Genomic DNA, 72089 nt, shown 5'->3' on the forward strand with positions numbered 1-72089 from the left:
CATATGTTAATGCACGTCACACTTTATCAACAAGCATTGATGAGATCGGTATATGTAAAAGATACTTAAATTACGATTTTCATAATTTTACGTGATTAACTATGTCATGTCTAAAACGCCCCGGTTGAATGATATTGTTAACTAGCTGGAAATAAACAACCGGTCACGTGTCAATCTGTTTGGCACTTACCGCCTTGCCAATCTACTTATTCAAAAGAAGTGTACGATACAAATTGTGCAATATTACGTAATTTTGGGGAAATAAGATTTTATCTTTAATAATTTGCTGTTTCATTTTAAATTACTGATGAAAACATCGTTTAATGATACCTTAAACAGAATCATTGAATATTACCGTATATCTGTTATAGATATCAATTCATATTTTCAGAACTTACTACTTTAAGTCATCCCAAAATTACTGTTTCTTGTGTGGCATAACTTGAAATCACGTCTATTACAGCCTTTGAGTATGATAAATTGTAGTCATATAGTATATCGATATCGGTATATCGTTTTTGCCCTACTCAGAATGCCCATGTGTGAAATGCAACACCCGTTACTATTGAAAAAAACTTACTTAAAAAGGTCTATAAATAAATATAAATATATTCACATCAGTTTATACCGGGAAGAATTCTGCGAAAATGTACTAAATAAGGTAATTCCCACATCAAATTTCACAAGACATGTAGTTCAGAATCAAGAATTGATATATTAACGCTTTTCTGTGTCAACTTAAAACTGTTATCATTTTTTTTAAAAACCATTATGACTTTATGCATCTATTTATGATGAACAAAAGTTGTTTTTGTTTGCATTACAGTTAATTGAAGCCAAAAAGACTGGTCAGGTAAATATAGTTGATGTACTGGATGAGCTTTCAAATGAGACATCAGACACGGACGAGAATAGTACACTTTTGATTGGAGATATAAACGTCGCTGTTAATACACTTGAGCAAATAGCTGATGTGGTAACAGTCAACACAACAAACATTGAAAATGTTACAGATGTAAGTACATTTTATCACGCAAAGACATTATTAATGACTGAAAATTTCATCACCATGGTTGTTTTTAATTTTCTGCCATATCATTCCGTGCTTTTTCATTGAGCAGTGCAACTGCACCTAACATGTCAGAGAATTGTAACGGGGTGCTTATGGTAAACTCTGTTTAGAAACTGTACAAAGTGTTGTTATAATTAAACATTCCAATACTGATGATACCGTAAATCAACTTTTTAGCTTTTTTGGTGAAATAAGACCTACATATGCCTCAATACGGTTAGTTTGATTCGTGTGAGAGCATCTCGATGCAGATACGGACCTTTTGCATATGTATTTAATCAAGTCTCAGATTGGATAACAATCCAAATGAGAGTCCGGGATAACAATCCGAAAGGAACAAGTAATTAAAATAAGAAGTCAAGGACCAATTGTTCACGGCATACAAATATACATGTATTGTGTTTCTCCCAGCTTAATTTAACATCTACTAAACAAATGACTTTGACTTAGAAAATATATAAATGTTTTACACTCCACTTTAATGGAATTAGTTCTCTGACGCAATGCTCCAAACTGAGCTTTATTCATTGCGCGTTAACCGAAATAACTCTAAGAACTGTATTTGTTCCTTTTCTTTTTCTTATATATCTGTCACCAGCGTGTATAGACCCGCTTGCCAGCCGGAAATTCTGAAATTCCGGTCCTGTATAGTTAGGAATATTATACATGTAATATTTGACATGAATATAAATCTAGATAGTACTAGTGGAAATCTGATAGTTTTGTATAGATTTGCAGATGAAATGTCATAATTTATTTCAGTCATATATACAAACAATCAACAATATTCTGGATGAAAGTACAGCACAGACATGGAAGGTGAACATAAATCAGGTAATTAATATACGACTTCTCATTTCATGGCAATAAATTTGTATAATAGATTATACGAATCTTACACTGGCTGCCGGTACAGACCGGAATATCTAGCTCGAGGGTAACTGTTTACGGCGGTAACGAGGCTGTGTCGAGTTTCCGCTTAAACTGTTACCCGAGAGCTAGATATTCCCGTCTGTACCGACAGCCGGTGTTTGATTCTTTTTCTTGCATATTACATACCAATTATTCTCAGAACAGAAATTACGCACTTTTTCTTTCAGTAGTGTATGAACTTACCACATCATTCATAACGGTTAAGTGACACCCTAAGAACGAAATTCATTCATAAAAGGCGCGCAGCAATGACGGTATTTAAAGCACGCGTCTTGTCTTACATGGGGGTGTAAGACAGGGTTTCCTAGCACCGGTGTAAACGGTAGATAATCCTGTCTGACATGCAAGAATTATCGTGTTTTAAATGTAGATATCAACATAAACTCGACAAATATGGGGTTTTGTGTATGCAGTTTTAGCTTCACGGTAATTTACAGTGATGAATGTATTGCTGTACCCGACTTAACTGAGTTTTCGTAAATAACTCTGCTCAAAGCAAGTAACATTTTGCTAATATGTTGTTTATCGAAGGTTCAAGTTTTTTTTTCCGGTGTCACGACCATTTTTCGTCATTCGACACCAGTACTGATTAGTTTCAGGCAGCGATTTAAATCAGCTTTCAACTTTCACCATTCAAGCTTAGATAAATAACTTTAATTAGGCATCATGGTATACATTATTTTTTCCAAGTTGCGGATAGTCTTCTTATCTTGTAATATCTTACACAAAAAGGATACGGGACAGACATTGTTCTGACCATGGTATGATTTATTTATATAGCTCCAGTCGCTATGTCATGTTTTATATAAACAGGTTCCTGGGCAGGCATTGTTCTCATCATGGTATGTTTTATTTAAACATCATCCAGGGCAGACATTATTACAAAACATGTATCGTGATAGACATTGTTCTGAACACGTTATGTTTTATTTAAACATTTCCTGGACAGATTTAAACATTTCCTGAACTGATAGCGTTTCCATCATGATATGTTTATCATAAACAAGTACTTGGTAAGACATTGATCTAATTATAGTATGTTTTATTTAGACAGGTTCCGTGGCAGACATTGTTTTGATTATGTTAATTTTTATTTGGAAGGTTCCAGGGCAGATATTAATATGTAGTTGGTTATGTTATTTTTTATTCAGTTTTATTCAGACAAATTATCGGCAGATATTCTTCTTATCATGTTATGTTTTATTTTATTTAGACAGGTTCCGGGGCAGACGTTGTTTTGAAGACAACAGATCGTTTTGTGGAGAAGATCTTGACAACATCCAAAAATTTCACTGCTGAGATATCAAAGTCAAATTTGTGTACGCTTCTGTTTTTAAAATTAAAAATAACTCATTTTCAAAGTAACTTCACTAGAATTATTGTGTAGAAATGATTTCCTGGTAACACTTACTTTTTTAATCGCTAGAATTAATGTTGCCGAGATATTCAACTTCCTCTGTTATAACTACTTATGTTATACCAAATGATAATACGTTTCATATTGATTAGTAAATCAATCGGATAATGATACAATTTATCATTTTATATCATGTTGCAGATTTAAAGATGGCGTCTGTACAATCATGTAACGAAGCTTTGAATTTCCCTGAACATGGAAACGAAGGTGTCTCAGAGTGGGCTAGATCAAGGAAGGACGGGCTCGTAATTGACTGTGACAGTATGTTACGCTTGATTACATGTATAAAAAATATGATTGTAAAATATCTATTGCAAACAGTAAATGTTTCGGCTGTTAAACATAATGATATTTAAGGTGTAGATTGTTTACAAGCAAAAGCGTTTATAAAGGTTGTAGGAGTAGAATAGATTCGCCAATTTTTACAACTTTTATGGAGCACCTTGATATCTTGAAACATTTGACATTTTTCAAGGTAATATGTGAATATAAAGATCATTTAAATAACGCCCATTTCCGCTATTTTCCTTCGATTTGACTATTTGCAACAAGACGCCTTGACAGGAAATATATCACACAGTCATATGTACTGTACATCCACATGACTTGACGTCGTATAAAGTTCGCTCTCAACACATGGAAGAAACTTCCAGATATAAAACAACTCTTTTTCAGCCGCCTTTCTTTTAATCATAATAACAATTATTTTTCTTATAACTTTATTTTTTTTCACTGACTCTACTATTTTTATTTGGTAAATATCAATACACTATATGATTCTTATATTTAATGATAAGTGCATTTAATGTTGCAATTCTGCAGGTACCGTTGAATCCTTTAGTGGAATTATGTACAGAAATTTATCACTGATAATATCATCATCAACTAACAACACTAAGTAAGTAAAAGGTTTTCTTTAAATGTCTCATCCTAGTATATTGATCAAACATTTACGTCATAATGCTTTTTTTGTCTATGTGATAAAACCGTACTGCTTTTTATCATTGTACTGAATTTGTTTTGTAAATATCTGTTTGAAATATGCATGTATTAAGTCATATTTTAAAATGCATATGCTTGATATCTTTAAGAAGTTCAATGGTTTTTTATTTTCACATCAGATCCGAAGATCTTCAGCTGAATGCTCCAGTAATATCATTTACATTCTATCCTAATAACATTACACGACAACTTGTCAGCCCAGTGGAAATTCAATTTCAGTTGTATAATGTAAGTCATTTTTATTCAAAATTGTTCAACACCATGCAATTTTATATAAATGGAAGGGCTTTGCAATACATGCATTCATTGAATACATGTAACATGTAACTAATATTTCTGAAACATAATTTACTTTGGCTCATTCTTCATAAAACTACCGGTATACCGCTATCATTAAGGGATCCAGATTTGTTTTTATCAAATATTTTAATATGATTGTAAGTTTGTCGTTGTGGTACCGATATGGTTCATTAACAACTTTAACATGCAATAGCTTAGAATAAATCACCAAAACGTTATATTTTTGTAATATTTTTCATAATATATGTATTTAAAAAAGTTTTTTCATAGGGTTTTGATGTAGATAAAAAAACTAGATAAATTTTCCTGAAACAAAATTGTTTCTTATATTCAGAATACATTGGATAATGCGAGATGTTCGTTTTGGAAGGAGTCAAAAAGGTAAAATATCATATTAATGCAAAGGAGCTAAAACTTCCGCCGATCAACATTTATCTTTTGGACTGTATTTCGTATGGTTGCGCGTCTTTCGATCAGCAGTTGAACATTTATTTCATAATTAATAATGTACAACAGATATTTATCTGATTAACAAGTGATATTTTTCCTTAAAATTAGAATGACGAATAATTACTTTACTTTTAAAAACATTGAGATAAGTACCTGCTATTAATTTATCTTATAAACAGTTACATGTAGTATTATATAATGTATAGTGTCCGGCCCATAACATGGTTATTTGAAGTCGGATTTTATAACTATTTCACAGAAATGATCACCATATTGAGACAATGTGTCGTGCGCAAATTTGGGTTGCTACCTTTAAGGTCAAGGTCACAGCATGACCTTGCAGCAAAATCGTGTCCGACCCATAACTTGGTTATAAGAGGTCGGAATTTAGAACTATTTCACAAAAATGATCACCATATTGAGACGACATGTCGCGTGCAACATTTGGGTCGCTGCATTGAAGGTCAAGGTAACAGCATGACCTTTCAGTAAAATTGTGTCTGGCCTATAACTTTGTTATGTGAAGTCGGATTTTACAACTTTTTCACAGAAATGATCACCATATTAAGACGCCAGGTCGTGCGCAGCATTTGGGTCGCTACCTTGTTTATACACTTTAAACTTTGTCTGTGGCATAACTCTGACACTACAAGAGGTATACCTTCCTGTGTCCAAAACCTATTCGGGGAGCATCGCCGGGTTCAACTGGCTCTTGTTTTACACGGTCAGATAGTCTGCCCAAATTCTTCATGTAAATGGAATCTTTTATTTGCGACGTGCACATGAGATACTAGTAGCTATAGCGTGGCCACACGGTGGCTGTTACGTACGCAGGCAAAAAAAAAAAAAAACTTGGCCACGCGATATGCTTTACGTGCACACTTATAAGTTATACCTGTCGCGTGGCTACTTAACAGTAACAGTTCAACTGCTGATTTTTTGTAATCCATTAATTGGCAAGTAAAATAATATTTCGACGAAATTCGACGTAACAAATGATATGCAATAATTGTTTCTTGTTTGTGAAGCGAAACGTCACAAGGTTACTGGTCTGATGAGGGATGTCGACTGAAAAAATATGACAAAGACGAAGAAGTTGTTGTGTGTGTTTGCGACCATCTTACTAATTTTGCTGTGCTTATGAGTCCATCCAAACACCAGGTATGTAGGTGTTATTATACTATACATTTTAGCATATATCATCGCTTGCATGAGTGCGAATTTATCATTTGTACTTACAAGTTTTTATATATGATTAAGTGACTTAGCTTGAAATAAGACGAAGAATCTGATAGTATATAATAATTGGGTTAAGTTCCACTTGTAACATCTTGTTTAAAGTGTATTCTGCACTTAAAGTATTATAAGTACAAAAAGAAGATATAAATTTCCAAAATAAAAAATATATATATTATTTGAAACATCTGTGAAAGACAAATAAAAAATTCAGTAATGATTTAGTCAATACTTGCATTTATTTAACAGTCGCCAAAGAAAGTAAATTAATTTTCAAGCCAAATGTCTTTTCAAATAAGCAACTGTTATATAGCGAGTTTGTAACTATTTAGGAACCCGATTTTGGCCACTAATGCGCAAAAACGACTTGTCTAGCTCTTCCGGTTTATCAAAAATGTTGTCAAATGACAACAGTAGTGTTGCTGTGCCTAAAAGTTCCACATAAAGATACAATGTACTTGTCAAGCATTTATACTTGATCAAGATGTGAATTCTTGAATTCTTATGAGGGAAATTTAGTACTTGACAATTACATGTATATCAAAGCTCTGATGAAACTTGTTTACACGTGTTTATGCAAATATGGTCTCTAGTAAAATAGTTATAACAACAATAAGTATTTCTTACACATATCATATCAACTACAAAAAATCTGACCTTTTGATTTCACATCCATAGTATAGATTGGCACACTCCAAACAATTCTAAAACAATTTTACAAAACACTTAACATAAGTGTTCTATACTTTCAGATTGAGGAAGGACATAAGGAGGCACTGTCAATCATTTCCATGATAGGATGTATAGTTTCCATGATATGTCTTGTACTGAATGTAGCTATACATGCATTCTTCTGGAGGTAAGAAATGATATATTATTAGAGAAAAAAGAATAATAAAAACAACGACTAAAACAAAAAAAAGAAGCAAGACGAATAAAACACAAATTAAACAATTACAAAAGTAAGGAGTAATAAGCCTTAGAAACAAAATATATTGCAATGAAAAACAACTAACTTAAATAAAACACCACGCACAAAGCAACAACACCAACACAGTATTAACAGCCGCAGGAGCAATAGCAGCTACAATAACAAAAACAACAAACATAAATCTAAACAAACATAAGCAAAAATGAAAAAAGAAACTTCTAAAAACCAGGAAAACAACAACACCAACACCAATAAAAACAACAAAGAAACACAAAAATATTTTCAGTCTTAATAATAAATTAAATAATAATAAAATAAAGCAACGGAACACACCTTTCCAACTACATTCTTGTATTGTACTTGTCCGGTTTAAATTTAGAACTATTTGTATACAGAGAGTTTCCATTATCTGGAACTTTGCATTTTCATATTTATATTAGTATTATGATATTTGAAGACAGTGATTCAAACAGAATAGAGCCTGTGAAGACTGCACGTATCTGCATACTAACGTGTGCAAATGCTAATTAATTTCGGTTCTTACAGTTTTAAAAAAGTGATCTTATATGTGTCCCTTTGTTAAAAAGGTGTTAAAAAAATTAAACAAACGTACTTAAAGATCTTTGTATTTGATTACCCTCTTAAAAGGTGCTTATACCATCGACAATAATTATTATTATACTAGCAGATTTGGAAACATATATAATTATTATAATACTAATAACAAATAATGATAATAATATTAATTAATAATATAGTAATTTCTTAGAAAAACTTCTGGCAAATAGGTGATCAATAAAACAATAACCCTCTGGCAGCGAAAGGGTTAATGCTTAAAAAGAAACAAGTTATCATGATGAACCATTTCGTAACTGTTATATTCATACACCTAGACCAGAATTGATGTTAAATAAATATTTGAACATATGTTTTCAGGTTTATTAAATCGGTGCGGTACATCATTCATATGAACTTATCCTGTTGGTTAATTGTTGCTTATATCCTGTTTCTTGCTGGGATAAACAGAACAGAAAACAAGGTAATGTCATACACTGGGTAGATTTAGTGCTTTCCGGTAGATTTATCCTCATACGTTGATTTCAATCAAATGCTAATTTTAAAGTAGCATGCCTCCAGATTCATTCTAATGTTCATGAAAATGTGGAATATATGTTATATAAGAGTAAACTATTGTGAAGCGAGCAAAGGAAGTCATTTACACATTCACATAAGCAAAAATAGCCACTACTGAGTAAGTCACGCAGTTGAAATATCATGGTGAAATACTGAAAAATTAGTCATTAATTGCACATAATATGTAAATTAACACTTGAATTTGGAATCTTTTTCTTTTTCTTAAAATCTTATATTCAAATTTGATCTCTTGAAATGTTTTTCTTTCACTTTATTCTTAAATATTTAAAGCAATAATTTAATAAAACTTTTTAGGACGTTTGTACAGCAATGGCAGTACTTCTCCACCTGGTGTTTTTGATAGTTTTCTTCGGAATGCTGACGGAGGGATGTAACCTTTCATATACGGTTCTCAAGCCACTAAGTACTATAAAACCTGGGATGCCACTAATGATATCGTCTTATGGTACATATGTATATGTTAATCAGTTGAATTTTAAATCATATCAGTTAAACACTAGTTAAACATTATATATAAATATTAATAGAATGTAAATATTAATGAATATAATAGTTAATAGTATCGGTACTATATTTTTGTTATAATTGTTTAATTTTGCATTGACATGACCGGGCGGTGGGCAGCTGAGGTAGGGCTTAGGCCCACGCCGGCAATCTGTGTGTGTGTGTGTGGGGGGGGGGGTTATGTAATAAACATGTTTATGCTTGTTGTAATGACATACTATTTCAATATCATTTATTTCCAGTCCTCGCAGTTATTATTGTGGTGATATCAATGGGTGCATCACAGCTACAGGGATATGGAACAGAACAGGCGTAAGTTTCCATCATTTTATGTGACACTTTTTAAACGGTAAGCGTTTTTGCATTTCCATTTCTGATGGATTTGCGATTACTTAAATCATAAATGTGCTTAACATACTTTCACATATTTGTATTGGTCGCTTTATACAAACTTAATGTCATAACATCTTATTTTTGGAATTATATAATTGTTCGCATATTGAATTAGAAGTATTATTGTCCTCAACTAATAAAATAGCCATGCGAAAATGGACTTTTAGGACGGTTCCACAACAGTGCAGAAGAGCTAACCTAAAAGGGTGCATCATTCACAAGATTATGGTCCAAAAGAACATAATCGTGTAAACATGAGTAACAAAATAGATAAAAAGGCTAATTTATGTTGATTACAACCAGCACCATTTCCAACAATAGTAATTAATTATTGTATGATGCATTTTTTTTAGTTTCTGTACTGTATGTTTAATGTTACGTACTTATGTATCTGATTGACCTTAATAAATGTACCAATATATGGTCTATGTATCACCCGAGTATAAATCAGATTGCCGTGTGTTTTGATGTTCTTTCTCTTTTCTATTATAGACAAAAATAAAAACATGGTCCATGTCTTCGCAATATGAAACCCCAGAAAAAATTAACAAGCATCTGAATATGACTTTTCTATTGTTATCTCTTTCATTGTGGTCCCAATTAGTAAAACCCAGAAAAAAATGAGCCAAGTGCGGGTAACTGATACTTGAACCTCAGTTAACGCACTTTCAAAAGTAAAGTCTCCAAACTATGATTAAAACTTATTTCATAATTTTAACGTTTCCATGTAAATGATTTTCATATTTCTAGATATATTCCAGATGCTGGTTATCGACTGAAACTGGATTGATATGGGCATTTATTGCTCCGGTTCTTGTTGTTATAGTGGTATGTACATTGTGTGACTGTATTATTGTATGGCTGTATAGTATTGTATTTTCGAAATTTGTTAACTTTATTTAAAGTCGGTTTACATATTACAAGAAACATTATCTAATAAGCTATTTACCGACAATAACAAAGACATAAAACATATTGACTAAAATAGAACAGATCTGAAAGTAAAAATATTTAAAACTAGTAGCAGCTTTAAACATGAAATACATGTAGTAAGATTGAGAACTATACAATAAAATGACGAATTAAAGCAAAGTATAATGACATGCACAGTACATAAATGGTAGAAAACTGTTAATCTATTGTCTATTATTCCATTATTATATGGTTGATTCTCGAAAAAGTAGTAACATGGAATGTCTCATTTATTTAAAACACGCGAAAAATGGACGTAAACAGAATAAAATGTTCCAGGACAAAAAATTATTTGCTATTTTAAGTGGGGTTTAACCGATTATCAACTACTTTGTGCATGCACCACTCGCCGCTTTAAGGCAATTTATTGCCATTTTTATTCATACAATCATTTTTGGAAGTATTCCTTTTCAAATCCAAACAATGATTTTTGCATCAGATATGTAGCTTTATATACTTTAAACTTCACAATAGTTTTTTAACTGGTGTCGATTTTTATTGGACAATCATAACATTTTGTTATTTTTATAATGCTACGTTTTACAGGATGGGTGACCACGTGACATTTATTTACGGTAAGATTGGGTCACCGCAAATGGTATTTGCTAATATTTCGTTTTTAATATTGTCTTTTAATATTTGACTTATAAACAAATACCATGTTCCAGGTAAATATTGGCAGATTCCAATGGTATTTAATTTTCCATTATAATAGCTTTTCTTTTACTTTACTCATTACGCTTGCAAGGATTTTTTGATTAACAATATGTGTCAAAAATTCTGCAAGAACGTCGGGAAAAGTACCAGAGCTACATCTTAAAAAAATGTACCATTTGAATTGGAGAACAATTGCCTGGAACATGATGCATTTTTATAGTTTAAATATTGAAAAATAAATGGGAAAATAGAAAATACGTTTTGTCGTGACCCAATGTTACCTTAAGCAAATGTCACGTGATGACCAATCATGATTTTAATGATTGCGAGTTTCAAGAGGTAGTCTATATACACGGCTGCTGTAAATTACAATTAGGAAATCTCAATCAATCAATCAATCAATCAATCAATCAATCAATTTAGAATTTATCTATTTATTTGTTTATAAAATTGATTAATAAATTAGTTTATTGAAATTAATTCATAACTTAATTGACTGATTGATTGATTAATAAAGCTAAGCTTAAATTCGAAATTAATTTATTAATTAATCAATCAATTTATAACTAATAAATCTATTATTTTATGAACATGTTTTTGTTTTAAACAATTCGTTTCAGGTTAATTTTATAATTGTTATCTTCGTGATTCGGACAATGTGTGGCACTACAGCAATGTCGAAGAAATCAAACAAAGGACGGGCAAAGTATGACAGTTGCTTATTTATGTGTTTTTGTCAGACGTGTTTACAATTGTACTACAATAAATAAATAAATAAAAACGAAGCCTGTCCAGTAAGTTATGGACAACAGCGTTTAAATGCAAATACTCAAAGGACTTTTGTAACAAAATTTACAAATATTGAATACGCAATTGTGTAAGCAAACATGCGAACAAACCAGCATGATATCATTTCATTTAAATACACAGAACAAATAATAACTCTACCTGGTAAAGCAATGTGACATCATCGAGACATACCGATAATATTTTTTAAAATTTCCTAGATACTGAGAGCTTTTTGGTATCTATTTTCATTATAATGTTTTCAATTCACTCCACTGTTAACGATTGCTTGACTACGGGCATCCCACATTTTGTCATCTGCTACATATTTATTATGACACTTGTATAACAACGATCGTAATAAATAAATATTTATATTGACGAACACTCACTTATACACATACTGTTGACTAAATTAAGCAACATATTCTGATGATAAATGAGATCAATTTGGAAACATTCCATGTAAGCTAAATCTGTGTAATGTTTTGGGAGACAAAACATCGCCTTTTTAAATCGCCGTCTCATAATGATTGGACCAAAAAACAAGATCGTTTTCCATCAGTACTTTAATACTTTAAATGCATGACTACTTATGTTAATATAACACCGTATATCATATCATTTCAGGGCAGCATTACGTTGCATATTGGTGCTCATGCCGTTGATGGGTCTGACCTGGGGGTTTGGAGTACTATCTTTGAATAGTGACACAATTGCTTTCCAGTACATATTCGCTATTCTTAACAGTTTTCAGGTATCCAACAATTAATTTAAATCTCATCAAAATGCAACATTCAAATGTAAATAAGGAACAAGTGCGCTCAATTAATTTGATTTACATTAAACCTTCATAATTCGTGAAATGGGATACCTAAAACATAGTTTGGAACAATCTAGTCAAAGTTTCAAGAACTTTGTCAAATTGTAAAAAAGATCTACAATCAGCAAATTTGAATATATAGTCTGTCCAGGCTTTAAATGGTGGCAACACTTTTGTTTCACAATGTTCAGCGGTGCCCCGTTAATTTTGATTATGCCTCTTTACGGATCATTAGCTAAAAGTTTGCTAAAAGTTTAAAGCACAAATATTTTAACGTTTTCTGAGTCTTATCTTTTAGTACTAGTAACGAACAGTAAGTTTATTATTTGAATATTTTTGCTATATTTATTTCATGCATTAAATGCACAAATACAACCTGACAGAAAGACGATTATTTTGAACGAATGTGATCAATAAATGGCATGTCATTTTAGTCATATATATGTTTTAGTTATGTATATTTATATATGTTTTAATCATTAAGGGTCATTGGAATAATACTTTGATCTTGTACTTGTAATTGCTTTCATTTATTTTACTAACGCGGATCACGCACGGCGAACCCGCGCCTCCAGTGATCTTGACCTAGCTAAATCCAAGAAAATGTAGAACACTCTAGTTAAGAACAAACTCCTAACCAAACATTTAAATACCATTATTAAAACTCCCTGTACGTCATAGATGCTTTTCATGTTTTTAGTAATGTGTGAGCAGATATCTTATTTATATTTGTACTGTTTTCGGGCACTGTACTATAAAACACATGTATTCCTAAATGTTTGTGTTAAATACTGTAACGATGCCACCATTATCAAACGTATGGAGGTTTTGAATTATTTATTTCCATTATGTACTTATGAAAAAATGATAAAAAGAATATAATTTACAGGGACTGCTGGTCTTCATATTTCACTGCGTGTTGGACAAAAAGGTAACCGTTTCTAATTATTTGCCAAAATTGGTACCATAACTGAATTTTGCAATCTTGGTTATATCATTTTTGTTCCTTTTAAGTTTCAAACCGCAAGACACACTGAACACTTAAAATATCTAAAACATCATTTTAACTGCTATAATGAATCATACGTGATAGCATATTGACTTGGCGCGCTAACAAGTGATGTAACAAGACGATTCCTAGGTGTTTAGCGATCTTTTACTCCTTTCATTGTAGCTATGCTGTCACCATCTTCGTTTATAATGTTATTGCTCTCAGTGGAGCGACCTGACCGCATTAATCATCGCACTGCCGCGAAACAGTTAAAAAGCTTAACCAATAAATTGTATCTTCTTGCAATATGACTTGATGAAGTGAGTTCAAAACATTATTCATATAAAATAAAGATGAGATTTCAAAATTCTTTAAATTATGAGTCCTAAATTAAAATGTGGATAGCTTACTTATTTTGGTGAGTCTAAAAACCAAACCGTGGTTAGCTAAGTACGTAACTTTGTTGATAAAAAATAAACATTAATGTAACACGACTTCAATTGCAGATAAAAGATGCATTTACAAAACAGAGAAACAAATGGCTACAGTCGACGCAGAGTTTCGGAGTTTCTGAAGGAAAGAGAAGCGTAATTATCATACTTTTCATATTTTAAAGAACATTTACATATTTTTATCTGTTTCTTTTATATTATAACAAAGTGTGCTAAGTTAATTCAAAAAGTAGATTTTGAATAATTTTTCTTCTCAAATTATTAAATTGATTGTTTGTTTAAATTCATAATTATTTTATTAACCGTTAACCTTCTAGCACCGAAAATAACTTAACTTTGTCACTAGTATAGAGCCAGGCCAGCCTGTACTTCCGTGCAGTCTGACCAGTATCTATACTAATGTTAGATCTATATCATTTGATACTGAAAACTTTAAACATTGAATCGCAAATTTTATATTTGTATATTATTATGCCTAGTGTAAAAATTAGTTTATTTTCGTTTTTCTTTTAAGAGAACACAAGACACTTCCGTTTTCTGAGAACCAAGAAGAATCAATTCATCGATGGAGTATTTCAAAATGTGATTTTTCGGACATTTTGGCCATTCAAGACTTGGGTACATCTAAAACAGCACTTTGTATATTAAAGCTTCTCGTAGATCATAATCAATCGATGAAGTACTTAAATATTTGTCGGACGTTTAAATATTCACAGATTCCATGAATCCATCGATGCAGTATTTGAATCACCGATATTTCAGACGTCAAATGGCATATTCATAAAATTCAATCCATTGATATAGTATTCAATTGTAACTTTGTTCAGCGTCTCCATATTCACAAAGTTTTATTCGTGGATCCAGCTATTGAGTATTTCAGATATCAGTTTGGTTTGTCGGATGTTTGTATATGCATAATTTTCAATAGATCAATAGATGTAGTTTTTTTTAAAGAAATATCCATCTGTCAGACATCTACTTATTCAGTATTACAAACATTAATCTGTCTGACGACCGCATATTTTCAGCTTTACACAACATCGTGTGCACGTGATATTGTAATACGCTTGTTTTTTGTATTGTTTGATATGTTACGGTGAATGTTTCTTTCTTTAATATGTGGATTAAATGAAACTGTGTTCTTTCAAGGATAAATATATACCTATCACTGCTGTCATACATTTTGGATTTTAATCTCGATATGAGAAAATTCTCATGGTATCTTGATAAATATTGCTTGTCACTTATAGTTTGTAATGCTACATTTGTTTAATTGTTGAAGTTATCTATCACATTTATAGGCTTGCTTTTTTAAAGCTATCAAAAACTATATATGTATCACCATATTTTACATCCCAAGATGATATATTATGGATAAAAATTTCGGCCAATAAACTTTTAATAGATAAAGATATATATATTGGTCTGTGTTATGTAATACCAGACAATAGTAGTAGACAATCCACAATAGATGATAACATTTTTGACAGATTGATTGATTCAGTTACTGATGTAGAAAATTGTTCAAATGATGACTGCTATTATACAATTTTTGGCGATTTCAATGCTCGAACGTCTGTACTCCCAGATTTTGTTATTCATGATACTTATAATGTTTTTAATAGTGATATTTTACCAGACGATTATCAGACAGATAGAAATTTAGATCGGTTTTCACAAGATAAAGGGCATGTTAATAATAATGGCAGGTTGCTTTTAGATTTTTGTAAACAAACGGGTTATAGAATAATGAATGGACGGAAAGATCAAGATTATAATATTGGTAAATACACATTTGTGAATAATAGAGGGTGTAGTGTTGTTGACTATTTATTGTGTAAAAATAGTGTATGTGAGAAAATTGGTACATTTGATATTGATTGTCCTAATATTGTGTCTGATCACTGTCTTATAACTGTTTCTTTTGTGTTCAATAAATCTACTGATTATGTTGACAGTATATATGATTATAATAATTTAAATCAGAATTATGATAGTGTTGATTATACTTATGTATGGAAAGAAAATTTGAAAGATCAGTATATTGAGTTATTATCAACAGAAGAAAATATTGAGAATCTTGATAATTTAGAAAATAATATCTTATTAAGCTCTACAAAGGACGACATTGATAATTGTTTGCAAAATTTAGAAAACATGTTTAATAATATTGCTTCTCCTTTTATCAAAAGGGGTTCAGCCACTGGCTCTAAGTGTGTAACAAATGATGTAAATCAACCATGGTTTAATAGTGAGTGTTTTGAAAAGAAACAAATATTTTATAAATGTTTAAACAAATATCGTGATTGTCAGAATGATTTTAATAGAGTAAACATGGTAAAAGCCAGGTCTGAGTATAAAACTGTATTACGTAAATGTAGATATAATTTTGATAAAGAAAAAACAAATAAACTGTTAACTGTAAGATATAATAATGCACGTTTGTATTGGAAAATGTTAAAAGAAGCTTCTGGTGTAAATCATTCTAATATACCGTTATTAACATTTGCCCAATATTTTAAAGCCGTAAATAGTCCAGATGATAGATTTTTTTCACCTGACGAAGATATTTTACATTTTGTAGAGCGTTATGAAAATAATGAATTTAAAATAATGTTTAATGAATTGAATACCATCATCACTACGGAGGAGATTAGTTTAGCTTTAAAGGAGCTCAAGAATAATAGGTCAAGCGGGCCTGATTTATTGTTGAACGAATTTTTTGTACAAGGTAAAGATATTTTATTACCTGTTTTGTATTCGTTATTTAATAAAATATATGATATTGGTTATTTTCCTGTTAGGTGGTCAGAAGGTTATGTAATACCTTTACATAAAAAAGGGAGCATTAATAATGTTGAGAATTATCGTGGTATTACACTTTTAAGCTGTTTAGGTAAAATTTTCACCCGTATTATTAATAATAGATTAAAGTTTTGGGCAGAAAATTACAATGTTTATATAGAAGCACAAGCAGGGTTTAGATCAAAGATGAGTACAGTAGATAATATATATGTATTAAATGGATTATTGTCACACTTTTTAAATCAAGGAAAGCAACTTTATACTTTATTTGTTGATTTTAGTAAAGCATTTGACTATATTGTTAGAGATAATCTGTGGTACAAATTGATACAACTAGGTTTACGAGGAAAGATTTTTGATATTGTAAAATCCATTTATGAGTCTGTAAAATCAAGAGTTAAGCATTGTAACATGTTAAGTGAGGAATACTCATATTTACTAGGAGTAAGACAAGGAGAATGTCTATCTCCTTTCTTATTTTCTATGTTCATAAATGACCTTGAAGATGTTTTTATACATGGTAATATGACTGGCTTAGATGTAAACATGTTTAAAATATTTTTATTACTATACGCAGACGATATTGTTATATTCGCAAATTCACCTGAAGAACTCCAAAAAAGTATTGATTTATTATACAATTATTGTGAGCTGTGGAAAATGAAGGTGAATGTCTCTAAAACAAAAATTATGATTTTTAAAAAAGGGGGAACATTACCACGAAATTTAGAATTTTTATACAATGAACAGTCTATTCAGATTGTGAACAATTTTTGTTATTTAGGTGTTGTTTTTACAAGTGGAGGTTCATTAAGTACCGCCCACAATACTATAGCAGGTCAAGCGCAAAAAGCAGTATTTAAGCTGAATAAATATTTATACAAATTTACCTATTTACAACCAAAACATAAATTAGAATTATTTGATAAACTCGTATCTCCGATTTTAAATTATTGCAGCGAAGTGTGTGGTTTTGTCAAAGATTTATCAATTGAAAGGGTGCATTTACAATTTTGTAAAAAAAATTTGTGCATTTTTTGAATATTATTAAATATTGGTTAAAAATATTACATTTGGGAAGAAACAAGTATGTCTTCATTATTTACTCTTTGTTAAAGGATGATTTTGAACAGTATGAAAATAGGCAAAACTGGTGTTCAATGTTAAAAGATTTGTTATGTTCACTAGGTTTTGTTGACGCATGGTTATATCAAGGTGTAGGTGATGATAAGATATTTTTGTCCTTAGTTAAACAAAGATTAAATGACCAATTTATACAGAACTGGAACTCAAGATTATCAATTTCTAGTAGAGCTTTGTTTTATAGAAATATTTCTTTCTTTAGGTACCAACCATATCTTGATTGTTTTACTGCAAATAAATTTGTTCAGTCATTAACACGTCTGAGAGTGTCCTCTCATAGACTACAAGTAGAAGCTGGTAGGTGGGCAAAACCAACCAGAACACCTTTAAACGATAGAAAATGTTCAATATGCAATACTCTTGAAGACGAATACCATTTTGTTATTGAATGCTCATTATATACAGAATTAAGAAACACTTACATTCACAAGAAGTTTTGGAACAGACCAAATATGTATAAATTTATAGAACTATTAAATTCAGAAAATAAAAAAGTGATAAGAAACCTAGGAATATTTGTTGAAAAAGCTTTTAAACTAAGAAATTCTATCATTTAATTATTTGTTAAAGTTATAATTGTTTTTTGTTAATACCGTTAGTTGAAACAATCTCATGTAGTCATTAATATAAGTTAGTGTCTAAGTATACTGTTAATTAAATTGTCTTTTTTCTATAAACTATGCATACTATATTAATTTAAGTGATATATATGCTTTCAAAAGATGAATATATTCTAGGGTTACTTTTGATACTTTATAAATTTTCTTTTGTCTCTATGGCGAAAGAGCTATGACACATGAATAATGTTAATAATACATTGTGTAGTATGCATATTTATTTTATTGTATGCGATGTGCTCATTTTGTTGAAATATATCATCTTAAATAAACGTATATATGTAAAACGAACATATTAATGACAATAAGTCATTTTGAACATGATTGTTAATTTATAACATATTATCAGTCTTGCAATTTCTTTTCGGTAAGGCCGATATATTTATGTTATAACCATTACAAACGAATTAAATATGCATCCATTATATTCTATGTTTCTTGTCTTAGAATGTGGCAAGAATCGTGGATATATTTAGTACATGTATGTATATAACCTATTATTTGATGAATGTATATAATTTCACATAGGTTTAAAACTTTAAACATTTATCAAATATATATGTTTTGGATTACATTTATATCAAATGATAACTATACATATATATGTAAGTGAAACACAACATTAATGTATTTATACTTGAAGAGTTTGTCGTTATGATCTTCTCCGATATTATCATCATGCTATGTTATGTATTTCATATGTACGTATATGCACTGTTCGTTGTCTAGTATTATGCTGTTATCATGTCATCGTGGGCTTTTAAGCCTAATATGATTGAAATAAAACTATCTATCTATCTATCTGTAAAAACCGTTTTGCTCTGTTTCAAAGTCTTTGTAATAGATGAATATTATTTATATAACAAAGTTGTGACAGTTTCAATGCAACATGATTTTGATATTTGTACTTCATTTCAGAATTCAGAAAGTTTCTTGTCTTTGTGCAGTTACAATAATACAGTTTCCATTAAAATATTCAAACAAACAAGAGAAAAAACAAACAACAACACAATTTGAAACAAAAAGTAACAAGGTCCATTTGGATTACTGATATCAATATATTTGGTAGATTGATGAAAACCGGTGTTGTAGGAGTCACTGCTTAAATTTTACCATTATACAGTAAATTTCTTTGCAACTTAACAAATTGATTGATATAATGTTAACTTTATGTTAGAAAATGACAAGCAAGATCAGCAAGGAGGGGTGGCGTTCAATGAAGCCTGTTTGTCATTAACAATGCACTGGTCTTTTGAGACGTTAGTTACATTGCATTAATTCTGAATCATCCCTCATAATATTATAATGATTATGTTAATACAAAAATTCAAATCATCTATGTTTTTTGTTCTTTATTTAAATCACTGTTCACTATTGCTGAACAAAATATGACATGGACCGAGTGAAAAAATAAATTTCACGTTCTAAAATATAAATGTCAAGGTATAAAAAGATGATGCCTCGCAAATTTATTTATGATCTTTCCTACTTACAATTTCAGACTTAAGAGCGAAACCTTTTTTATTTTTTTAGTGTTAAGGTAAGATCTAAATGTCTAAATTTACGCATATCTTATTCCCTTTGAATTCCTGTAAAATGACTACGTCATATGCAGATATCCATGAATGAACGTACTTACCTTTGTAGGTAAGTGTAAAAGCTATTACAAACAAAATTGATATAGATCTATGATTAATTAAAACACTTTCTCTTGGACAATCAAACTAATCAAGTAACTCTTTTGATAAAAGGAATGATTTTTAACAATCAATTTATTTTACTATCACATCATACTTATTGTAGAGAAAGTCTGCTAAAAGAACTTCCTCCTGATGTGGATTAAGAAATAATATATCCCAAACTGTGATTTTACTCATTGATGCGAGGAATTATATCACGAGGGCGTAGCACGACAGTGATTTTATCAAGCAATAAAATCACCGATTTGGATATATTATTTCGATTCTAACACGACATCAACAAATAAATGCTGCCGTACCTGATTTAAAGCTAAATTGCGCTTGATTTGTTTCCGTACTTATTATCAGTGCGTCACATTTTAGTTGTTACGTCACGTGTATAATGCGCATTACGTCACATGTCTAAATATCCCTGAAAACGTGTACCCATGAAAGTGTATCTGCACTTATTCGACTTGTAAAATACTTGAAAAATTAATATCATAGTGAGACCGGGCTGTAATTCCAACATTCACATCCTAACAGCTATTGTCCGATTGATATTACTAAATGAGTGAAAACAAACCCTTACGGTATATTATTTGCGTTGTGGACTACAAAGCGACCAAGAATTTATTTACATCACATTTTAAATGTTATTTTCGTCAACTCTCTAATATATCAATGAATACTGATTAAGTACAGAGCAGGATCACTAGTTGTTTTTGTCACATGATGGCAAGACAGATTTAATGTCATCTGTCTCCAAGGATAAATGTCAAAGTTACCGGTATAAAAATTAACATTGTATACTCGGTTCCTATGATATCAAGGGTTCTATGATATCAAGGTATTTAGATTTTCTGTGACTGCTAGTAAAAGCAACACATGATGATGCTAATATTTGTAAAACTTGCACACTAGACTCATTTTCATCTGCCAATAAATTTAATTTGGTGAATAATGAATGTATTTGTGGCAAGAAAACTATTTTATAAAACCTTCATATTTGACTACCATTTTAATTAATGGTTTTTACACAGTCAATTAAAATATGTTATAAACACATATACTGACATATAGTCTGTTCATATAGTTTTAATTTTATAGCAAGTTAACTGTTGGAAGTTTTAAATTCACAATTTAATTTGAAAGTTTTGACCCATCTATTCTTCCATACTTGCTTTTTTGAGAATCACCTTGATACCGTAGTAACCTCCTCTGAAATTACCCAAAATGGCAGACATTGCAAATATTCTAAAAAATGTCATTTTTATTGGTTCTTTTGAAATAATTGTTTGACAAACAGTTCTGGAAAAGGTTCAATTATAAGATGGAAGAAAAATCTCTTTCATTTATTATATTAATATTTAAATATTTTCCAATAAACGTTAAGTACCGTGATATCATAGAACCCCGGGCTATGTCTCATTTAAAATATGTTTAGTGAAAACCCTTTAATGAAGTGTATTAGATCTTTTTCAAATAATTGTTATAACACCGTTATATTAAAACACCAAAGTATTTATACTAATAATCAGTCGACGACCGGCCAGACAGGGCCAGATAATATACTATTCTTCGCCGGTCAAAAGAGACCGTGAGAGACCGGAAGGGATCGGATCGGCAAATGATATAGCCTATCAATTTAGTGGTCATCAACCTTAAACTTATAACACCAAAAGTATTCCGAATAGTTACCACAGCGCCAAAAGTCAAAACTGATTTGCTTTTTATAAAGATGGTTTTGTTTGTTGTGATATTGCAACATTGACCTGTCTTAATTGGTGTTTTTGCTCACATACAGTATACCGTATAAATCTAGTAGATCTACTAACAAATTCAATCAGTCGATTTATCTGAAATGCTTTTCTGACTTGATGAGTGAGTATTCCTAAAAAAATCAAGGTTTTGGGGGGTCTGACACACTTTGTCAAATCTTATTTTCACCAATTAAAACTCTTACTCCTTATTTGTGTAGAATAAAAATAATACAACAGAACAAGCATCTTATGTCGCCCAAATTGACAGGCGGTTCAATCATTGATTGTTACAATAAAGCACAGTTTTAAATCATACTACAGCATTATCATAATGTCGTTATTGTTAATAATCACATTGAATTTTTATAGCATTATTTTAACTTAAGGCTATTTAGGTATAAAAGAACTGTTATAATCTTGTTAGCCAGAATTGATTGCTAAGCAGTATAATGTAGATGTAGATGCAGTTTATTTATGTTTCTCTTACTTATACATGTATTTATAATGCAGACAAAATTTACCCTGTCGCAATGATCAACTTGACAAAGTGGACAAAAAAAAGTTTGCACTGATCCCATTATACAATGTCCCATATAAAGGCAACACATTCTGTATTGAAAATGTTACTTAGGTGTTACCATCTGCTCATTACGTAAAGACAATTTGGTTGATTTTGCCTTCCTTTATGGATCCCTGTCCATTTCATAACATCTTTTCCTGTTAAAAGCATACATGGAATATAATTATAGCCAACTAGTGTACATTTTCAGGCTGACCGAAGCATGCCAGAACATACCCCAAGCAAACAAAGCAAAATTGATCTTTCCGAGACAGCTGGTTCACTTTCACATCAAGTGTCGGTTTCTAGTTACACTCTTGATTCAAATGAGGAGAATTATTCAGCTTATCTGGAGAGATATTGTCATGCCTCACAATTACCAGACTCTGGTTTTGAAAGTGCATGTTCAGTCTCTTCTGCTACAACACCAACAAGCACTTACCAGTCTTCAAAGAATGAATTCACTATGGATAGCCAGTGGCAAGAAAGTTCAGCTTGCTCTCTACAAAAATCTGTGATTAGCAATACTTCATGCTCTGATATGGTTTCCCAAACTGATGGCATGTGTGATAAAAGATTAACAGATTTCCAACCTTTTCAAAACATTTGTTCATCTTCAAAGAATAATGGTACATGGAATGTTTCACCAGCTTCAGTAAATACCTTCTGGAGTTCTAAGCAGGGCAGAAATCCAGACCAACAATCTGATCCATCTTATGATACTGGCTATAGTAGTCATAGCACTGGGAGCAGTTATCTAGGTCAGGGTAGCCAGCTAGAAAGTTCATTCATGGATCAGGGGTCACAACTTGATCTTGAAGCAGAAGATAATGGTTCACTAACAGGAAATAAGCCTGCAAAGGATAACTATTTGTGTGGGGAAAATGAGTTAGAAGACTTGCTTTATCACTTCCGTAAGTAAAACTACATATATGTTGGATACTAACTCAAAAAATATTTTTGATAAAAATAACTTAAGCAAAATCACATTATCTTTTTAAGGGGAAAATTAATAATGCTAAATGATAAAAAAAAATGAAACCGTGTTGGACACAAAAATAGTTATTTTTGAGTAGTGAAATTTATGAAAAAGGGTGATATATATTAAGAAAATTAAACCAATTTTCCACATCTTACTAAGTTTGTATTTGTGTTGTTTTAATCTTAAGTTTTGATGATATTTTATGTAATTCTTTGTTTTTCTGATGAACTGTTAAGTTGTGATAAAAAAGTTTGATCTCAGTATCAATAAATGTAATATTATATATGAAGATTTATAAATTATCTGCACTAAATTCATGTTTATTTCAGAAAATTTCTTTCAAAATCGTTTTGAAAGTGAGTTCCAACGTTACCGGGAAGCTGTGTATGGAATTATACAGGAACAACAGAGCCATGTACGACAAATTGTCCATACAGCCATCAGAGAGCAAAGCTCATCACAGGTAAATTTAAAATACCGACAACAGAAAACATGTTAATGAATAAGTAGATGCTTCTAATGTCAAATGCTTCAAAATCTTTATTTATTTTTGCTGCATAGCACAAATCCAATCTTATATTATTCATTCCATGGACTTCTGAAATTATTTTTTCAAACTTTTAAAGAGTATGGGTTATGGTATTTTGTTATATAAACTATAAATTTGTATTTTATTTCTATTTTTTAACTTCAATGAAACATACTTAAAGATCCTGTATGTTGTAATAGAGGTTGTATACCACACTTAAGTGAAATTATATATATATGCATATGTAATTATGCTGATAAACCAATTTTCATATGTAAAATATGTACTGCAAATATATGTACATATTATATATGTAATCATTCAAATATATGCATTAATTTATTACTGAAAAATTTGACTTCGACTTTATAGAAAACAGATTTTCTATTACCTCCATTCATTTACATGAAATGTTATATTTGGTAATATCTTTATAAATAATGCTTTTTGAAACTTACAAAATTGATAAATCTTAAATTTGAGCATCATATTTATCATATAAAACCATAAGAAGTTTTTGATACATCATCTTTAAAACAATTTTTTTAACTTTACAGAGAAGTTTTACAGAAGAGTTTTTGTCAGAAGAAACAGAAAAAGAACCCACTCCAATGAGACCTATGAATCAAACAGGAACTGGTATGATTTTAAAATTATATTGTTATAATGTAATTATATTAGGTTATTATACATTGTTGAGTACAATACTGAATTCACATGAGTACACAGCTGTTAAACCTTTTTTGGATGAGGCATTAGCCCAGTCTGATATAGGTTTTGCAGCTGTGTAAGAGTCCAATAGAATCAGTATTAATCTCAACCATGTTTTAATGACCAGTCTTTATTTCACACCACCATTTTTTTGACTTCAATTACGATGAAGGTTTGATACGGATTTTGGTTAAAAAAAAACCCTAAAACGAGGCTAGATAGGGTGTGATATGGATTTGATATGGACTTTTTGGACACAAGGCTAAATTAATAAGATTGGATCCAAAAATGATTTCTGCTGGTACATCACATGGTTCAAATGCTGAAAGTGCCTAGGTTATATTTTATAAGGTGTGAAATAATAGAAAGTAATGCTACAGGTTTAATACACACAAATATGCATGTAAATACATGTACACTGTTTTAGCAAATTGACTTAATGTCTATTTATAATAGATAAATACATAACTTTATTATCATCACAGCACCTACTGATGATTTTGCAAATCTGAATATGAACATATCGGAATTTTCTATTCAGGACTTGAAATTTCATTTATTATTACTAAGCATGCCATCAAATGGAAAAAGAGGTGTCTATAAGAGGTAGTATGTACTTAGAACATTTTAGATATGTAAAATAAACCTAACACTGACAAAGAAGGGAACAATTCTTTGATATCATTTGATCTTGAGTCACTGGTTTGATAACATATGTGTTTGATAACAAATCTCCAATTTGAAGAGGTCAATCTGTACTATAGGTTTGGTTGTATACATGTTGTCTTTAAGATAATTCATTGAATGCTAGAAGACATAATTTCTTGCCAGAGACTTACCAGACACTAACTGGTTGTTTGATATCAAATCCCTTATTTAAAAATAAAATGACAAAAAATTCATTTTAGAACAAGTCTGTTTCACAAATTAAGCAGGATAAAGAGTTATTATTTCATTTACATGTATTTCAGGCATGCCTTTCAACTCATTGTTAGACAAAGACTTCTTTATACCAATCAGTACTTGTCTGCAACCATCAAACAGGTAGGTGTTAAAAATCTTATTCGATTTCTGATAATAAGATATTTTGCTGTTCTCTCTATTGAATAAATTTGCTTTACAATCCATACTTGATTAATTAAAACTTAATACTTGCACATACAGTTCAACAAAAATCTCACTGGATTAGATAAAAATATTCTGAATTCAGTAAACATTTAATAATGAGGGAACCTATTCATATTTTCTGATAATAGATGCTATCCAGAACTTGGCAAAATTGTGGCTTTTCCCCCATCATACTGCCTGGTATAGAGGAACTTTTTGCTGTCATGGCTTCTCAGTGCATTAATGTCTGAGTGATCAACATATTTTTCTGATTTTGTATTTACAATTATTGAGTGCAACACCATCATTCTTGAACTTTTAAATTAAGTCTTTACTTAGGTCTTTACTTCCTGATTAGCTGGAAATTTCCCAAATATTCTGAATTAGACTTTATAAAATTCAGCAGATAATGGGCTATAATTACTCTCACATGTATCTGTTTCAATTTCTTGATATTAATAAAAAAAATGTTTCATTATAATAATACTGTTAAGGAAAATCCATAAATTATTGTGAAAAATTGTTTTATTTTATTTTCTCCAAATGCTATTATGTATGTTTTTCAGCACGTCAGTTGTGAAGGATGGAACAACAAGAAATAAACTTCTAGATCTATACTCATTGTCCTGTTCTGTCAGCACTTTGTTAGCCAAAAAACAATTTAAATCTTAGCATATGTTGTATGAACTTGTAGTTACAATGTCTGCAAAGCAGATATCCGAAAATATTTGTTATTTTATGATAATTTATAAAGGTAGGTGTGATGTTAGAGAGTGTACTGAGGGTATCATTGTTCTATGCACAAAGAACTTTCTGAATGTACTTGTATATTTATGAATGGTTGAATGTTGACATACAGTTTTAACATTGGCTTTATTTCTATATTAAAAATATTGACACTAAAATTGTTTTTATGCTTTATTTCTATATTAAAAATATTGACACTAAAAATGTTTTTTTCATGGTACATTCTTGCAATTTTTTTGTTCAATAATTAAAAATAACAGTTTTTGTCTTCGTTACTGAAATAAATTCTTTTTTAATATTTTAACTTGAAGTACTAAATTCTATTCTAAAAAACTTCTTTAATTATTGCTTGTTTTATGAGAAATTTCATAGTATATTTCCAAGTTTTTTTTTGTAAAGATTTGTTACAATATACTTTTTGTAATCAATTATAACAGTGACAATTATTTAGTACCAGCGATTTAGAATACAATCTCTGTAACTCTCTGGTTTTTGACTTTATGTTTTTTTTCATGAATGTTTTTTGTATTGAAAATGGAAATTATATAAACCTACATTTTATGATTTAAAAAACAATCAAAGTTCTCCGGATAGATAAGTGCTGATATAAATCTTTAATTTACAAAAAGAATAACTCTAATACTGTTTTTAAATTATATAAAGATAATTCATTGGCTATAGCTTGATACCCTTTAAACATTTTTGTGTCGCCTCTATATTGGCATTTTAAGGTTCAATGATTTTTGTCAAGAGTAATGATTTTTAAGTTTTGTTCAGACTACTCTTATACTACTAATGCAATTTTAATGAAACTTTACATGATTAAAACGTACCTCAAGCACTTGCATATATTAAACGGGTTTTCCGGTTGAATAATTTTTGGCAGAGTTATAGACCTTGAATAAAAAATGCGTTTTGCCAATTTAATGATTTTTGTGTCTACACAGAAGCTGCAACATGCAAACGGCTATTATGAGGCGACACATATGATCAATGATCGCTCTTGTATGGTATGGGAACAGCAAATGAAACCTCTAAAGTGTTCAATCCCAATCACTTTGATACATTCTAGATAACTTAAAATGTACAAAATTAGTCTCATATTAAATACATTTAAAGTAGTTTTGAAATCTTTCATTAACATCAACTATGAAAGTTTGACTTTTCAGACCAATCTAAACTTGTTTGTTTTAAGTCAATCCGACACAGTATATGTCATATTGTGCCTAAACAGGAAAGATGATTTTGTCTAACCTTTGGTATTACAAACTTCAAAGCAACACCAGGGGTCAAAACCCCCTCAGCTGTGGAGGTAAAAGATGCTTCTACTCCAGTTATTTGAACCCATGTAGTTGCTTCCTGACGATCACACAGAGATAAACATTGGCTGCAATTCTTATGCCTCAACCATTAAAGGCAACCCCACCTAGACAAGGGGTGCAACAATCTAAAGAATGTAGCTAACACACTACCTCAATGTGTTCAATCCTCACTACAAATACTTCCAAAATGATAAAAGTAATATCTAAAATATCTCTACAATCTAGACGCATTACAAAAACAAAAGCTAAATACCTTTTATAGTAGTTTATTTTTTCCCAAAGTATGACAGATGAAAGAAAAATAAATTTAAACAGCGACTATATGAATAAATAAGCCATAGAATAATACACCTGGACAAATAAACTGCTTTAATAACAAAGCCATGCAATGAATGTAATTCTGCATATAAGTGAAAACATTTTTTTTTCATAAGTAACAATGTTTGTTAAAAATCCTGCTATCTTATAAAGTTCAACAAGACATTTTAAAAATTCAATGGTGTTCCAAAGATTGCCCATCCATTGCCTCTTCTTTAATTGCTTTTACAGTAACAAGAAAATTACTCCATTCAATTTAACACATGTTAATCAGTTTGTTTTTGTTTTTATTTAATTTGGGTTCCGTTATGATCTGTGCACAATTTTAGTTATACATATCGTATTAATATCCTACACATATATCTATTGTTCCGGCTGGATAGCTTTATTGGCTTTCTGTGACAGGTTGATTTTGTCTCCCATACTTAATGCCATACCCTGAAAACATAATGTGATGTTATCAGTTATCATAGTAATATAGTTACGCCAAAAACATGTTACAAATTACACAATTTCATATGTATTCAATATTTACACTTTATCTGTTCCATTAACTATCAAAGGAAAACCTACATTTTATGCTAGAAACAACCTACATTTTATGCTAGAAAAAATGATAAAAATAAATGTGATGTGCCAAAACCATTTGATTAAACAATGAACACAAATACAATTTCCTTACATACTTGCTAAATAAATTTCTGCTCCCTTTGGACCTAATTAATTTGAAGTAATAAATTGAATTCATTAATAACCTTGATTGTCTGAATTTAAATCATAATTTAGTTTAAATGGTATCTATGTTGAGAAAACTTAGTATATTTCAAACACTTGCGAGTCTGCTTCCTGGAACTAACCAATACTTGTGTCATATGTGGAAACATGGCTTTCTACCAGTTCTGGGCTCAAACCCATGACCCCTTCGTTTAGAGACAGGCAACTTAACCAATAGGCCACCACTGCCCTTATAAATCGTCAATTTTGAGCCAATGCTTCTTAATGGTCATGCTTCAATGCAGCAAGGTAAAACAAATATTTTCTTGCTTTAATTTAAATGATTTTTTTTATTATACCCTATAAAGAATAAAATAGATAGGATTTTCTGCATCATGTAATTATAAGACGGTGCTAGTGTTATACCTGACTCTTAGCTCTAATTCTGACATGCCCCTGTACAGGTGTATCAGGTGATAGGTGTGCTGGCTTCTCTATGCTCAGATTAGCTAACACATCTTCTCCAAATATAGACTTGGCATACAGGTTAGCTGCCATAAATCCACAATCTCCTTGTAAAGCCTGTAAGATAAACACTTCATTGTTAAAACATAATATAAGGACACACGTGTGTGTATATTCTTTGCTTAATGATGGTCCATCCGCCCTTTCAGATACTGAGAGAACAAACTCCAGACATTTCACCATTCATGTCCTGCAAGGACATACTTGTTATATTTATAACAGAAGTCACATCTACCCAGCAACAATGACATAAACATGGTATCTTCTCAGTTGTTCTTATTAATCAATTTCTAAGCTTGTTTACCTTTTTTTGTAACAAAGATAAGATTCAGTAAAGCTTGGTAAAACTGTTTTCAATCTTGACATTTTGGCAGAATAAATTCTTATGAGTGACCATTATAAACATCATAGTGGGGGTGAGTATCCAGGTAACCAATGACAACTGATAAGTTTTTAATGTTTGCCATCATAACACTTTAAAAACTTTTTCTTCAAAAATTTTTGTTGCATTCTTATATTGTTGGGAGCCTTAAGTAACATACCTGCCAATTGTCACATGATGATTTTCTGATTAAAACCTCCTTCCTGTGCTTCTTTGATAATTATTTCAGGTCAAAGTAGAAGCAGAAGCTTGTTAGATTGCTTCCTCACTGTCACAAAATTCCACCTATTGGTGGATTTCACACAACAGTGAGCAGCTGATTTAAAACTGGCAACTTCAACACTTGGTCACAAAAGCCCCTTTAATAGGTTTACTTTATGCAAGTTTAATAATGTATCATATGCAACACTAACCTTTTCTGGTGTTAAACATTTCATATTTGTACACTTTATGACATGTTCCAGGAATTTCCTCAGGTCAGAAATATTGGTATTCACAGCCACTTTGTTCTCCCACTCAAACTCCGCCCACATCTGTCGGAACTCGGAGTCATTACAGGACGCTGGGACAATGTAGTCCATTATGTCAATGTGAATATCATTTAGAACAACAACATTTCTATCACTGGCCGCCCCAGTTACATCATATACTGAAATAAACAATACATTCAAAGGTAATACTTATTTTCTAACATATGCATGAAATGTATAACTTGTCTAAAGATTTATTTAACTAGCATTTTCATAACAAGATGTGGTCACATTGAAAAATTTAGTTTTGATGAAGATAAGGGGCAAACAAAAAGCAAGACTGAATTAAAATTCTATGAATAATATTTGATAAAACTATCTGTATAATAGCGGATTTCAACCTTTTAGCTTCAGGCTTTCCATTTACTTTTTCACATCATTAAAGAATATAAGTAATATATAAAATATTTAATTAACCAAAGATATACCAATATTTCCAAAGATTATTCCATTTTCTGTAGAAGCCACCTTGACATTAGCCTTGATGTTACAGAAATCATGTGGAGCCATGGTCAGTGGCTGGGGCTTCTCTACTAGTTTTAAATCTCCTGTAATGTATAAAACAAATGTTTATTAAAATACTGAGTAGTAAAACAATGACATCTACTCTATTGTGTTTTATCTACTCACGTCATGTCTAGACTTGACAAATTCTTTTCTGTCTTTCAATAGGAAAGCTGGTTATATCTCCAAATAATTCTTTCAGACTAGCGAAGGACAAGAGAATTGTCAATATCTTAATAGTTTCAGACCTGTCATTTTCATGATCAAACAAAGATAATTTTGTTTTGTTGTTTTTCGGTTTTAAGTCACACTGACAATTTTTAAAGGTCATATGGTGACTTTCCAGCTTCACTGGTTGAGTGCCCCTTAATGCATGATTTTAGGCACAAACAGACACCTCAAGTATTGGTAGATAGCTGGATAGCTCCCTCACAGGAAGTAGCCCGAAGTCCTGTGTGGATCTCAAACTTACAGCAGTGACAGGCAAGTTGTTCATAGTCAACATTCCTAACAACTCCTAAAAGCACCCAATGAAGGTAACAGGCATGCTTTTTACAAGAAAAGTGTTGTGATACAGACATACAGTTCATATGACTGAACATTTATAAGGTAAAGAATTGTCTCTTGTTAAAGGCAATATGAAAATACTAACCAAGTGTTGCCAGTTCAAGAGTTAGGTTCTGTAAGGTATCTGCAGTCTGGTTAACAACAAGAACATCAAGTACGATATCAAACTGGTTCACATTTACATACGCCTCCGCATACACCGGATCTGAGAAACCAGTCAACTGTGTCACCTGAAAACAATTGTTCAAAAAGTGAAAAGAATCAAACAATTTTTCAATTACATGAGAATATAGTAACTAAGTGCCTGATGAAAGTGCTACAGTACATGCCTCTATAATACAATGCATTGACATAGTTACCCACTAAAGTGGATAATATTTAATGAATGCCAAATTTTTAGCCATTGAATGAAAACACAAATTAAACACTGTTGTATGAAAAAGAGCTATTCCCATTAAAAAATTTATAGACCAAAGAAAATTGTCAAAACAAAAGTTTTTGTAAACAGAAATTTACATCTGGAAATTATAAAACAATCTAGCAAAATGTCATAAATTCATTTTGGTATTTATTAAGTATAATTTAAACTAATAAGATGTATAGCATTGTAAATCAATATAAGTACATTTGTTTGTTTGTTTCATTTTACGCCTTTTCCCAACAGTATTTCAGTCATATAGGCGGGTAGTTTCCTAACCATCGTTCCTGGAGAGTTACACCAGTACTAGACTACCTTCCTGCGATATAAGTACATACCTTATTAAGTTTAGAAGCTCCAATTGGATCTTTCTCCTTTTTGTTTGTCATCCCTAAAGCTTGGGACAGTGTCAGCTCAAACATATTCTGTAAAATTGTAATCACCATAGATTAATTTCAACAGTACATTGTGAAATTCTGACTTAAAACTTCTGATGTACTAAGTCATGAAATTTGGCAATACTAAATGTGCTTTTCAATTCTATAATCAGAAACTTAAAATAGCACAAATATGATGTAAAATAGTTCTTAAAAGTAGAATGTACATTCAGGAAAAGAGGTGTCCAAATAAAATCTAAACTTCAACAATATTTTTTTGTACATTAAAAAAGACAGAATATGAAATTACTCCAGTTATACTGGCTAATACTGACAAGAACAGTATTTCTTTGGCTGTAAAATCTGTTTGATAAAAAAACTGTCTTACCTCAGTAGCTCCTAGCTCATTCTTGTTGATAAGCTGAGCAAATGCTATAGGATCATCTGCCTGTACTTTAACCACCTTCTTCTCAGCAGCCTACAAACAACGAAATATCATATAAATGAAATGAAATTTGGTACAAAACAACGTTTCTATTGCAGGCATAGGCAGTTAAACATCAAGATTTATAAAATCTATATACACAATTATATAGATTTTCCTCATTAAATTCATTTATATAGTACTAATTACATTTAATCTGTTATGACAGTTTCTAATACAGAATTTGTTTAGAAAACAACAACATAATGCACCAACCTGCAGAGCCTCTTTCTCCTCGGCCATTTTGGCTTGCAGCATTAGTGAGAGAGAGTTACGTGAGGCTGTGTTAAATATATCGGTCATCAGAGCACTCTGCTCCGAGAGTACACGTAAACACGTCGCTATACGATCTACATCATCATCAGTGATTGGCTAAAACAATTATACAAATATTATTATCAAACCCACAAACTCATCGCAACATAGTTGCATAATGAACTTTTTGTAAGCTTGCAATATTTTCCTCATTTCTTGATTTTAATTTGAAGCATTAAGTAAAGTGTTTGGTTTTAAGGAACACCTTTAACAGTTTTATTGCTGGAAGATGTCAAGTGCTCTATGTATATTACTGTAAAATCATTATTATTCGTGGGGCACGAATTTTCGTGGTTTTCGTTGGTAGGTCAATCCAGGAATTTAAGATCCGACAAAATTTTATCACAATACTTACTTCCAACCATGTCTCTATTCTATACATGCGTCGCAGCTTTTCCGGTCGATTATTGTGTTATGATGGTATACAGATAATCAGGTTAGTGACAGATTAAATCTATAAATAATTTAGGTTTGCAATATTTAAGAAACTTGAAAGCAAAGTCGATTATATGTCCTGAATTTCCGTCGTATATACACATCACTGAGACTGCTTAATTGTTGTAGGCTACTTGATTGTGTTATCCAGAATACTTGACATAATCGAGTAAAAATGGGGTAACCAGTGCAATCATTAGCGCTAATATAAATTGTCAGTTTGCTCTTATTTATTGTTAATAGAATTAAAGAAATCTTTGATATTAATGTCGTAAGTTAAACACAAAAAATAATAAACAATCACTAAAACAGATGAATTGTACATCCTTTTGTCGTCTTTAAATGATCCAGTTTAAATGAATTTTAATCTGTATTTGTGCGACTGCTATGTAAAATGATTATTTACCTTATTTATATTATTTATCAATTCTGTGTTTATTCAATATTTATTACATTAATATAATTATATATGTATTCATATGTTTGTCAGTCATACATTGATGTACATGTAATGATTTATGTACTTTTTGTAAGAACTGTATTGTATATGTATGTACTCTTCAAAACTGGAGGCAATAAAGAAATATATAAATAAATATATATACAGTAGAACTTTGGTAAGTCGAAGTTGAAGGGACTTGCGTAAAAACTTCAGACACATCGGGACTTCGACTCATGAATCGCACTCAATTCCATGACAAAATTTCGACCCGTGACTAGTCTATAACGAAACCTATTTCATGTTTTTTCCATCATTGATCTGATATTCACATTTTACAATGATAAATATAGCATGTTAAATAACGTTTTTCACGGCTAATTATTTGGACTACCCGTTGACGTATACAAAAGAGTTACAAAAGGCGTAACAATACGAAAGGGCGATAACTTAACCAACTTATAGTATATATTTCGCGTGTTATTCTCACGCGACACCGGGTCAAGGATGAAAGTAGTTCTTACTGTTTACTTTCAAATACCACTACGGCAATTAAAATAGTAACGATTAAAGCATTTTATCACACATTTTATCGCAAACAAAGGCTGTTTGAACACACGGCTGTGTAATTAACACCCGACACACAAGTTGATTGGAAATCGTCTTCGCAGCCAGATAAGGTGTGAAAAATGTCTCGAGATCGACGGTGTCAAAAAAATCGAACAACTTCGACTTATTTGTGGTAAATTGCACTAGATTTACTTAACACGGACCACGAAAAAACTTCGACACATCGAAAAATTCGACACATAAAATCTCGACTCATAAATAGGTTTTTATAAGGAATATATAGGGGGAAAAGTCGGGACTTTAATTTTTCTTCGACACATCGAGAAAATCGACTAATCGAAGTTCGACTCATAGAAATTCTACTGTATATATATATATCAAAGATGCTGCCGACTTCTTAATTATTTCCGCACAATCTTGTATTATTTACTCATATTAATTTATATGCATTGTTGATGTGATGTTGCGTGTAGTTACTGTCAAATATAGTAAGACCGATTCAGGGTGTAAACTTTTTAAACTCGCTTGTTAAGACGTGTCAGAGGTCGTATAAATTATGCAATGTTTACATCGGCGTATCACATGGGGCAGTGTGTACAATGGAGCTGCATATCATGTCATCTAAATGTGTAAATTGCAGTCAATTATCGGCAGTAACTGCTATCTTTATGTTATGCCTAGAGGCAAGGATTAGATTATTGACAAGCACTGTGTGATACGTAAAGATATGTTCATGCGGTAAGTAAAAATGTGCGGCGATTAATTTATAAGATTACTTTTCATTAGGTTATTTATTTTTTTACAATAAAATGAAAATCCACGAATTTAAGAACCCACGAAAAGGCCCGTTTTGATAAAACCACGAAATTCCATGCCCACGAATATAAGTGAATTTGCAGTATTGGTACCCAAGTAAAACCACCAACCTTCCATATGCTAGCTCAATAAATTCCTTATATATAACCTAAAAATTTGCATTACATAAATAGGCACTATTGTGCCAAATTAATGCAAAAGAAAATTTGTCACTAAAGGCTGGATTCAATTAATTCCATTATTACCAATTTTAAGGTAAGCTTATGTTTTATAGCAATTTTGGAAAGAACTTGATTAACTGTTGCTTTGTTACTGAAAATATTAGTTTTTCTTTAATCTTAATTTTTCTCTGTAAAATTCTTACACTGATTGTTTTTAAAACATGCTCAACATAAATGTTTGTTATGTTTGTAATGTATTAATAGTAAATAACATATATACCTTTGTGGGTATACCAGACTTGCCAAGATGTAGAACAGTGGCCATGATGAACATAGATTCAGCCAGAAAAGCCTGAAATAAAAGTAATAGTATGCTGAATCATATATAGGTGGGAATATATTGCTCTTACAATGTCAGATAATGGATGCAGAAAAAAACAGTTTACGTTGTGAAAATACTCGACTGTACCTTTAACTCTTGTGAATAATGAATTTAAGATCATCACTCACATCAAAGTAATTAATTTACCTCTTTCCTTTATCAACATAAGTCTTTTTTATTTTCAAATCTCTGTATGGTAAAAATTTAGAAACAAAGCATTTGTTCACTTTTTGAAAATAAGTTTGTTTTTAAGTATCAAAGCAAAGTTTTTCAGGAATGTGCTGCTATTTGTGGCATAGAAAGTATAAAATACTTACATTTTGCCTTTTAGGGTCTGTATGAATTGTCATGTATCTAAGGGCAAGTTTTGTAAGTGATGTTGCCAGGGCAGCACCCACAAAAAAATCTCCATCCAGCAAAAACTGACGCAGTGGAGGACTGTAACAGAATCAATGTGTGAAAAATAAAATATTATTTCTATACTTAAATAAGATTGTCATTTTCTCATTTTTTTTAAAAGAAAAATTCAGAACAAAAATACAGTTAAAAGGAACCTACCTATATATCAAACTAGCTTATTTGATTAAATAAAAAATACATTCAATTTTGTTGCAGTTTTACAAAAGTGTCTCCTTAATAATGAAGCAACCTACCATAAAATTAGTAATGTAAAAGAGAGTAAAATATTTCATGGAATTATAAACACAAGCTAAAGTAAAAACTTAAGTTTTCCACATACTTCTCTTCCTTTTTCCTTGTAGAGACTGTACTAAATGCACTTTGTGTAGCATATGTGCCGTCTGCTGTAACTAATCTTTGTATATTTCCTCCAGACATTGTATCTATAAAACAAACAACACTGTACTATCTGTTTTATAACACCTTACACATTTTTGACTTGAAGTAGTTAATAATTAAGGCCATTTTGTTTAAGACCTGTTGGCGGACTAAATAAAAAGTTTTTACTGTTTATAATGTATATTAAGCTTTACCAACAGATACTTCCATTAAAATCTAAATATTATTTTTTAAATTATTTAGTTATTAATCTTTAACATGACACATTCAAAATTTGCCAGTAAGCATAAATCACAACCATACATGTACTATCAAAATGGAAGAATATATACACTCACATAAATTCATGTTTGTTAACCCATACATTTATTATTTTCATATAGGAAAATAAACTTGTTCTACCACCAGACTTACCATCTTCTGATACTTCTCCAGCAGCTTTCTTCAGTTCATCATCAACAATAGGAATCTGTAAACAACAAACATCAAATAAAATACACCAGTTTAGGTTTACACTTGATACATCCATAGTATAACAATAAGATAAGCAAACATAAAGAAATGCTAATTTTCAAAGTAGTTATACACAACTATTGCGAGCTTGTAGCCTTCACCAAAAACCTTCAATCAAGTTAAAAGTCCTTTTCAAACAAGTTAAACACAGGAAAAACATTTCACAATACATCTTAAGTTGTTAGGTTTTAATCTGAGACAAGGTCAGTTTAAAGCTATTTGTTAGCCCTTTCTGCATCAAGTGATATTTATGTGAACAATTTGACAAGCCCTTGTGGAAAATAACTGGAAAGTGCTCTAAATGAATCCTAGAATAATGCTAGTGACTGCACCAAGTACCTACCTGAAAATGTTTCAAACCGACATAGGAGCTAGACACAAGCTTCTAAAATACTTCCAGTTAAGTGATTCAAACATATAATGAGACACATTTTCTGTGATAAGCAAGATAATGATAATTTGGTGAAATATAAAACAAGTTTACCTCTCCTAGAGATTGTCTAACTAGAGTCATTACACCCTGGATATCCTCTGATGTTGTACAATATTCTCCTAGAATCCACAAGGCAGCTCTTTGTATCCTTTAATACAAAATTTAACAATTGATAATTATCAATCTTATTACTGTATTCCTAGAAAAGATTTCGCGCATTTTAAGTTAGCGGTTTTCGCGATAGGCATGATTCCGCGAATCTTTATAGCCGCGAATATGTCACTTATAACAAATCCGCGAACATTTCTAGCTTCAGCCAAATATAACATAAAAAGTGCAGAATATTTACTATAATCTACTTACACAAAAAACAACATATAAACACAGAAGCTATAGAAATGTGTAAAGAATCATTTATGTATGTTATTGATACTAGTTTGCACGCTGAAAAACAAAATATCAATTATTAGTAATTATCATGCTTATTGACGTTATTTGCTAGTCACAGCGTTGACAAACGCATTTACAGTTTGCGAACATTGAATGACTTGGATTTTATTTGCTTGGAGTAGGTGTTATCCTTTGTTAAAAGTACAAAAGCGATAAAGTGCTACATTGATAAACAGCTGTTATGTTGTTATAATGAAAGCGATGTACAGTCCGATAATGTGCAAAAAAAATGTATCGACATTTTGAAGATAAAGTCAGTTAGGATACAAATGAGAATAAAAGCTAACGGGTCTGACTAAATCTTACTTAATAACATAATGAAAAAAAGGTAAGGAAATATGAAAGTGTTCACGGAACAACCGTCCTTGTTCAACTAGTCAATAGATGAAAATGAATCGAGTAACGTTGCGCTTTAGGCGCGACTTGTCAAAAAAATAAAATAATTAAAAGCACCCAACAGGCAAGGTCATGCATCAAAAACGTAGCCTCTAAAAGCTGTAATTTAGACCGTAGCGACTTAACATTCGCGGAATTCGCGGTTACTACATATCCGCGAAAGTTTGTCTCCGCGAAAATGCCGACGTTGTGAAAAACGCGAAATATTGTATCCGCGAACATTTCTAGGAATACAGTATTACATATTATCTACATAATTCCAACACATAGGTTTCACATTTTTAAAATTTATTACATCACCAACAATATCATGAAATGGTTCAGGTGATGGCTATTCATTCCCTAAAATGAGAGAGTGTAAAGTCGAGGTAAAGTATTATTCCCTGTCACTACATTACTTCCTATTTGATCTTAATAGCAAAGATGCTAACATGATCAATTTTCCCAAACATTACATATGTACTACACCACAAACATAAAGTAACAAGTTTCAGAATGTCTACTCACTTCATAGCCTTTATAGTAGAGAACACATCCAGTAGTTTGCTGATGATAAGGCTCCTGAGAGACTCAAACCTGTGTATCGCCTCACGGATAAACACGAGCACATCAGCGGCTGCTGCCTCATTACTGTCACCAAGGAATTCTATCAACTGAAAAATAAACAAATATCTTTATTACGTGAAGTTTAAAATTCAAACAATGGATATATATCAAAATTACTCTTTTCTCAACACTCATTCAGATATAAACATCAAAGAAGTAGTTAACAAGAAAATATTCCAGTAACAATTCCAATTTATATAACACAAGGTTTACATACTAGTTATTCTTGTTGTATTTATGGATTTTATTGTTCTTAACAACAGCAAAATTTATGAAGTTAACATCTGAATTAAACTGTTCATTACAAAATACTTTAAGAGCTGAATGTAAAATCACAATGATGCCAAATAGGCAAAATGGGGACATTCCAACATCATATAACTTAAAGGAACGTGAAGGCACCAGTATTAAACACTAGACTGTCTACAAGCATTTATACATCAGACTAATAAACATTTTAGTTCTAACAAGGCAATGGATTTGAATTCATCAAAGTCTCTCAAATAAACATACAATAATACTGAAATTTCTTACCACAGGTATGATAGTTGTAGCAATGTCTGGGAACTTGATGGAGAGTTGATGAAGAGTTCTGACCAGTAACTGCCTGTACTTCCCTGTATCCTCGTGCTCTACATTGTTTGTTTTCACCACTTCTTTTTTCAACACTAGCACCATCTGTAATCAGTTTTCAACATGTAATTATTTGAAATTATTCACAACCCGCTTATTGAACTTTATATTAATTTCTGATTGCATTTAAAATAACAAAGAGAATCTCTTTAAACAAAACTATCATGAAAAATCAAAAATCTATAAGTCTATTACATAGACTGCCTTCTCTTAGATCTGTTTCAAATTAAATGTCCTCACTTTTGTTGGTCCGACCAATGGCAAGCATTTCATATTGAAGATGTTCGAACAGCCAAAGACTAAATAGTAACACAGATGTTTTAATCAGTCCTTGACTTGAGAGACTTGAGTGGATCTTGAACTGTTGTAATGAATTATTATGATACTTGGTGAAACTAAATTTTTCTCATAAACCAAGTGGATCTAGTAATGATCTCATGTATTTGCTCAATAACAGAAACAAGAGGGCCATGATGGCCCTGAGGTCGCTCACCTGTATATAGGCCCCCCCCCCCCCAATGTTGCAGGGCCAATTTAACCGAAGGGCTTTTATTTGCACAAACTTGGTAGACACCCATAAGAAGATGTTTCATGCTAAACATCTAAGCTCTAGCTCATTGGGCTTTTTAAAAGAAGATTTTTTTAAAGTTTTTACTATACACATATAGTTAAAAACAATGACACCCCTGGGGCCGGGCCAGTTTTGACCCCAGGGCTTTTATTTGAACAAACTTTGTAGACACTTACTAGAAGATGTTTCATGCTTAATATCTAAACTCTAGCTATTTGAGTTTTTTCAAAGAAGATTTTAAGTTTTTGCTATACACATATAAAGAAAATCAATGACCCCCGGGGCGGGGCCAATTTTGACCCCAGGTCTTTTATTTAAACAAACTTTGTAGACACTCACTAAAAGATGTTTCATGCTTAATATCTTAACTCTAGCTATTTGGGTTTTTTTCAAAGAAGATTTTTTAAGTTTTTGCTATACACATATAAGGAAAATCAATGACCCCCGGGGCGGTGCCAAATTTGACCCCAGGGCTTTTATTTGAACAAACTTGGTAGACACCTATTAGAACATGTTTGACGCTAAATATCTTAGCCATAGCTCTTTGAGTTCTTTAAAAGAAGATTTTTTTAAGTTTTTACTATATGCATATAGGGAAAATCAATGACCCCCCGGGGCGGGGCCAATTTAGACCCCAGGGCTTTTATTTGAACAAACTTGGTAGACACTTATTAGAACATGTTTCATGCTCAATATCTTAGCCATAGCTCTTTGAGTTCTTTAAAAGAAGATTTTTTAAGTTTTTACTATATGCATATAGGGAAAATCAATGACCCCCCCCGGGGCGGGGCCAATTTTGACCCCAGGGCTTTTATTTGAACAAACTTGGTAGACACCCATTAGAACATGTTTCATGTTAAATATCTTAGCTCTAGCTCTTTGGGTTCTTTAAAAGAAGATTTTTTAAGTTTTTACTATATGCATATAGGGAAAATCAATGACCCCCCAGGGCGGGGCCAATTTTGACCCCAGGGCTCTTATTTGAACAAACTTGGTAGACACTCACTAGATGATGTTTCATGCCAAATATCTAAGCTCTAGCTCTTATGGTTTTTTAAAAGAAGATATTTAAAGTTTTTTCTATCGGTTGCCATGGCAACCAGAGTTCTGCATGGAATTAAATTCTTTGAACAATTTTTAAAGGTGACCACCAAAGGAACATTCCTGTGAAGTTTGGATGAAATTGGCTTAGTGGTTTATGAGGAGATGTCATTTAAAGAAAAAGTTTACGGACGCCGGCCGGCCGGACGGACGCCGGACGAAAAAGCGATCACAAAAGCTCACCCTGTCACTTTGTAACAGGTGAGCTAAAAATTCAAAGTATTAAAAAAGATGAAAAATTATAGTTTACCTCTTCCACACTCCTTGATGTCACAAGATCTAGAGCTAGATTCAATGTCTTCTTTCTCACCTCTTGATCTGGAGAGTTCAAAACTCTCAATATGTCCATAACAAGTTCCTGTAATATGTAAACAACATATTGCATCAATCTGAAAGTGATCTCAAATCTTGTTTCCTAATAAACATTTTAGTTCTAACAAGGTAAATAGACAATACCTTGAATTTTACATTGTCTGACAGTTATAATTATGAAAGAAGTATTGAACTTAATTTTAAACAAGAATTTTGCAATGATTTGTAATTTACTGGTGAAAACAAAGTGACACTATACCTGTAAGACTTTCTCATGGGCAGGAACCTCTTTCAAGGCCACAAGTCTGTCTAAGACAATCAGTTTAACATTGTTATCACTCTCTTTCACAACTAGCTCAATGTAACAACTTGCAGCAGCCTGTAATAAACACACAGTTTCAACCATATACCAAATACATTCAACAGTTATGTACATATTCCAATACAATCTACAAACAGTTTCATATAAACTCTCATACATTTACCTAATTAAACAGTTTCAAAATAATTTTACAGAAATTTTCACCATTTTCTACAAATTAATATATAGGCTAGATATTGATGTTGTTGTAAAACACTGACAAGTCTGTTAAAATAATTATTTACTTTTCATTGCACGTTAAGAACTGGATTTAATTATCAATGCTTACATAATACATTCTAAAGGTAAATAACTTTGTACAAAAAAGTTATCAAAAGTATAAGCAGTTACCTTGATGGCAGTGGGTGCACTAGACAGTGTCACAAGGGTTCCAGCAGCCTCATACCTTACAGCAGGACTTGATGAGTTTAACAGATTATAAATACATCTAATGAAACGTGCACGCTCTGATGGATTGGCATGACAAACCTACATGTACAAAACAATCAAATCAGCATCATGATACACCTGTATATCATGTTATCAACAACCTGTAAGGTCTATATTTATAACAATCCTAAGATATTTTGAAAAGAATCCTAACCTTATGAAAATTTACATAATTTTGGAAGATATTATTTTGGAATTGATTCAAAATACTTGTGAACATATCATTTTTTCTCTGTATAGAAATTTTTTATAATTATAAAAAATGTTGACAATCAAACCTTTTTAAACTACCTAAAAAGTTTGAAAATTGCCAATTTAAACCAACAAGGCAGAGGGTTCTTTCATCAGCATTTTAAAAGGTCTAAAATGTTAAGACTTTCAATATAAAAATGCTACATATTTGATTTCTTTCCTCTCTGTTAAATATGTACCTATTGTAAAGGTTGTTTTTTTTCTTCATATAAATGAACATCACCACCTACAGATGACTGGAGTTTTAACAGAAACATCAGCCAGATTAATAACTATAATTTTGCTAAAATGGCTGGAAAAATGAAATCTTGGCATCTTAAGACAATATCTAAATTTCTAAGCTTATGATATTGATGCTTACAGGCTCAGATAAGGTTATGATTTACAAATGTTACAGCTACATACCTTGTAAATAAGTTCTACAATTACAAGTTGTAGAATGTCTCCAAATGATGTCACTTGATCTATACAGCTACTTAGGTAATTCAAAGCTCTTTCCTGAAAGTAAATTAGCAGAACCTTTCAAGTTTAACCAATCATATTATATGTAACTTATACTGTAATATCTTAAGACTTAACATATTTCTAGACTATAAAATAGAAGTGGTGTTGGTTGATTGAATTATATTAAAGTTTCGGTAGACTTAAATCATTCAACACAAAACTTGTACAATAATCTTGTTTATGAAAATGCTAGGACAAACTTGCCAAGGACCATTGATATGTATAATTATGTATATACTTGGTCTGCATGTTTTAAGTCACACCAAACTGGATGTTATATGGTTTATTCCTGCTTTACTGATAAAAGAAACTCCTTAAGTGCCCCTTCATTCACTTTTAAAGCAAGATTGGACACCTGTGTAGAGCCACCAACTTTCTGAAATCTACCTGGATAGTTTCTTACATGAAAGAGTCAAAAGTCCCCATCAGGATTTGAAGGTAAGGGCCATGTGATTCTTTATCAGTGACTTACACATTTGGTTACACTGGCCCTTTTGACTTCTTCTAGAGAATGTAAAATGGACAAAATTGACCATTGATATATATATACAATCATGAATATACCTGGTCTGCATGTATCAGCATCATAAAAGCATTTCTTTTACAAGACATATCTTGCTCTCCCTCCAAATATTCAGCTATCAATTCTGGTGCATCAGGGATGAGGAAGTCAAAGTTCCTGAAATATTTAACACATACAGCTAGTTCTTCTCAAAATTTCACTTAACAAAATCATAAGCATGCCCTTGTAAAATCAGATGCCTACATTTGTATAGATTCATCAATGACATTAAGATGTCACCTATAGACATAAACAATGCCAGAGATCGAAAATTTCACTCGTTCACTCGTAATTACGAGTAGAATTTAAGAGAACTTGATGCAGGACGAGTATAAAAATGTTGCTAGCACATTGGATTTAGAAACTACTGGTCCTGCACAACGAGTGACTCTGAAAATATTTTTCAATGCCTGAATGCTTTCATATTTTTAATGGATTGAAAAAAAACTTGCAAAATCAATAACTTGTATAGACATTATACGGAATGTTTAAAAGAAATTTCATCACATTCATAAGTCAAAACTTATTTTTACTTCTACAATTGACATTTTAAAATTGAAATTATCATTACTCTGTGAAATTTTGACACTTAATCCAGTCACTCCTTATCCAGATACAGTTCTGCCTCAATCTACATAACAAAGTTTATGACAAATGTGTCTAGGCATAAAAAAATTGTACCGTTATTCTATTTGTAGCTGCTAGACTAGCTTAAAGTTATTTCATGACACTTACTAGTATAAGAAAACAATATAATTTTGAATTTATTTTAGGCTATGCCTCTATCCTAATAATTAGACAAATTAGCAAGATGTCAATGGCATTTATATATGTACATACCTGTAAATGGTATATATGGCTAATACTGAATTCCTTCGCACATAAGAATGTCTGTGTTTCAAACATTGTCTAATAGCTGGCATGAGGGGCTCTAGAAGTTCTGGTTCTTTCAGTTTACACAGAAATCTCAGAGTGGACCCTTGGATAAACTCATTTGGATGTTGCAAGTCCTAAAATATCATACATATACATAATGTAGTAAAATTTTATCATTACTCATATTGTTTAACATAAAAGTGCACAGTAAAGTCAAATATTTTGCCTCTTTCCAGATCATATTTATGGAGGAAGAATACCCAGACATTTCTTCTTGCATTATTTCAGTTATGGCCTTCAAGCAGACCTATCAATCTTCTAAATAAAGAGCAACATATGAACATATTAAGTTCATAAACTAAAACTTTTTCTATTTACTTTAAGCTTTATATAATTACAAGTTCTAATTCATTGATCATACATTTTACACAAACTTACCTTTCTGTATGCATCACAGACAAGGATGAACTCGTGTAACATTTTCCCGTCAGGTGTGTACTTTGGTACCACCTCCCAGAATATCAGCAGCAACTTCTTAATCATGTGATCCTGCATCGGCATCACAAAGCGGATAATTGTCATAAGTAATGATGGCATCTTCTCTCCATTTAGAATCATCTGTATCGTCTTCTTTAAAGCTTCTGTTTTAGTCTTCACATCACCCTTCTCTGTATAGTGTAAAATTAAGCTTTTCTTAAAACTATTTGTAATTCAGTAACATAATAAATATAAATATACACAAGTCTGAAAAATGTCAAATTGTTATAATGTTACTTCCTTGCTTCAGTGACTGAAAGTCTATGTTGTAAATACATGTAACCTTATCTAAAGCAGACCCGTTAAGTAAGAAAGATTTCCCCATCTTAAATAATAAATCCTATAATTAACAATGTCAAAATTGTTGAGATATTTAAGTTTGTTATAGAAATACCTGTATAATAGTCCTTAAAGATGTATAAATGTGAACTATAAAATAAATGTGTCTTCCATTCCAGGCAGTGCAGTACTAGTATTTCTATAAAATATAGCTAGATTAGATGCTGACAAAAACCAGACTTTCATCATTTTTCAACAACCAATCTGATTATCATATAAATATAGGCTTTTACCAAGGTCTGTACGAAGTTGCATCTCAGTTGGTGGCTCCGCATCAGTGGGTATATTGATCAGTGTATAACATGGCTGTTCTGCCAATGTCGCCATCTTGTCTTCTTTTCTTTGCTATAATAAAGTAATATCAAGTTTTAATAAAAAACTTAATGCAACATAATTATACAGGGACTTTTTAATGATCTCAGGTTAAAATGAATAACTTAACAAGAAGCACACGAAATTGGTGTTCATTCTAATAACAATTAAAACATTACAAATACATAAACCTTATTAAGTGTAATGTAAAAATATGGACCTTAAAACAATACATTTAGTTATACTTTTCAACAAACAGACACAGCATATTTTGGATGGTGAGTTTTTTTATGTAACATGTGTTTAATATGTGTATAATAATATGTCATTTTATCAATTTTACTGCTAGATTTTGTTTGTTTGTTTGTTTCATTTTACGCCTTTTTCCAACAGTATTTCAGTCATATAGGCGGGTAGTTTCCTAACCATCGTTCCTGGAGAGTTACACCAGTACTAGACTACCTTCCTCAGCACTAAACAGTACCAAAGCATCTCCCGGGGATTGAATTCACTAGATCCTTTTCAAAGTGAATGCTTACTTTTTTGTAAGAAAAATAATTGATTTTATATATGAAACATTAGAATAGATGTAATATTCTGACCAAGACCATTAAATATATATTAATGTCAAACTGAACAGAACAAAAACAATAAAACTTCAAGAAATGTAACAAAATAGATAGTGTACAATAGATATATAAGAGTTCCTTACCAGAAAAAACAACAAATTAATATTTGAACAAAAATGTATGGCCAATTGGTTGGTACGAGGGTTGTTCAAAAAGTAATAGGACTGCAGCTCTTCTGTTCACACTTTTAAATTTACGTACAAAATTTTACATGAGACAAATATCGGAACATGTTCTCTATATACAGTGAAAAAATCAAAACTAAATGTAAACAAATGAAATTTCTGTGAAATTTTCAAATGACAAGGGGTTCGAAACGCGGCGCACGCTAACAATACAATAATTGACGTTCATGACGTCGTAAAATAAATCGAAATTGTAATAAGCGTCAATCTTTCTGAAAGTAGTCTCCCTAGTCTCTAGGTGTATGAGTCATGTAACTTTTACTTTGCCTCATATGTGGAGATGAAACAAGAAAAAAAGCGATCACATTCTCGTTCCACTGTTTCAAAAAAAAAAAAAATAAATAAATGCCCGATAGCCGGCCATTCTCCGGGTTTTCTCGTGTTTTTTGAGTAACCTTGGAACTCAATAGGACTGAAAATGTTAAAGCAAAAGCAATTTATTTTATTAATTTACTCATGTCATCGTATGTTTTTAAAACAATATGATTATATACAGAACAATAAAGATATTTCTCAATTGAAAAGTATCCTTTTCTACTTAGCACAGTCTATCGTTTATTAAAACAAGTTTTCGGAAACACTACTAATTATTACCGTTAACTATTACATTAATTCATTGATTACGCGTATATCTAGTTAAATACAATAAAATAGTGTTTATAACAAATGTCTTATTAACAATCCTTTGGTTAAAACTGAATAAGTAGACCCGTAGCAGATACAAACAACGATAAACAGTTCGCGAACCGTTTACCGTGGATTCTTTTGTAGCGCTTTTGCAATTGACGTCACTAACGTCCCGTCAATTTTCAACTTTCATCCTCGCCCTTTCTCGTTAGTGATCTTGTATTTGCAGTTTTTTAATTGCTTGTGCCAGCTGAAAACAAGTGTCCTGATGGCAGGATAATTGTCCTTTGTTTATTTAATCATTTTGTATGTATCTGAATGATAATAGTCAATCTGTTGGCAAAATTTAACGATGGCACACATTTTCTGTTTGTTAACAAATGTCATATTTCTACATCTAACGCTATGACCGCTGCTGTTCAAAACTTTATAAATAGGCCATTTCATGTCCGAATGACGTCAAATTTGGACATAATGTCACATTAATATATTTCAACGTATTGTTGGAATACAAGGGAAAAGAAATTGTTATTTATGAATAAATTAGAAGTAGATCTTAGCTCTAATAACTATATTTATGTGCTGCGCCGGGTGCGTGTTACCATGGTTATTCAATAGCAAAGGAAAAGCGCGTTTAGCACAATAGATTAAAAAACTTATGTTTAATTTGTAGAAAACATTTTACGATTGCTGAAAATATGAACATATTCTAAATTGAATGAAATTTGAATACGTAAGACTCCCAGTCCTATTACTTTTTGAACAACCCTCGTACAACATTATATTGGTATTATGAAATATATTATAATGATTTGTAGTATGATCACTTTATTTGTCCACCACAAATAAAGCTGGTAATCATCCATGATCCTAATACTGGGGAGTGAAGCTGTTAAACTCTAAACCTGCTGAATTTCTTAGTCCAGCCTTCATTTATGGAACTGTCCATTCAGGGATTTTTTAAGGATTTTGGGAGCATGACCCATACCCATGGAATTGGGAATTTCAGTGGTATTTTGTTAAAAATTGGGAAAAAATGCATGACTGAAATTTTACAGTGATTATTTATGGATACAAACAATTACTGTCAAGGATGGCATCTTCAAACATTTAAGCACTATTACAGTGAAGGAGCCCTTATTTTCAAAGATTTTAGAAATTTTATTAAATATTTTTACTTTGTAACTTTCAATTGGTACTTGTTTCCTGTGGACTGGGTTTTCAATTGGGAATATGACCCAATAACGGCTATAAAATAAGCCCAAAAAAAATCCCTGCCATTATCAATTTGGGGATATGAAGATGGAAATTTTAAGTGAGTCAGCCAACAATAATTATAGGGTCAGATTGCATGGAAGTTCAGGCTGGCCTGGCTTCAATTGATAGTAAAAAGTAAAATAATAACAACTTTCAATTCCAGCAGGGCAAGAGTTAATTTAACATACTTACCATTTCTATACTTCTAAAAACTAAAATTATTAAACAAGCAATTATCATAGTATTGCCATAGGAACTCTGGAACAGGACCGCATATTGCGGCGCATAAATCCGAATCCGTACCAGCTTTACATATTGTTTGTCCGACCTTTGAATATCTTTTTATATTATACGAGCGGATGGTCTTTAATTATCTTATCTCAATTTAATATAATCTGCTAATTTAAAAATCAGTCAAATTTACGGTATATTGAAAAAAGAAAAGGAGTGACATCCGCCATTTGCCGCAACGTTCGGCGTAAGTTATCCCCCTTGATATGCTTGATTTTTGTTTTAATTTTTCTAGTACTCTCTTGAATATTTATCTATGGATCATGTTTTAATATTCCTTTTTTCATTTAGGCAAAATCTATTAGACCATATTAGTAAAGTGTCTGTTTTCTCCATGTAAACAAATCATAACACGAATACGCCCGTTATAATGCCGACTATACATGTCAAACACTAGTGCATGTCAACACGTGTAAACAATAAACCGTTACGATACCTGATAGTTGACAACGATAACAGGAACAAAATTCTGAAAAAATAGTTATCAAGTGTAGCCAAAGGGGGAAAACTCATGCCGAACGTTGCGGCAAATGGCCGATGTCACTCCTTGTCTTTTTTTATAATACCGTAAAATTTGACCAGTTTTAAAAGTAACAGATTGGGTTCAAGTGATAATATATTGTTTGAGGCCATATGCTCGGATAATACTTAAAGATATTTAGATGTTGCAGAAACGTTTTTTAAAAACCGTTACACGATCAAAAATATGCGCCGCAATCTGCGGTCCCGTTCTCGAGTTCCTAGGAGTATTGCAAGAAATCCATAAGTCCCCTTCCAGTTAGAACCCCATCAACATTCTGAAGGGCCATTGGCCATTCACTTAAGTTTGAAGTTTGAAAATAAATACCTTAAGAAATAAAGAACTTTTAGTGAAAAGGCCTAAAAACTAGAATCAGAAATCTTGACTAGATTGCCAACGTTTGTTAAGTATGACAGCTCTCAATATATAATCCCTATATTCAAGATTAAAATGATGTGTATAATTTCCATTCTACCATCTATCCATATTTTAAGTTTCATAAAAATTTTCAGCTTTTTTTGACTAAACACAAATATTGTTATATTTGCCATGTTTAAAGCCTATTTGTTGCCATGGCAACCATTTTTTTTTTCAAAATAGGTGAAAAGAAAAAGACATGCATAATCTCCATACTGCCATCTACCCATATTTCAAATTTCATAAAAATATTTTCAGTACTTTTTGCATTATCACTAGATCCAGTTTATGTGTTAAATTTGCCATATTTTCAGTCTATTTGTTGCCATAGCAACCAGAATTTTCAACATAGGAAAAAAAGAAAAAGACATGCATAATCTCCATACTGCCATCTATCCATATATTATATCAAGTTTCATAAAAATATTTTCAGTACTTTTGGCGTTATCACTGGATCCAGTATTTGTGTAAAATTTGCCATATTTTAAGTCTATTTCTTGCCATAGCAACCAGAATTTTCAACATAGGAAAAAAAGAAAAAGACATGCAAAATCTCCATACTGCCAACTATCCATACATCAAGTTTCATAAAAATATTTTCAGTACTTTTGGCGTTATCGCGGGATCCAGTGTTGTGGACTGACGGATGGACAGACAGACAGAGGGTAAACCTAAAGTCCCCTCCGGTAAACCAGTAGGGGACTAATAAATGTTTAATAATTCTGGTCTTAACAAAACTGTTTAATTCAACAAATGTTTAAATCTGACATTTTATCTCTCATTATGTGATGCTTTTTTGTTTGTTTGATAATTGACGTCAGTCCTTGTGTAAATTTTATTGCCAGCTGGACATGACTTACGATAGTTCGGGCTTCCAAAACTTTATAAGCCGCTATTTAACATTTTTGTTTTTCATCTGATGTGGCATTAAAGTTTTGGATTAGACCCGTTATGAAACCTTACCAGAATAACAGAAGTTGATTTATCCTTATTTTTCACTTGCAAATACACTTGACCCAATCAATTTTTGTGCATTTTACGATAAAAAAATTATTTTAATGTCGTTCTATACCAATAAAAGTATCAAAATATTAATACCGTCATTAAAATTGAATATTTAACTGTAAAACATCAATTACGCCGGCTACAGTCGGCCATGACATTTAGGTGTCATGCGAGACCTCGTATGACGTCATTCGCAGGCACCGATTAGAATAGAGTTGTAACATCTTTGTTGACATGATTTCGATATTTTTATTCAAGATAATGTTTTTATTTATCTTCATTAATTTTTTAGTACTTTAAATATGATTTTATTGAATGCAAAAGTCAGTAAATCACCTTTTTCAATATCTTTAAAAAAGTAATTTATAAAAATATTGGAAGCACATGGGTTTGTAAAGGTCAATCTCGTAATCACGTGGTCAAACATTTTGGCAATACGGCAGCCAATTGCCGAAATTTTTATCTGTCGGAACTATTAGGTAGTTTATGTTCGTAATAAGATTTTTATTTGTCCATCATTGGCTTATCAACAGATTGCTTCACTTTACTTCATGGCATGTTCGATGAATGAATACAAGCGTGTCAGATTCCTGGCACAATTATTGGTGGACTTTCCCTCCGGGATTATCTTCAGCGTTCACGTCATGTCACTGTGATAGTATATAATTGGGTACGCTGAAGACATTAAGCTAGACATTCGATCTATAGACAGTTTGTGGTAAAATAATTTGTCTTGTCAAGATTTTATTATTAACAATTGATTATTTGCAAAAAATAATGAATTTAATTTTCAATATTCAGGTGCGGTAAAGGCGGTTCCACAATTGTGTCTCTATAAAATTATTGGTACGAATAATTCTGGAACGAATCCTTTGACAAGTCACCGGTTTACAGTTTTTGGAAACATAGGAACACCAAATTGAATCAAAATTATGCTTTAACTAAAAAATATCTGTCTTACATCTTCAAGACTTAAGATTAAAATATAATTACCAGTATCAAATGACAAGTAAAGTTAAGCCTTTCACGCTAAATTTCTGAAATATATCTGTCAGGGACGTGGCGAGATCTCGCGTATCAACGGCAGATATGAGATCACTAATCTTATTTATGCGAAACGAACTTAAATAGCGAAAATTAACCTGTAGTCTTGATCTTGCTGAAAGCATTATGCAACGAGAGTAAAAAACGTCAATGTCAGACATAAGCAGAACAAACAAACATAATTTACTATATATTTATTATTGTCATTTATAACTAGAAATTTACATCTATTAAAATAACTGAAGGCCAATAAAAATAATAGATATTTAAAAAAATAATGTAGTATTTCAATCTGCACAGTATACCACCAAGTGGAAAAACATCTTAGAATATTTTATATATTACTTAGTTATTCTTGCAGGAAAATGATACAGGTTTCTGAAATCTGAAATAAATAAATAAATAAATAAATAAATAAATAAATAAATAAATAAATAATAAATAAATAAATAAACAAATAAATAAATAAATAAATAAATAAATAAATAAATAAATAAATAAATAAATAAATAAATAAAATTTTATCCAATTTTTGTTAATAAAGATAAAAAAACATACTGACCAGTACATCGTATCCTGATATGTAAAAGAAATCAGAGGACAAACAAAAATTAAAAAGAATTTCAGGAAGAAAGAGTTAATAATCATGACTACATATGACAATCTTTTTATAAGTTATTATTTCTAAGCTTATATGCAAGACCCGTCCGGTATTCTGTCTGGAAACTGGAAAGTTCTGATTAACTTCATTTTAACCAGAATTCTGAATTTTTTCATAATTTGTTCTCAATTCAAAACTTTATTTTGTCTACAAAGTATTGATTTACTTCATTTTAATAAAAGTTCATCTATCATTTCATATTTTTTCTTTATTTTACTTGTCTGCAAATCCAAAACTATATACCGCCTGCAAAGTATTGATTTACTTCATTTTTATCAGAATAAAACTTTTCAGCAAAACTCAATCTTATTTTTCTTTTTTTGCAAACTTGGAATACGTACATAGATAGTGGATAAATAAATTCAACACTCAAATTCTTAAGTAAAGAACAATTGAAAAATTCAACCTCGCCAATCCTTTATTTCTACATTTCAAATACATGTCTTATTTAGTTTTATTGACATTTTAACCATTTTTCAATCTATCTAAAGAGGATAAAATAATATTAAAAATGTTAAAAACAGGGGCTGGAAAACTAGGGTGAGACATGTTCGATGCTATCTATGGCTGCACTGAACTACTTTGGGATAGGGAGTAGGGCAAGTGTAGGGGGTAGGTGGTTCCAGTGGAAAGAATGAGAATTTATAGTAGTACATGTATGAAGTTGCTGTGAATAATCCATAACATAAAGGACAGGTTATAAGCCTCTTGAACCTTTTTCCGCACTAGATGTTTTATGTCACAAAACTTTTACGATCAGCAGATGATCATGATTTATTAACCTTATTAAAGGTCCGGTTTTTTCTGACATATTGGTTGACCCAGGGAAGGTGATCCCTATTTGAAGTTTTTTGGATGGAATCCTTTTTTCAGGAAGAGAGTTTAGAGTATATGAGAAATTTTCCCACAACTCCTCTATATTTAGTGCAGAGTATTTTCCATTTGCTTCATAACCTGGTGGTAGTCTTTTAGTGACTGTTTAATGTTTTGACAGTTTGCTTTTTTATAAAGGCGAATCATACGAGGCTTTTGGTAACTTATCCTTGCGGAAGTCTTGACTTTCACTTCAACAATATTGTGGTTACTGATGCCTGGGAGGATATGAACCTTGTTTACTAGAGTGAGATTTTTAGTGATGAATAAATCAAGGATGTTATTTCCTCGAATAGGGAGGTTGACAATTTGGGTGAAGTTGTCATCGTTAAAAAATTTCCGATGTTTACGCTTATAGATAATACTACAAATGTATATATACATGTATTTTTACATATAGTATTCTGGAACAACCAAAATTCAATCAGTTGACTGTTTTAGCCAGTAAATAAATGGAAGGGAAAATAATGCTTTAAATTTATTTTAGCTATCAATGCTTTTATTAACATTTATTCATTTTAAGTTTGGTAGATTTTTTAACAAGTCTTGATCTTTCTTAAAAAACAATAAAAACGACATGACCCACTCGAGTCACTCCTAGGACTATTTTAACCTAAGCTCAAACAGCAGAGTAATCATCACTGAAGAATTTGTTCAAGATAAATCAGGGCTAGTAAAATTGTAGAAAATTTCACAAAAGTTTTTTCTTCAAGATTTTTAAAAACCTACATTAATGGTATAATATATGTACAATGCAATGCATTAGCATGACTACTGTTAATGTGTATAAAAGGGGCAGTTAAAGATGTCACTTCTTAGTACGCTATTTGGGTTGCAAAATGATAAATGAATCCAATCATTACAGCCATTTTACCTTCCCCACTTTATAATATTACCAAATAAGGAATCTTGTCTAGATATGCCAGGTGGTATCGCTTACAAAAATTTATTCTACAACCATCACATGAATTAAACTTGATAACAATTTAAGATTTGATTTTAGGACCCCAACGTAAAGTCTGATAAATATTTAGTGGCAAATGGTAAAACTATATAAACAATACTTTATAAAAAAATTAATTGCTTGCATTTATTTACCCCTATTCTAAACAAGTGACTATTTTGATATAGTTAAAGTTGGAAAATTTACATTGTTTCATATAAAACGAACAGTTTCTTGTTTTTCTGATAACAACTGACAGTTAATCAAGAATAGCTTTTCTGCAGGAGTGGAAGTTAACACAACGTGTGACTTTATGCAATTTAGACATGACATCAGCGTTGCAGAATTAAGAACGTTTTTGAATTTAGGTTGTGACTGAACATTGGTTGTTTCGGGATTATTATTAAATTAGCGTATATAGGTAAATTGATTTACCGGCGGCACGAAATACCCAAATATACCAAAATACACCCAAATATACCCAAATATTTCCCATATATACGCAAATATAGCAATATTCATTTTTGTTTGTATAAAATACAGATTATAATGAAAAAATGAATTAATATTTATAACATAGTATGACTTAGGCGGCTGTAACTTTCATTCAGATGTTGTAAGAAAATAAACTTGTGACATAAATTTGCTTATCTACTCGATCAGTACAGTAGATTCATTAATGAATATACTTGCAATTTAAGATAAAGATATGATAATATTTGTTGTCTACATTTATTTATTTATTTTTTATTTTTTGGTATAACTTTGTTCAAATTTCATACAAGTGTCCATCGTATTTTTTTTAAATTTTATATAGCTTTAATGGTGTAGGCCCTGTACTATTTTTGGTTCTAGTCCAACTAATTGTACTACACGACGAGATACACGGCAATATCTCGCCCAGAACGAAAAATCTCAGAATAAAGCTTTGACACTTCAATATATTTTGACTAATTTTGGTTCAAAACACAGCACTTGATACATGTAGGAAAATGTATATTTGTGTATGTTTGATTTAATCTTAGTGAATGTGTATATTGTAATATAAATCCGTGTTCAAAATATAAACAGCATTTTTTTTGTATAAAACATTTACTTTTAGTATATTTGGACAATATTTGTGTATAATTGGACAATGTGTGTGTATATTTGGGCAATATTTGGGTGTATTTGGGTATATTTGGGTATTTCGTGCTGGTAAATTGATAGTGTCTAGTGTCTGTGAGTTTTTGTAAACATATACATGTTTGAAAACATGTAAACTTATTGAAAAAAATTTATGTATTATTGTTTGCAAAATCTAAAACTAATTTCGTCTGCAAAATCCTTCTTTGCGAAGTATAAATACCTCTTTTCGGATAAAATAAACTTTTCGTTTTATTAAAGCGCATGACAGTCAAATAGAAAGTAGAAACATAGATAACACAATATATTTTGTCTGTATTTCAAAGATCCCATCGTAACGAAATGGATGCTGATGGGCTTCCACTTGTTGGGCCAGGCGTAGACTACACAAAGGTACATCATTAAGTAACATACAGATTTGGTCACGCCCATTATTTGATTGAAAGAAGTTCGTCCTTAAACTATGTCGTACCTTTCTTTGCTAAAAGTGAAAATGCCATTGTTTAAGAAATTTGTATTTTTTTTAAGTTCCCGGGAGTTTTAAAATTGATTTTACATTATAATAAAGCTTATTAATATACGCCCCTGTTTTTGTTTTGAATCACAAATAAATAAAATTTAAAAGGGGCAGCATATTTTTAAAATTATCTTTTTTAGAACTGAGTATAGGACAAGATTTTTATGATTGATCCATAATTTAAGCATTAAAATTGAATTTTGTGACAATAAATGTTATAATATTTAACACTGTTAATGTTGTCTGGTATAATTTATTTGATTTTCCCATTTGATTTAATACAGAACAGGAGAGAACATGGTGTTAAACAATGAAATATATGATAAAATAAAAAGTAATAACCAGTAACATATAATTATGGGCCGAGTTGACCCTAGTCAAAATATATTGACGTGACAAAGCTTGATTCTGAGATATTTTCGTTCTGGGGCAGAATCTCGCTTTAACGTCAAAACCAAAAGGAGACCTTTCTGTGGTGAAACGTGGATTTCGATGTTAATGTAAAAATGCAGACAATTTAAACTAAGAATCTATTCAACAATACAATTTTAAGGAATCAACAGCACAAAAAGTGCTAGACTATCAACTTAGAAGTAAGTAAACCACGTTAGTTTCATTTCACCGTCTCGTTTGTGTACCAACGCCGCCATATTGTGATGTTGCTACAGTAATGTAACATGTACGCTAAAAATCGATATTGTTCGGTACCGCGCGTGAATGTTGTCATTTTTTTTTGCGTGACAAAAAAAATATGAAAAACTGTTAAACAGTGCTTATTATTCTTTAATGTTGTTATTATTAATTATATTAATTGCTACATTAAAATAAAGCGCCAGGAAATAATCTTTAACTATTTTTTCTAATTGATTGAAATCTTTCAAATGATGCGGAGAAACTTTTAATTTAGACCTCTTTTTTATAAACATGTTTGTTAAAGGATAAACAAATACTGTATTTCATTAAAATTTATATTGTCACCACTCTGTAGTATTATCTATGTTAGAATAATTATGTTAGTTACAACGTATTAAAATCAGCAACTCCTTGCCTAGAAAGATTTGTTTTACAAACGTGCATTACGCTATGAAAGATTTTTTGAATTCAAATGGTAAATTCTTGCGTTAATTTTTCATTCCTCAACAGTTTTCAGAAAAGTAAAACTCTTTACGCCGAGCGCCCATTTTTCGTTTGTCTGCGTGTACATGTACCATTTATCCTTGTAATAAAAGACTATAATCATAGCATATGCCGTAATGGCCTGGATATTTGGGTGTTGTTTAAGCGATGTTCCAGAAAAGTTTTTGTTCCGGTATAGAAAATATCCAACCATGTATTTATTTTTGAAACGTTACGTGTCAACTATTCCACAACGCCGACACCGGTACGCTGACCAATATACACTTCGGAAATGTTGACACTGCGCAGTTCTGTTTCTTCCTTACTTAAATTCTTTGTGTCAACTTAACACTTATAAGATTAAGTTTTGGATAAATTTGATTTAAAGAAAATTATTTAAATTGGAGCCGTGATTCCTATCCGGAATCAGTTAAACAATTTTCCAAATTGTAAAGAAAAGTTATTTTTAGATTGTAATTACATGTATTTAATTTTCAATTTATAATTATAAATATACTTGATGATTCATTTTAAAGACGATAATCTTATGCTTAAATTTCTTTCTATAATTCATTTATGAAAATTGTTTAAACGGTGGTAAGAATTTAAATGTGTTACGGCCACGAGTTTCCTCGGTATATTTTCCCGGCTCTGAATTAACGCAAGATATACCAACTTTTTAAGTTTTGAGTTGTGACATTTAATATTTAGGAACTATTTTCTGTTTTTCTATCTAAATTCACTAGAATGTTAAAAATTATTGAAAAAAAAAGAACTGAAGAGGCGCCGTGTTTCCTTGCCAATTTTAAAAGTTCGTTTTCCAAAGCAACAACTTTAATACTTGGGGCAGTAGCAATCTGTATCATATAATTGTTTAAAATGAGTAAACGTGTTGCATAACCCTTAAATCTTATATGATTGGACAAGAATCAAAGAAATCACAGACACTTTGGGTGTGTAGCTCAAAACGCCTTTAAAATCCAAATGAAATGTATATTTGTCAACGTCGTCGGGTGCCACGTTTGAATTTGTCGAAAGATTTTGTAAATGGAGTAAAACGGCGATAATCTCGATGTTTATTTCGGCTGTTGCGTTGTTTATACTGATGTGGAAGTTTAAAATTGACCATCATCATGAAGAATTATATCTTCTGTGTCTGTGGGTCAAAGGATTATGTGAAAAATTTGGAAACGGAATAAAATACATGGTGTTTTTGACGGTAGATGTGCGGATTTTTTCCGGCGAACATTTTTATCTTGTGTATTATTATAGACGTTAAAATATGATTTTTTTTTCAAAACGGCTTATATTAAGTATTCTTATATATATACACATGATCAGTACATGTGCTGGGATTGACAAATATGCATTTCTTTATTTTAAATCGTTTTGAGTTCCACACCCTACACCCCTGTGGCGCAGCGTTTTGTTTATGTAACATTGTAAAATAACCGCCTTGATTCTTCAAATCGCACTTCGCCATGCGTGTATTTTATAAAAAAAAAAATAATTTCTAAGACGCCATAAAAGTGAAATGTATGGAATAAATCTTTACTGCATACCAACATTATGAAAGTCTTTTGCAAAACAAAAACAACAAAAAAATGAAGCGGGCACCTGTTTCATGAAATAAATTTCCGAGTATTTTTCCCTGTACCACGGTCATTTTAAAACAATTTCATGCCTACGTGTGTGTGCGTGTGTGTGTGTTTTTCTTTCTATAATCATCTTCAGAAAGCTTTTTGGAATAAACTAGCAAGAATTATGGACCTGCGTGGATAAGAAAATAATAATAAAAAAATCACATGGAATGTTGTTTCCGCACATACATGTATAATGTCGAGGCACCGCGTTTGACATTTATTCGTTTTATACCGCGTTTGACATTTATTTGTTTTATTATTGATAAAAAATATTTTGAACATTGAAAATATCCTTTAATAGTTAATCAACATTAATATAAATAACAGACTGTCAAATTCCTTAGAATGGCGTCCTCTCGTAGTCGCTAAGGCACTAGGAATCCGTTCGTTGCTTTTTAAACATATAAACCTTGTGTTTCTGCTATTAACATATTCCTATTTTCATCATAATCATGGGGAAAAAATCTAAAGTTACCAATAGGTCCCATGTCCTATATTTACTGGGAAAGCTGAACGAAATAATTTTTTTTATAAACTAGAAATTATTTTGTGAGGAGTCCATTTACAGAGTAGCTTTTCTAAAAAGATAGTGATGATTCTGATATTTCTAAGAACGCTCTGACAATAACGAATAAGTTTTGCATCTATCCCAATAAAATAATATTTTGATCCTTTCATAGTTTTTTAGTTTTTTTTGCATAAATAAATGTCTTAAATATAACATTAAACTTAATATTTTACTTAGAGTGTTTCAGCGTTTCTCAGTAACGCAGTACCGCATACACACCAGTGTAGTTATCAACAGTGTATTTGTCACATGACATTAGCGGCGATGTCTTTTTTTGTTAGTACATGTGTTTACATTTCTATCAAAATCGTTATGCTAGGCATATTTTTACAAATTAAACATGGAATTGATGTAGAAAATGAATAATCTTTAAATGTATCATAACAAATTTATCCAAATATGAATTCTAATATGATTTTAGACGGTTCAAAGCTTGCGCTCAAAATCCCGGCGCAAATTTCACCACAGTAAAGGTACTTTTTATGTTGTACGTAGAGGCGAGATATTGCCCAGACACGAAAATAGCACAATATCTCGTCGCGGAGTACAATTAGTTGGACTAAGTTGACCCGTGCCGAGTTGGTATATGGCTGAGATGACTCGGGGGACCAATTTAGTTTTAGGGCTGAGTTGACCCGGATTCACCTGATCTGCTGATCACTGGTGCTCAGACTCAGAGCTGAGTAGCACTTGTGATGGCATTTGTCTTTTTTATTCTCTGATCATTCAAATGTGTCATTATCCAAAATTCTCTTTAAATTTTTATATTGGCACCTAAACATCATGATCACTCATTCAATCAGATTCTAATCAAACTAAACAGGAAAAGTCTTCAGGTAACCATGTACAAAAGTTGTATTTAGGGTGGTACCAGCCTGGTCCACAAGTATGTCAAAGGAGTTATAAATAAGACATTATAAAAAATTAATTGTCATGTATCATTGTACCTTTCAGGTAGAATGTATTAATCAGAAGAGAATGGTTGCATTTCTCAATCATTTTGTGAGTCACACTGCCGGATTCCTGAACAGGTTCTCATGTGTTTGTGAGGAGAAACTGGAGCATTTGTCACACAGAATGCAACAACTTGAAATCACTATGAGTCTTCTAGAAGCTAAGGTAAATATACTTCTAGAAAACATGGTATCTGACATGGCTTATAAGGAAAGCCTTTATGCATTGTTGCATCTAGAATTTCAAAATTATGGGGGATTGTCCCCCACTCAACTGAAAAATGTGGGGGATTTGAAAAAAATGTGGGGGACATACATTTTTTTTACAATATGACCTACCGAAAAGAATAATTTATTTTACACATGTACGTTTAAGCATTTTTGACAGCTATCGTAGAAGACCTCTTTTGATTTTGGGGTCACAAGGTCAAAGGTCAAGGTCACATTACCTTAATACTGAAAACAGTTTCCTGAGCATAACTTAAGTTCCATTTGGCCAACAATATTCAAACTTCATAGGATTATTGTCCATATTGGGTAGAAGACCCCTATTGATTTTGGTCAAAAGGTCAAAGGTCAAGGTCACTATTACCTTAAAACTGAAAACAGTTTCCGGAGCATAACTTAAGTTCCATTTGGCCCACAATATTTAAACTTCATAGGATTATTGCCCATATTGGGTAGAAGACCCCTATTGATTTTGGAGTCACTAGGTCAAAGGTCAAGGTCACAATTACCTCAAAACCAAAAAGAGTTTTCGGAGCATAAGTTATGTTCCATTTGGCCCACTATATTCAAACTTCATAGGATGAGTGTCCATATTAGGTTGAAGACCCCTATTAATTTTGGGATCAAAAGGTCAAAGTCACTAACCTTTATACGGAAAACAGTTTCTAGAGCATAACTTAAGTTCCATTTGACCCACAATATTTAAACTTCATAGGATGATTCTGCATTGGGGTCACAAGGTCAAAGGTCAAGATCACTATTACCTTAAAACTGAAAACAGTCTCCAGAAGCAGAACTAAAGTTCCATTTGGCCCACAATATTCAAACTTCTTAGGATGATTGTCCATATTGGATAGAAGACCCTCATTGATTTTTAATAGTTTCCACTCAATAACTTAAGTGTTAATCAACCTACAGATGTAAAATTTTATAGGATGAACAGCTAATTCCCATGTCTTACAAATGCTTCATCCTTACTAAAATAAAACACTTCCGGGCATATAATGCTCCGCCTAGCGGTGCTCTTGTGTTAATTTTGCCCTCCTTTTTGACTGTACAATGTAGGTTAAATGTCCACTACACAATGATACTGAATATGTAAAACAACTTAACAAAAATGTATTGAGCCAGATATTTTAAACGTGGTAGAATAATTTCCATTCCTTGAAAAAATTCATTATTGTGTTTGTTTGTAGAAGTTGAAATTTGTAGAAGTTGAAAATAAAAAATCAAGTGATTTGAAACATGAAAAAACTATCATGCTCAATTACTACTCATACCCTTTACATTTAAAGAATGATTACTTTCGATAAGTTGGAAAAATAATCTTTAAGGTCAGTAGGAAAAGGTTAAGGTCACTATCTCACCTTGATGTAAAATTTTTTAACAGAATTTAAGATGGAGCAAATATATGATGTGTACTTATTAGACTTTCTAAAAAATTTTTATAATTATTAACATGACTGTGAATAGAATATTGATCATTGTCAGTTTGTTTTATTATGTAAGTTTTAATATACAAGTGTGGTTTTTAAATGTATTTATATAAACATTTAGTTTTAGACAAGCAGCTCATTTGTAAATGGTGATCATGTTTTGTTTTGGATTATCAATTTTTAGATTTCATCTATACCTGGATTAGAAAACGTTACAGCAGCTAGTAGCTCCACCAGCGGACCCACACCAACTACCTCTGATGGCGCAGGAGCCACAGCACCTCCTCCAGCCCCCTCTGTCCCAACCAGCGCCGAGCCACCCGCTGAACAGGTAAAGGTCTAGAACAAAATACTTTGGCCATAATATAGTATAAAGCTGCTTTGATTTCATGTATAAATTTTGATTGTAATCAAAGAATGGAATTGTGCAGAATAATTTCTTTGTTATACAAACTTTTAACAGGTTATATGGCATTTCTTGGTTATATGACCATCAAGTAGCAGCTCAGACTGTAGAAACTAACAATGGTTTAAATTTGACCATATAACCTGTCAAAATCTATATAACTGGTAATGTACAAAGAATTGTACAGAAAAAAGGTATCTTAAAATACTATTAATGTAGATGGACTGTTGCATTCAGCATGATTAAGTTGTTATAGGAACATGGCCAACTGGCTGATGATTAAGAAAGCACTTAGTTGGATCTTTATTTATTACCTTGTACCACATGTATAAACTTGTAAACTATCTCAAGACATAGACCAGTGTTTGACACTTTTTTCTTTATACTGGTATTCTCTTGGCTGAATTTGTCCTGAATTTTCGTCACTCATGCTCAGATTCAGAAGAATTGTATAGGAAAAGTTGTAACTTACTTGTTGAAACCAGAATTACAATAAATGGAGCTGGGTTGTGAATCCAAGGCAGTGATTAAATTAATCATAGATAACATGGATGTGGATGAAATTCGGTTCTAAAGTTAAGAAAATGCACTGTTTGCTAAATCTTCTTGTAAAAACATATGAGCCGCGTCATGACAAAACCAACATATTGGGTTTACGACCAGCATGGATCAAGACCAGCCTGCGCATCCGCGCAGTCTGATCAGGATTCATGCTGGTCGCTAACAAACCCTATTACAAGTAGAGAAACTGATAGCAAACAGCATGGATCCTGATCAGACTGAGCGGATGGACAGGCTGGTCTGGATCCATGCTGGTCGCAAACCCATTATGTTGGTTTTGTCATGGCGCGGCTCATATGAACATAAAACATATGTTGGAGAGAGTTTTTTTTGGAGAGAGTTTTTTTCCTGACTTCTGATAATTAAAAATAAAGTAACAAAAAAAACCTATACATATTCGATTTTGTTAGCAGTAATATGATAGTAAAAATGTTCATTGACATGCAGATTTTATTACATTTCAGCCTACGGGGGATAATGCCCCTCCGCCCCCACAACCTGAGCCCGTAGCCAGCAATCCTGTATCACAAGATCCAAGATTTGTTAAATATTTCAAAATGGTGAAAATGGTATGTAAAATTGTTACTTTAATGTCTGAGACCTAGTAATTTTAGAGTAGTGTAAGTTTAATCTAAAATCAGTAAAAATAAACCAGTAAAAAGTAAGTCGAAAATATAAAGTTATGCTAGTCTCCCTTGTTATGATATGTAACATAAATTTAATTCACTAGAGCAAGGAGGGTATTGAATACATTACAAAAACAATAAAAAAATTGGAAATTGAACAAATAGTTTGATTTTAATTATTAAGTTTATTACTAAGCATTGTTAGCTTGACTGTACAAAGTATGAGTGCTGTCTTACTCACCCCTATGTCGGAGTCTGCATTAGATTTCTGATTAAATTTTTTGTGCAGTTAAAAAATATTTTTATACTGTAACTTCTTAATTTCTTAAGGGATTAAATTTAAACTTCATATACTGTTTCTTTTATCTACATTATATGTGTTAAGTTTCATAACTCTAGCACCAATATTTTTGGGATTACCTCCCCATGAATTTAGAATTTTTGTTAAAAATTGCTGTTTTTCTGTTTCATTATTACTTCTTTATTTGTTCAGGGATTAACTTCAAACTTCAACTATAAGTTCCTTATCATCACTCATGTCATATGTGATAAGTTTTAATACTCTTCCAGAATTATCACCCTCTTGAACTTAATTTTTGTCTTAAAAAATGTTCTTTTGCCATGTAACTTCTTTATTTCTTGAGGTATTAACTTTAAAACCTATTTTCAGGACCTGTTTCTTAAACTTTATGTTTTTGCAACTGTAATAAGTTTACATTTCCATTGTACTATTTTAATCAAATGTTGGTACTCTGAACTGATACAAACCTTATAACATACAATATTTGGTGTAATGATTTACATTTGTTATATAGGGAGTTCCCGAGTCTGCTGTAAAAATGAAGATGTCAGCAGAAGGGTTGAACCCTGACCTACTAGAGTAAGTAATCTATATAGATATGTTGTGTTACCTTAGTGCAATAATGAGTTAACTCCTATTAAATTATATAAGGAGTGAAGTTAACCCATTACAGCATTAAGGTGACAATATATAAGTTGTAAAATTATCTATATTATATGTTTGTATAAAACTATAGTTTGTAAAATGCTTAAATTCCTTGATGCAACTTTGGAAGCAGGGATGGGTAAGGTAAGGGGTGGGGTGGGGTGAAGGGGTTTGACACTGGAACTAATTTGGCTTAAATTGCTTTAAAGCAATCCAAAAAGCAACTTCTTTAAGCATTGTTGATTCAACCTTTTAATTTCTGCAAGAAGTTTATTTCTGCTGTTTGTGGAAGACAATGAAACTACAGATTTAAAACCTGCAGAAATTTATTCTGTTATATCTGTATTTGTTAAATTTTGGCTATGCATTTGAATGTTACATTGTTATATCATATATATTGTTGATGATTGTTATATGATACAGATTATATCTTATTTCTTATTTCAGTGATCCGGATGCCCCTGCCCCAGCTGGTGGAGCAGATAATAATGATGATGATGATGACTTTAGTGATAGTAGTGACAACCAATCAGATGACAGTGATGATTTTGATTGACAGGCTTGATTCTATATTTAGGAACAAATTGAAATATGATATATATATATATATATATATATTATATATATATATATATATATATATATATATATATATATATATATATATATATATATATATATATATATATATATATATATATATATATATATATATATATATATATATATATATATATAAATAGTAGCAAATTGAATATGATTTGTTTATACAAAAATTTTTAGTTTGTAAATAGCAACAAATTAAACTGTTTCTACATGAAATTCATTATATATATAAAATTAGTTACAAACATATTGAGATGATTAACTCTCTCAGATGATACTGTTGTATTGGTTGATTTACAAAAAAAATTACCATTGTTATAGTTATTTATTTTGATATATGTTTATTTAGGAAAAAAAAACACTAATTAAACGCTCCCTCATCCTCTCTCCCTGATTCATTTGAACTTAACCCTGTTGTAGACAACCTTAATTGGTAGCCATATCATTTTTAAAATAAAAGCATTATTTTTGTTTGCAACATATTTCTTTACAAGTGGTACTACATGTACAGTAATATGTGACCTTCATTCTTAAAGGGCATTGATCTCTTTTGTCAGATTCTCAGAATTTGAAAATTTCATTATAATTGTTAATTTTAAAGGTTATAAAGCTATATCTTATGAAATATTTTTATAAATTTATCAAGAGTAAAATTTTATTACTTCAGTATCATATGGTCAAATCTTGAAAAGAGTTGTAAGATAGAATGTCTCTGTTATTTTATAGATCTACACGCAAACAGAAAAAAATGTTTGGCAACAAAATATTATTCTGCTATTTAAAGTAGGGTTTTATCTGTTTAGCAAGTGCCTAATTGCATTAAAGGCAATTTACTACCATGTTTATTTTATACAGGCATTTTGGAAGTATTCAATTTTAAAATTCAAACAATTATTTTCGAAGTAGATATATAGCTTTATACACTTTAAAGTTTAAATATCAGATTGTTTTACTTAAGTAATGAAACTTGTTTCAGAAGGAATATATCATTTTGTAAATTTTGTAATTTATTATGAGAAATGTATGTAAAAACCAAACTTGATTGATTTAATTCTTCAAGTTGAGTGTACATGATTAAATACAGTAAACGTTGCCATGGTGTGTTTACCCAAGTGATAAAGCAAAGTATGAAGTGCTTATCAGTTTATAAGTGTGTTGTAAATATTCATATTGACAAGAGGGACCAGTGCAATACGATAGACTAGTTATTGATCAATATTCATTTATTTTCTTATTAAGATTTCCATTCATTTTTTAAACACAATTTGATGAGAAAGATTGTGTGACAACAATTATACGATCGTATGATATCTAATTGCTCTTGTTGATTGATAAATCTATTTCTGAAAGGCACGTTAACAGAACAGAAATGTGTATTTTTATCTTAAATTGCCAATATGTGTTTTATACTATATTAATAATAGCTTTAAAGCATGTCCTGAAGAAAAAGGTGCTGAATGTGATATAATTTGTCATAAAAGTAGGAAAATGTAAACAAAGTGGTATTTTGACTGCCATTGAAAATACTTAATCACTATAATTGTACTAATTGCCAAAATCCTCATGAAGTAAAATATGGTTCAGTTATATTGCAAATAAAAAAAAATTTTGACACGAAGAATTAAACATTTTTGAAAAATAAAATTGTGTTGGTTAAATGAGCCTTTAACATTATCATGATCATAAAAAAAGTTATTGGAATGTTATTGATTGATAAGGTACTTAAAATCATAAGTATATTTGTTTTACCAATGGGATGTCTGTTTTATAAAACAAATATTAGGTATTAATAAATATTCATACTGTATTACGTAAATATTTCAAAATGTACTTTTATTAAAACGTTTAAGTTTCGGGTAGGAGAAATTCTTACATATTTGAAAAAAGTAACAATTTTTAATCATAAAATCACGAATATTGTTTTTGACTGTCTTGATATTTGAAATTATAAATAAATTGATATGAATTAATACATATTTAATGCTTTTTAGCTCGACTTTTGTATGAAAAGGGGAGCTATCCTACTCGCCCCGGCGTCGGCGTCGGCGTCGGCGTCGGCGTCACACCTTGGTTAAGTTTTTCGTACCACCCCACTTTATTTCAGAAGTATTACAAGTATGGCTTTGAAACTTACCATACTTGTTCACCATCATAACCTCCATCTACAGACAAGAGTACATAACTCTGTCAAGGTTTTTGACAGAATTATGGCCCTTTTTTGACTTAGAAAGTGTATTGAGCTTGGTTAAGTTTTTTGTACCACCTCACTTTATTTCAAAACCATTGGAGGTATTGCTTTGAAACTGACCATACTTGTTTACCATCACGACCTTCATCAACAGACAAGAGGACATAACTCTGTCAAGGTTTTTGACAGAATTATGCCCCTTTTTGACTTAGAAAATACATTGAATATGGGTAAATCCACTTATTGCCTTAACCCTTTGAGATATTGCTTTGAAACTTTTAATGCTATTTCACATCATTTACCCCCATCTGTACGCAAGAGAAGGTAACTCTGTCAAGGATTTGTTTTAAAAATTAAGGCCTTTTATCGACTTAGAATCTTGGTTAAGTTTTTAGTACCAGTCCACTTTTTGACTGAACTGTTTGAGATATTAATTTGAAAGTTGGAATACTTGTTTACAATCATGATTCCCAAACATGTCCAGGAGAAGGTAATTCTGTCAAAGATTTTATTTGAATTATGGCCCTTAACTGTCAATGTTTTGTATTATAGGCAAGCACTAAAAAACTTAAAAAATCTAAAAAAATTCATTCCTATCCACTTGTTCACTTTACCATAAATTATGTCATATAAACATTGCTGTAATATTCAAGGGTATCAAACAACTAGTTCACTTTAAAAATACAGAGATTCTTGTATTGCCTTTTACTGCAAAAACTTTTTTTATTGGCAAGCAATAAAAAAGTCGAGCGCGCTGTCTTACGGACAGCTCTTGTTTTCTCTTTGATCTGCTGTTAGTCATCTACAGTTGTGTCATATACCTTATTATATGCCCTTCCGAGTTGACTGGAGTTGCCCAACACAGTTGTCAGTATGAGGGGCATATTTTAATTAGTGGCAACAACTCAATTTAACCATGATTTGCACGTGAAAGTGCATGTATAATATACCATTGGAAAGGTTATTGATTTTTCTAACCAAAAGTCTATCTTCGCACGATTTGCACGTGCAATGGAATTTTAGCAGGACATTTAAATACATGTGGTCATATATATATATATACTGGTTGTAAACATGGCTGAGCTGCATTGTGATTTGAGAGGCGAGCAAAGGGCTTATTGCAAATTTAGCGCGTCAGAAATAAAATCGGATCTAGATTTAGTTCATGGAGAAAATTCCCTTCCATGTCGTTCAATTGCTAGGTGGTTGTCAATGTTTAAGGAAGGTAGAACTAATATTAAGAAGGGTACCCGCCCTAGGCGGCCAATTTCCGCTACCTCTGAAAAAGCATTGTCAAAGTCATGGTTGATGAAGATGCAACATATACCGTGGAGGAGATAAGTGACATATCGGACCTTAGTGCGTCGTATGTGTTTTTATCTTGAAAGAAAAGTTAAAAGTTAAGGTAAGTGCTCCGATTTGCTAACTTCAGACCAGAAAAAGGACCGGGTTTTAAAAAACCTCGGCCTGTCAAAGGGGATGGAACGTGGCTTTATTTTTTTATGAACCCGACAAACTAAGTAACAAAATGTGGGAACGTGAAAACAGCGATCGCTCAATTGTTGCTCGACGTAGCAAAAGCGTTAAAATAGTTGTGTACGCTCTATTTTTTTTTACTGTAATGGAATTGTGGCCCGTGTTGCTATGCCTGAGAGGGGTAGTGACTGTAGTTTTGCAAAGCAGAGTTGAAAGTAGCTCTGCCCAGAAAGGTTGAAAGTAATTTTGCCCTACAGAGTTGACAGCAGTTTTGCCCACCAGAGTTGACAGAAGTTTTACCCAGCAAAATTGAAAAAAGTATTGCCCAGCAGAGTTTAAAGTAGTTTTGGCCAGCAGAGTTGACAGAAGTTTTGCCCCGCAGAGTTGACAGTAGTTTTGCCCCGCAGAGTTGACTATACTTTTGCCCAGCAGAGTTGAAAGTAGTTTTGCCCAGCATAGTTGACAGAAGTTTTGCCCAGCAAAGTTGATAGGAGTGTTGCCCAGCAGAGTTGACAGAAGTTTTACTCAGCAGAATTGAAAGTAGTTTTGCCCAGCATAGTTAAAAGTAATTTTGCCCCGCAGAACTGACAGAAGTTTTGCCCAGCAGAGCTAATTATAGATTATCCCGCACAGTTGACAGTAGTTTTGCCTAGCAGAGTTGGCAGAAGTATTACCCAGTAGAATTGAAAGTAGTTTTGCCCCGCGGGGTTGACAGAAGTTTTGCCAAGCAAAGTTGAATGTAGTTTTGCCCAGCAGAATTGAAAGTAGTTTTACCCAGCAGAATTGAGAGAAGTTTTACCCAGCAGAGTTGAAAGTAATTTTGCCCAACAGAGTTGACAGCAGTTTTGCCTAGCAGAGCAAACAAAAGTTTTTTCCCGCAGAGTTGACAGAAGTTTTGCTCAGTAGAGTTGAAAGTAGTTTTGCCCAGCAGAGTTGACAGACGTTTTACCCAACAGAATTGAATGTATTTTTGCAAAGCAGAGGTGAAAGTATTTTTGCTCAGCAGAGTTGAAAGTAGTTTTGCCCGCAGAATTGACAGGAGTTTTGCCCAGGAGAGTTGAAAGTAGTTTTTCCTCGCAGAGTTGAAAGTAGTTTTGCCCCGCAGAGTTGACAGAAGTTTTTCCCAGCAGAGTTGAAAAAAGTATTGCCCAGCAGAGTTGAAAGTAGTTTTGCCCAGCAGAGTTCACAAAAGTTTTGCCCAGTAGAATTGAAAGTAGTTTTGCCCAGCAGAATTAAAAGTAGTTTTGCCCAGCATAGTTAAAAGTAATTTTGCCCCGCAGAGTTGACAGAAGTTTTGCCCAGCACAGTTGACAGTAGTTTTGCCTAGCAGAGTTGGCAGAAGTATTACCCAGTAGAATTGAAAGTAGTTTTGCCCCGCAGGGTTGACAGAAGTTTTGCCAAGCAAAGTTGAATGTTGTTTTGCCCAGCAGAATTGAAAGTAGTTTTACCCAGCAATGTTGAAGGTTATTTTGCCCAACAGAGTTAACAGCAGTTTTGCCTAGCAGAGCTGACAGCAGTTTTTCCCCGCAGAGTTGACAGAAGGTTTGCTCAGCAGTGTTGAAAGTAGTTTTGCCCAGCAGAGTTGACAGACGTTTTACCCAGCAGAATTGAAAGTATTTTTGCCAAGTAGAGGTGAAAGTAATTTTGACCCACAAAGTTGACAGAAGTTTTGCTCAGCAGAGTTGAAAGTAGTTTTGCCCGCAGAATTGACAGGAGTTTTTCCCAGCAGAGTTGAAAGTAGTGTTGCCTCGCAGAGTTGAGAGTAGTTTTGCCCCGCAGAGTTGACAGAAATTGTTTCCCAGCAGAGTTGAAATAAGTTTTGCCCAGCAGAGTTGAAATTTTTTTTGCCCAGCAGAGTTAAAAGTAATTTTGCCCCGCAGAGTTGACTGAAATTTTTCCCAGCAGTGTTGAAAGTTGTTTTGCCCCACATAATTGACAGAGGTTTTGCCCAGCAGAGTAAGAAGTAGTTTTGCCCCGCAGAGTTGACAGTAGTTTTGCCCAGCACAATTGAAAGAAGTTTTGCCCAGTAGAGTTGAAAGTAGTTTTGCCCCGCAGAATAGACAGACGTTTTGCCCAGCAGAGTTGAAAGTAGTTTTGCCCACCAGTGTTGAAAGTAATTTTGCCAAGCAGAGCTGACAGAAAGTTTGCCCAGGAGAATTGTAAGTATTTTTGCCCAGCAGAGTTAAAAATAATTTGCCCTGCAGAGTTGACTAAAGTTTTGCCCAGCAGAGTTAAAGGATTTTGCCCCGCAGAATTGACAAAAGTTTTTCCCAGCAGAATTGACATAAGTTATGCCCCGCCGAGTTGACAGTAATTTAGCCCCGCACAGTTGACAGAAACTTTGCCCAGCAGAATTGAAAGTAGTTTTTCCCAGCAAAGTTAAAAGTAATTTTGCCCCGCAGAGTTGACAGAAGTTTTGCCCAGCACAGTTGACAGTAGTTTTGCCTAGTAGAGTTGGCAGAAGTATTACCCAGCAGAATTGAAAGTAGTTTTGCCCCGCAGGGTTGACAGAAGTTTTGCCAAGCAAAGTTGAATGTAGTTTTGCCCAGCAGAATTGAAAGTAGTTTTACCCAGCAGAGTTGAAAGTAATTTTGCCCAACAGAGTTGACAGCAGTTTTGCCTTGCAAAGCTGACAGCAGTTTTGCCCCGCAGAGTTGACAAAAGTTTTACTCAGCAGAGTTGAAAGTAGTTTTGCCCAGCAGAGTTGACAGACGTTTTACCCAGCAGAATTGAAAGTATTTTTGCCAAGCAGAGGTGAAAGTAATTTTGACCCACAAAGTTGACAGAAGTTTTGCTCAGCAGAGTTGAAAGTAGTTTTGCCCGCAGAATTGACAGAAGTTTTACTCAGCAGAGTTGAAAGTAGTTTTGCCCAGCAGAGTTGACAGACGTTTTACCCAGCAGAATTGAAAGTATATTTGCCAAGCAGAGGTGAAAGTAATTTTGACCCACAAAGTTGACAGAAGTTTTGCTCAGCAGAGTTGAAAGTAGTTTTGCCCGCAGAATTGACAGAAGTTTTTCCCAGCAGAGTTGACAGTAGTTTTGCCTGGCAGAGTTGAGAGTAGTTTTGCCCCGCAGAGTTGACAGAATTTTTTTCCCAGCAGAGTTGAAATTAGTTTTGCCCAGCATAGTTGAAAGTATTTTTGCCCCGCAGAGTTGACTGAAGTTATGCCGAGCAGTGTTGAAAGTTGTTTTGCCCAACAGAATTGACAGAAGTTTTGCCCAGTAGAGTTTAAAGTAGTTTTGCCCAGCAGAGTTGAAAGT

The 72089-nt window shown here is 31.9% G+C and overlaps 4 protein-coding genes across 4 annotated transcripts; 3 read left to right on the plus strand and 1 right to left on the minus strand.

Moving 5' to 3' along the window:
• Nucleotides 1-826: 826 nt before the first annotated feature.
• Nucleotides 827-19974, plus strand: LOC132749438 (adhesion G protein-coupled receptor B3-like; the record flags this gene model as incomplete). Its single annotated transcript, XM_060739166.1, is given in 18 exon segments — nucleotides 827-1015; nucleotides 1835-1906; nucleotides 3219-3324; nucleotides 3564-3683; nucleotides 4245-4320; nucleotides 4544-4652; nucleotides 5059-5105; nucleotides 6203-6335; nucleotides 7163-7269; nucleotides 8278-8380; nucleotides 8791-8941; nucleotides 9243-9312; nucleotides 10155-10221; nucleotides 11643-11728; nucleotides 12439-12565; nucleotides 13521-13562; nucleotides 14129-14209; nucleotides 14589-19974. Coding segments are annotated over 18 exon segments (1713 nt in total), but the record flags the coding sequence as incomplete, so codon positions are not given.
• A 2015-nt stretch (nucleotides 19975-21989) lies between these two features.
• Nucleotides 21990-26925, plus strand: LOC132749436 (uncharacterized). Its single transcript, XM_060739164.1, has 6 exons — nucleotides 21990-22202; nucleotides 22852-23554; nucleotides 23952-24085; nucleotides 24709-24790; nucleotides 25834-25906; nucleotides 26536-26925. The coding sequence occupies exons 2-6, from the start codon at nucleotides 22864-22866 to the stop codon at nucleotides 26639-26641; spliced, it is 1086 nt and encodes a 361-aa protein (XP_060595147.1). The 5' UTR covers nucleotides 21990-22202; nucleotides 22852-22863; the 3' UTR covers nucleotides 26642-26925.
• A 1363-nt stretch (nucleotides 26926-28288) lies between these two features.
• Nucleotides 28289-52028, minus strand: LOC132749439 (coatomer subunit beta-like). Its single transcript, XM_060739167.1, has 24 exons — nucleotides 51906-52028; nucleotides 45903-46014; nucleotides 45232-45461; nucleotides 44758-44927; nucleotides 43920-44034; nucleotides 43257-43349; nucleotides 42501-42638; nucleotides 42048-42167; nucleotides 41727-41834; nucleotides 39706-39849; nucleotides 39073-39218; nucleotides 37771-37867; nucleotides 37188-37242; nucleotides 36715-36817; nucleotides 36293-36413; nucleotides 35874-35945; nucleotides 33074-33229; nucleotides 32762-32851; nucleotides 32335-32421; nucleotides 31664-31808; nucleotides 30936-31055; nucleotides 30391-30626; nucleotides 29497-29652; nucleotides 28289-28794 (listed from the first exon to the last, which is right to left on the minus strand). Exons 2-24 carry the CDS (start codon nucleotides 45994-45996, stop codon nucleotides 28720-28722), a joined length of 2871 nt encoding a protein of 956 aa, XP_060595150.1. The 5' UTR covers nucleotides 45997-46014; nucleotides 51906-52028; the 3' UTR covers nucleotides 28289-28719.
• Nucleotides 52029-55793: 3765 nt separating this feature from the next.
• On the plus strand, nucleotides 55794-65159 carry LOC132749437 (WASH complex subunit 3-like). Its single transcript, XM_060739165.1, has 6 exons — nucleotides 55794-55951; nucleotides 60357-60521; nucleotides 62204-62350; nucleotides 63451-63555; nucleotides 64428-64492; nucleotides 65006-65159. Exons 1-6 carry the CDS (start codon nucleotides 55901-55903, stop codon nucleotides 65112-65114), a joined length of 642 nt encoding a protein of 213 aa, XP_060595148.1. The 5' UTR covers nucleotides 55794-55900; the 3' UTR covers nucleotides 65115-65159.
• The last annotated feature ends 6930 nt before the right edge of the window (nucleotides 65160-72089 follow it).

This window comes from Ruditapes philippinarum, unplaced genomic scaffold, assembly GCF_026571515.1.
Source record: "Ruditapes philippinarum isolate M1 unplaced genomic scaffold, ASM2657151v2 ctg2546_1_1_1_1, whole genome shotgun sequence".
Lineage (NCBI taxonomy): Eukaryota > Metazoa > Mollusca > Bivalvia > Venerida > Veneridae > Ruditapes > Ruditapes philippinarum.

Coding starts and splice junctions, on each gene's coding strand:
- LOC132749436 (XM_060739164.1), top strand. CDS start 22,864: ATGCCAGAACATACCCCAAGCAAACAAAGCAAAATTGATCTTTCCGAG. Junction 23,555..23,951: donor AGACTTGCTTTATCACTTCC/GTAAGTAAAACT, acceptor TGTTTATTTCAG/AAAATTTCTTTCAAAATCGT. Junction 24,791..25,833: donor TATGAATCAAACAGGAACTG/GTATGATTTTAA, acceptor CATGTATTTCAG/GCATGCCTTTCAACTCATTG.
- LOC132749437 (XM_060739165.1), top strand. CDS start 55,901: ATGGATGCTGATGGGCTTCCACTTGTTGGGCCAGGCGTAGACTACACA. Junction 55,952..60,356: donor CAGGCGTAGACTACACAAAG/GTACATCATTAA, acceptor TGTACCTTTCAG/GTAGAATGTATTAATCAGAA. Junction 64,493..65,005: donor TTGAACCCTGACCTACTAGA/GTAAGTAATCTA, acceptor TTCTTATTTCAG/TGATCCGGATGCCCCTGCCC.
- LOC132749439 (XM_060739167.1), bottom strand. CDS start 45,996: ATGGCGACATTGGCAGAACAGCCATGTTATACACTGATCAATATACCC. Junction 36,818..37,187: donor TGGAGAAGTATCAGAAGATG/GTAAGTCTGGTG, acceptor TTTGTTTTATAG/ATACAATGTCTGGAGGAAAT. Junction 31,056..31,663: donor TCTTGAACTGGCAACACTTG/GTTAGTATTTTC, acceptor TATACATTACAG/GAGATTTAAAACTAGTAGAG.